Source organism: Zea mays, chromosome 3, assembly GCF_902167145.1.
Source record: "Zea mays cultivar B73 chromosome 3, Zm-B73-REFERENCE-NAM-5.0, whole genome shotgun sequence".
Classification (NCBI taxonomy): domain Eukaryota; kingdom Viridiplantae; phylum Streptophyta; class Magnoliopsida; order Poales; family Poaceae; genus Zea; species Zea mays.
This window is the reverse complement of record NC_050098.1, coordinates 6,980,129-7,051,651: the sequence shown is the minus strand read 5'-3', so window position 1 is coordinate 7,051,651 and position 71,523 is coordinate 6,980,129. Positions and strand designations below refer to the sequence as shown.

The window sequence follows — 71,523 nt, the reverse complement described above, 5'->3', positions numbered from 1 at the left end:
CAAGACGAGCACCGCAACACTCTCTCTCACACACACCTGGCAACCTCCCTAGACCTGGAGCGCACGAGAGAGAGATAGAAGAGAGACGGACCGACGACCGACGGCGATCTCGATCGGTAGGCAGCCGTTGCTTCTTCTTGCTTGGCGGGCGGGGCGGCCACCATAGCCCTCTGTAGCTCTTGCCGGCTTTCCTTGTGCTCCTTGGAATCTCGCCCTGCATATCTTGTACTACAGTAGCTAGCTCCTCTGCTACTGTAGAGCTACAGGCAAGAGGGAAGCAGGCAGCGACCGAGCTCTAGCTGCCGGCTGTGCGACTGCGAGCTAGAGAGAGAGAGAGAGGGTGCGGGCGACGGACGGAACGGAACAGAGGAGCCTAGTACTTGTTGTCCGCTGTCTTTCGTCCGTGCGACTGGACCTTATTCCCTCACACCTGCAGCTTTGAGGCTCGGCCGTCACGTAGTAGTACGTGTACGTTTCAGGGAGGGAGCCTTCTGACCTCTTGTTCCCTTGCCGCCTTTTGGTCACCTCGGGCACCGCGAGGCGCAGCACCTGTGCTTCCTTCCGTCGTCTTCCTGCCTCCTCTTCTGTTCACCGCTCTGGCGCTCTCCTATACTCTTCTCTCTCTCTCGCTGAGGCAGGCGGGGGCAGCCTTTCCTCCCCGGTCGCCATCCTCGTTTATATACACACACCCTCTCTTGCCGAACCACTGCTCGCTTCTCTGCCTGCTTCTGCTTGAGTCGTGCCAGTGACCCGTGACCGTGACCGCGAGCTTCAGGGACGCGGGCGGCGGCGATCATGGCGTGGCGCGGCCCGCTCGGAGCCGGAGAGGAGGCCCTGGACAGCGGCCTCGAGCTCAGCCTCGGCCTCCCGGCCTACTTCGCCCGGCCTTCAGGTGTTCGTCTGCCACGATTGGAGCTAGTAGTACACTTCTTGTTTCCTGTCGCAAATGGCTACGTGGTTCCATGTTCTGACGTTTGGTAGCCTCAGGTTTGGACGCCGCCAGGGAGGAGCCCGCCGAGGCCTCTGCCTACGCTATCCAGGCCGCCAGTGGGAGCAATGTCTCCAAGGCAAGGTGGGTGGTGGTGGTGGTGGTGGTGCCGGGCTGCCGGGTGTTGCTGTTGTTCTCTCTGTTCGCTTTTCTAAAAGGCAACTGTCTAAAGGTCCATTTTTTTTCTTAATGGTCGTTCAATTCAATCCGCCAGGGTCAGGCCAGCGGGCGCGGCGCCGGTGGTGGGGTGGCCGCCGGTGCGGTCGTTCCGGAGGAACCTGGCCGCCTCCTCCTCCAGGCCGTCGTCGGGGAAACACACCCGCCAGGAGGGCAGCGCCAAGGACGGCCTGTTCGTGAAGATCAACATGGACGGCGTGCCGATCGGGCGCAAGGTGGACCTCACGGCGTACGGCGGCTACGCCGACCTCTCCGCCGCCGTCGGCAAGCTCTTCCGCGGCCTGCTTGCCGGTACGTACCCGCCTTGTCTTGTCTCCTCCAAAACCAAAACGGACGCCGCCGTACTGCGTGTGTCGCCGCCATGTGCATGCTTGTCCGTCGTCGCATCAAGCTAGTTTTTTTTTTCCACCGATCGCGCAGCTCAGAGGGACCGAGCGGCCACGGCGGGTGGCGAGGAGGAGGAGGAGGGGGAGGGCCCCGTGATCGGCGGCGACTACACGCTGGTGTACGAGGACGACGAGGGCGACAGGGTCCTTGCCGGCGACGTCCCCTGGGAGTAAGTGGAAACCGGCACCAGCATCCCCTCCTCCCTCCCATTCGCAGCTTCGCACACACAACAACACGTCCGCGTCACCCCGGTCACTCTCATAGAATTCCCGTCTCACGTGCCCGGGTGCCGTCCCGCCCCTGTCCGCCGCAGGATGTTCGTGGCCACCGCCAAGAGGCTGCGCGTGCTCAAGAGCTCCGACGTGCCGGCCTCGTCGGTGACGGTGAGTCCCCGTGGGGGCCCTGACCGTCCGTTTCGCGAGTGAAGCTTTCGCTCGGGCATCGCAGGTCCCGTTCCCGTCGGTCGATTGACACGCACTTGTTTTTGCAGCTGGGAGCTGGGGGCCCGGAGAGGTCTGCAGCCGACTGCTGCTGCTGAAACGTGCTCTGCTTCGTCAGCTGCTTGTAAAAAGTCCCGAGTGGAGGAGACGAGGAGTGGCCCTATCCCTGGCCTCTTTTTTGTGTGTTGCTCTTGCTGCCTTTCTGCTAGTGGTACTAGTATTGGGTGCCAGTAAAAAGTAGGAGAACAAAGTCATGACGGTATTAAGGATGTAATGTGCAAGATTAGCAGTGGTAGTAGTCGTAAGGTGTTTAATGAATCTACGGTCTCTGTTTTGGGGCATATTCGACCGTTTAAAGCTGTATGCACGCGTCGAATTTCGGTGTGGTTTCTGCATGCCGGCCTTAATGTTTTTCAGCTTTTGTTTGCACACGAACGCTTTAGAGCAAGTTTAATAATAGTTGGCTCTAACTATTTACCATGTCATCTATAGGTATAGCTAACAATAAACACACTCATATTATAAACTATAAAGCTAACTTTAAGGCTGGCTCTTAGATAAATCTCTTGTCTCTTTCATCCTTTTGTCTTGCATGAGAGACAACCCCTCTATTTTTTGATGTCTTTCTCTTCCATATAAGAAGACTTAGAGCCCATTATTGTACTTGTTACGGACCTTCATCGATTCGTCTAACTGAGTAACTGTGCATATACCAAATGTACCCAACTTGCCTGCATTGACTATTGACACATCTTGGGTTCATTAATCGTTATCTTACAAAAGTCCACTCAGTTTTTTTTTCGTTCTTATAAGTCCCTCCTTACACGTGAACCAACCACGCTGTCGATGCTGCGATCGGCCGCATGGGCGGTTTATTGTACTCGAAATAGTAATTAGATAAATAGCAAGACCAACATGCCTTTTTCCATCCAACATGCTGATGACATGATTCATATGCATGTCTTGCCAGCGCGTGCATCTATTGCACAGGCCTGATTCTCTCGTCTTTTCTCTCTCTCGCACGATATGGATATGAACTTCAACCTGTTTGACTGTATATCGTCTCATTGTTATGTCTTATTTAGATATACATGTACGTACCCATCTCAATTCACTGAGATAAATACAGAATACATGGCCTGAATAATCTATATGTGTAAGTGTGACATGTGAATTGAGATGGACTCATGGACACATGGTCTTATTTAGGTACACATATATCTAAGGTTTGTTTGGTGTGAAATTTACATATATATATTGAGATGGATAAGTAGGTTTTCAAGGCGACTATTTTGCGCTCCTAATACTTGGGCCTTGGCCAGTTTTGAGTGTTGGCAGATGTGGAGTTAGTTCTAACGATCAGAGTTGAAATCAGAACTTGAACTCTGTTTCGACCAACTAGGGTTGAAAACGATCGGAAGCAATCAAAAAAAGGCTCCACCACTTTCACTTTCAAATTATTTTGACGAAAATGAAAACGATACGATATTGCCGAAGATGAAAATGGCATTGATATTTCGATAGTGTCAATAACTGAAGTATATGATCGAAAGTGCATCGATAATGATCAAAAATTACCAAAACGATAAACATACCAATCCATAGAACATGACACTAACCATATAAGTATATGATTAGATCGATCTCATACAACAATTTGTGCGTATCAATTAGAGAATATATTTTAGTTTGAATAGCCGGGCCAATTTAATATGTTTTGGGAGATGTACCACGTTTGACCATCTCAGTAAATCCAGTTTGGGAGATGAATATCTTGTAACCAACTCCTTAAATAACATAATTGTATTTGAAATCCTCTTAGAAGACGGTCGTAGTAAATAGATCTCACAAGACATTAAACTCACAAATACAAGTGACAAGCACCGTGCACACATACATATAATTAGAAAGTCAACATAATTTCTATCATCCTAGTCCTTCTGAGACCCTCGTGCAAATTATGGATATATGCATTAAGAGTAATAATTGGAAAAAACTATAAATAAGATCCATAAAATATTCGAACAACTCTAAACTACATATCATTAGATAGATCTTAATTTTAGAAAAATAATAAAATTTATTTCATATTTTTCTAAGTTAAGATGGATTTGTTATGAATTTACAAAGATCGGCTCAGATTTAATATTTTTATGAAAATATACCGAATTCATTATCGACGGTAAATTACCGAATAAATAAAGGTAATTGTTGACACCTTTTTCGGGTGCCAAACACTCAACAAGAACCGGCGGCGGTGCTCTCTGCACAGGCGCGGACGGTCCGCGGCCTGGCGCAGGGTTAGGGTTCCCTGCCTGATAACCGGACGGTCCGCACCCTGGGGCCGGACGGTCCGCGCGTGCGTAGGGGCGGCGAAAGGTCGCCTGCGGTGCTTGGATCTCACTCCTGGGAGGGACCCCGTCGGGGAGGAGAGATCCTAGGGGTTGTCTAGGCTCGGCAGGCCGACCTAGACTCCTCTAATCGACGTAGAGTCGAAGAGAAGCGAAGAATTTGGGGATTGGAATATTAAACTAGGGCTAAACGAGAACTAGACTAGAACTACTCCTAATGCATAAGGTAAAAACGAGTAATAGACTTGATTTGATCGATTGTTGGGGGGTTCAATTGGTCGTAGCCCTTTATCTATATAAAGGGGGAGGTCTGGATCCGCTTCGAACTGATTTCTGAGTCAATCCCACGGTTTTAGGTAACAAATCCCACGAGAAACTAGGAACCCTAACTGACTCTGCGCACGCGCGGACCGTCCGCGTCACCACCGCGGACAGTCCGGCCTCAGGGCCGGACCGTCCGCACAACCTTTTTTGGCTTCCAACATATGCCCCTGCCTTTTGGTGAAGGTTAACGAACCAAAAGCATATGAACTAAACCTGATGTAAGTCACCGGCTTTTCAAAATAGAGATCATTCAATAAAGCACCAATGTATAAAGGCCGTTTTGGATTGTATCTTTCTTGGCCACGACCATTTGATCAATGCATCAGAATGAATAGAATGGAGGTGCCCCCCAGCCTAGATAGACAAAGGGACTATACATGTACCATGGATTCATCGTCATGCCATTCCACATTTGAGTAGGACAATATACCGACGATGAATAAACAGGTGGAAAGTACCCTGGTCTCATAGGATGAATAGGCGATGCTTGTCGCGTCGCCTTTTGGGCCATTTTGTTCGGCCATTTCGTTTTAGCAGGTGACCGAGGTTTCTTTGTTGACCGATCACGTGGAACAGTCTTTTTGCTAGCATTTTTGGAGAGCAACTGATCAAAAGTAGGGTCGGCTTTGATCAGCCGACTATATGTGCTTTGACCTTGCGTCTTTTTCCTTGCTTCGTGTAGAGGCTGATGCCTTTGGTCATAAGTGGACTGTCCGGCTGAGTTAGCCGGACCGTTTATCTGAGCACCGGACCGTCCGCACGTAGGTGCCGGACCATTTGCGATGCTCGGGCTAGGCTGATGAGTTTAGTTCATTAATTGTGCCTGCCCCGGCGTCTTCGGACTTTTTAGCCTTCTCGTCCGAAGCCTTTCGAGCAATCTCCTTTTGTGATATAAGTGACATGCGAGGATCGCTAATGACGATGCCTTTGCCTTGGCCTTTATCGGCCATTTCGGGCCGAACCAAGACCTTTTTGCATGTGAGTTCTATTGTATTAACAGGAAAAGGTTGTGTGTCTACTTGCATCTCCTGAAAAGCCAATCGGCCCTCATTTATGGCCGATTGTATCTGTCGACGAAAAACATTACAATCATTGGTGGCATGAGAAAAGGAATTATGCCACTTACAATAAGCATGCCTCTTTAATTCATCAGGAGGAGGAATAGTATGAGTTAACTTAATGTTGCCGTTTTTTAGTAACTCGTCAAATATTTTATCGTATTTGGCAACATTAAAAGTAAACTTAACTTCTTCTTGTCGATTCTTTCGAATCGACTGTAAAGCAGAACATGCGGAAGGTTTAGCCTGTCCTGGCCAAACTAGTTCGGCGGTGTATACATCCGTGGATTCATCGTCCGAATTATCGTATCCCACTAGATGCATCTTATGGCTAGCCGATTTTGATGTTTCCTTACTTCGGCTTTCACAGGTCATAGCCCGCTGGTGCAAGTGTACTAGCGAAAAGAATTGAGTGTCATCTAATTTTTCTTTTAAGTAGGGTCGCAACCCATTGAAAGCCAGCCCTGTTAGTTGTTTTTCTGCGACATGGATCTGAAAACATCGGTTTCTAGTGTCCCGGAATCTCCGGATATAGTCATTAACCGATTCTTCAGGCCCCTGTCGGACTGAGGCTAAGTCAGCCAATTCTAATTCATGTTCTCCTGAGAAGAAGTGTTCATGAAATTTCTGCTCTAATTCTTCCCAAGAGTTAATAGAGTTTGGTGGCAAGGCTGCGTACCATGCGAATGCAGTATCAGTAAGGGACAACGGGAATAAACGAACGCGGTAGGCTTCCCCATAAGCCAATTCTCCCAAGTGTGCTATGAATTGGCTTATATGTTCGTGTGTGCTTTTCCCACCTTCACCAGAAAATTTAGAGAAGTCTGGTATTCTAGTTCCCTGTGGATATGACACGGTGTCGAATCGGTGGCTATAAGGCTTCCGATACGATTGCCCTGTACCTGGCACACTAACACCGAGTTTGTCCCTGAACATCCCGGCTACCTCGTCTCTGATCCTCTCCGCCATGTCTAGCGACCATTCATTGAGTTTGTGGGTGGAAATCTCAGGTTGCCTGACATCACTCTGTCGGATTTCCTCCCAGGGATGTTTGAGGTGTGTGCTAGGTGTCCTATTAATGTCACCAGCTCCTGCCCTATACCTCTCAGGCTCTCTTGTGACCGAACAGTATTCAGCCCTATGTCCATGAGGTGGTATGGCATGATTATAATGTGTTACCGGTGGGGCACCATGATGTTGCTGCGATGAATGTGGGAACTGTGCGTATTGCACAGCTCTCGGCTCTGCGTATGCATATCCGGACGGTCCGGCGTAAGAGGTCGGATGGTCCGCGACCTGGCCAAATGGTCCGAAGGTATATCCGGATTGTCCAGCCGTATATGGTGCTACGTGGGTAGTCTCGTACCCAGACCGTCTGTCGTAAAGAACTGGACGGTCCGCGATCGGTCCGAATGGTCCAGGGCTGTACCCGGACGGATCGGTCATATATGGCGCGACTTGGGCAGTCCGCGTGTGGACTCGTGTAGAGTCAGATGGCCCGGCATAATACGTCGGCCGATTCATGCCATATCCGGACGGTCCGACGTAAGATGGCGGAAGGTCCGCAACATATCCGGACAGTCCGGTGTGATGCACCGGACGGTCCGTGATGGGGCCGAATTGTTCGGGGTTGTACCCTGGTGGTCCGGCCATGTATGGTGCGACCTGAGTGTTTTGTGTGCGGGCATGACTACGAGCGCCCCCGATCAGTGCAATGGGATGTGGCTATTTATCTATCTCTTGACTCGAAATGGGAGCAGAGCAGGTTTGAAAAAGGATCTTAGAGTGTCTAGGGTTGGGCCAGGAGGGTCTCTTAACCCCTTCTTTTTTCTGCCCATCGGAGTTATTTCCCAAGGACTTGCCGTGGTAAGGGGGAGAAGGGGGAAGAAGCACACTTGAAGAGCGCAGTACAACGGGGAGTTGTATGCTGCGCATCTGGTCGGATGGTCCGGCGAAATACGCCGGACGGTCCGCGGTATAATCGGACTGTCTGAGATGATGCTCGGACGGTCCGGTCGTGTCCAGTACCTGTCGCGTGCCTAGTGGTTGCGGCTGTGATGGTGACACGAAAGTGTGCATCGGCATACCATATGATGGCTGGGTCAAGGGCGACCCGTTTATAGCCGATGTGTTTGACGCGGGTGGCTCTGAATTAGACTCTCGCGATGGAAAGCTAGGAGCAGCTGATTTCTCGTATGCACGTAAATGCATTTTAATAGATTCATCTACATATTGCTTTAACTGATCTCCTCGTTGATCCATGAAAGTCGTAAGAGATAGATCTGGAGTACTTACAGCGGGACCCTGAAGTGGAGGTAGGAGAGATTCCATATCGATCTCCCCTTGACGGATGATCTTCTGGTGGCGATCCTGAGAGCACCTAGAGGGGGGGGGTGAATAGGTGATCCTGTAAAAACTTAAACTTAAGCCACAAAAACTTGTTAATGGTTAGTACAAGTATGGCCAAGTGGCTAGAGAGAACTCAAAACACAATAACCACAAGAAAGCAATCACAGAGTTGACACGGTGGTTATCCCGTGGTTCGGCCAAGTACAAAACTTGCCTACTCCACGTTGTGGCGTCCCAACGGACGAGAGTTGCACTCAACTCCTCTCAAGTGATCCAATGATCAACTTGAATACCACGGTGTTTTTCTTTCCTTTGATCTTTTCCCGTTTGCGAGGAATCTCCACAACTTGGAGTCTCTCGCCCTTACAATTGAGTTCACAAAGAAATACGGAGTAAGGTGGGAATGAGCAACGCACACAAGACTCGAAAATCAGAGCAACACCACGCACACAAGTCGCAACAAGAGCTCGCAACGCAACACAAAGAGTTCACAACTCCACAAGAGCTCTATATGCTATCACAATGAAACGAATGCGTGAGATTGATGTCTTGGTGCTTAGAAGAGTTGTAGGAATGCTTGGTATCCTCCTCCATGCGCCTAGGGGTCCCTTTTATAGCCCCAAGTCAGCTAGGAGCCGTTGAGAACACATCTGGAAGGCTATCCTTGCCTTCTGTCGTCGGGCGCACCGGACAGTCCGGTGCACACCGGACACTGTCCGGTGCCCGATTTGTTTCCTTAAATGGCGAAGCCGACCGTTGCCGACCGTTGCAGATCTGGCGCACCGGACAGTCCGGTGCACACCGGACAGTCCGGTGCTTCCTTCCGACCGTTGGCTCGGCCACGTGTCGCGCGCCGATCGCGCGGCCGACCGTTGGCCCGGCCGACCGTTGGCTCACCGGACAGTCCGGTGCACACCGGACAGTCTGGTGAATTTTAGCCGAAGTCGCCGGAGAATAACCCGAGAGCGGCCTCTTTGGCCGAGGCAGCCTGGCGCACCGGACACTGTCCGGTGCACCACCGGACACTGTCCGGTGCACCACCGGACAGTCCGGTGCCCCAGACCGAAGCAGCCCCTTGGCTGTACACAGCCAAGTCTTCTCTTCTCTTCTTCTATCTGTTTCTAACACTTAGACAAATATATTAGTACACAAAACCAATGTACTAAGGCTTAGAAACATACCTTAACTTGTGATTTGCACTTTGTTCATCCTTGGGCATATTTTCACATTTAAGCACTTGTGTTTGCACTCAATCACCAAAATACTTAGAAATGGCCCAAGGGCACATTTCCCTTTCAATCTCCCCCTTTTTGGTGATTTATGCCAACACAACATAAAGCAACTAGAACAAGTGTAAAATCACTTCAAATAAAAACTAACTTTGAGTTTTATTCAATTTTGGCATATATGGATCATCCTTTGCCACCACTTGGTTTGTTTTTGCAAATCAAACTCAAATCTCTATCTCTAAGTCAAACACACACGTTGAAGTATAAAGAGAGTCATTCTAAAAGAGATTGATCAAAGATTTCAAAAACTCCCCCTATTTCCCATAATCAATACTTCTCCCCACAAGAAGCCAACTTTTGACACTAGAGACAATAAGAGACAATAAAAGCTTTTGACAAAACAAAAACTCTATTCTACTATTTTCAAAATCTCTCAAGTGGTAGCTGATCCATTTATCACTTTGGCCTTTATTTTCTCCCCCTTTGGCATCAAGCACCAAAACGGGATCAATCTTGGCCTATTAACCCCATTGCCTCACCAAAGTCTTCAATTAAGAGCAAATGGCAATAAGATTTCATGAGATGAACTTGGAATTAGTTACCCTCTCATCGGAGTGCAGTGGAAGTCTTTCATGGTCCAAGTCCACCTTTTCCCTTTCATTCCTCCTTCGAGACTCAATCAAGCAAACTCAAGCAAATGGTTAGTCTCAAAGGGTCAAGTTGTGACACATCTCCCCCTAAACATGTGCATCACTTTGCAACGGACTTGTGAGGTCCAGGGAGTGTTGGTACAACTTGAGCACCACAATAAGCAACAAAATGCAGAATGAACCTGATCAAATGCATAAACACATGTATGCTACAATTCAATCCAAGTTCCGCGAATCTAAGACATTTAGCTCACTACGCAACCTGCAAAAGGTCTTCTCATCTAGAGGCTTAGTGAAGATATCGGCTAGCTGGTTCTCGGTGCTAACATGAAACACTTCGATATCTCCCTTTTGCTGGTGATCTCTCAAAAAGTGATGCCGGATGTCTATGTGCTTTGTGCGGCTGTGTTCAACAGGATTTTCCGCCATGCGGATAGCACTCTCATTGTCACATAGGAGTGGGACTTTGCTCAGATTGTAGCCAAAGTCCCGGAGGGTTTGCCTCATCCAAAGTAGTTGCGCGCAACACTGACCTTGAGAGCACCTAGAGGGGGGGGGGGTGAATAGGTGATCCTGTAAAACTTCAAAAACTTAAGCCACAAAAACTTGTTAAGAGTTAGCACAGGTATGGCCAAGTGGCTAGAGAGGAGTCAAAACACGATAACCACAAGAAAGCAATCACAGAGTTGACACGGTGGTTATCCCGTGGTTCGGCCAAGTACAAAACTTGCCTACTTCACGTTGTGGCGTCCCAACGGACGAGAGTTGCACTCAACTCCTCTCAAGTGATCCAATGATCAACTTGAATACCACGGTGTTTTTCTTTCCTTTGATCTTTTCTCGTTTGCGAGGAATCTCCACAACTTGGAGTCTCTCGCCCTTACAATTGAGTTCACAAAGAAATACGGAGTAAGGTGGGAATGAGCAACGCACACAAGACTCGAAAATCAGAGCAACAACACGCACACAAGTCGCAACAAGAGCTCGCAACGCAACACAAAGAGTTCACAACTCCACAAGAGCTCTATATGCTATCACAATGAAACGAATGCGTGAGATTGATGTCTTGGTGCTTAGAAGAGTTGTAGGAATGCTTGGTGTGCTCCTCCATGCGCCTAGGGGTCCCTTTTATAGCCCAAAGGCAGCTAGGAGCCGTTGGGAACAAATCTGGAAGGCCATCTTTGCCTTCTGTCTCGTGGCGCACCGGACAGTCCGGTGCACACCGGACACTGTCCGGTGCCCGATTTGTTTCCTTAAATGGCGAAGCCGACCGTTGCCGACCGTTGCAGATCTGGCGCACCGGACAGTCCGGTGCACACCGGACAGTCCGGTGCTTCCTTCCGACCGTTGGCTCGGCCACGTGTCGCGCGCCGATCGCGCGGCCGACCGTTGGCTCGGCCGACCGTTGGCTCACCGGACAGTCCGGTGCACACCGGACAGTCCGGTGAATTTTAGCCGAAGTCGCCGGAGAAAAACCCGAGAGCGGCCTCTTCGGCCGAGGCAGCCTGGCGCACCGGACACTGTCCGGTGCACCACCGGACACTGTCCGGTGCACCACCGGACAGTCCGGTGCCCCAAACCGAAGCAGCCCCTTGGCTGCACACAGCCAAGTCTTCTCTTCTTCTTCTTCTTTCTGTTTCTAACACTTAGACAAATATATTAGTACACAAAACCAATGTACTAAGGCTTAGAAACATACCTTAACTTGTGATTTGCAACTTGTCCATCCATGGGCATATTTTCACATTTAAGCACTTGTGTTTGCACTCAATCACCAAAATACTTAGAAATGGCCCAAGGGCACATTTCCCTTTCAATCTCCCCCTTTTTGGTGATTTATGCCAACACAACATAAAGCAACTAGAACAAGTGCAAAATCACTTCAAATAAAAACTCAAATTGGTTTTATTCAATTTTGGCATATATGGATCATCCTTTGCCACCACTTGGTTTGTTTTTGCAAATCAAACTCAAATCTCTATTTCTATGTCAAACACACATGTTGAAGCATAAAGAGAGTCATTCCAAAAGAGATTGATCAAAGATTTCAAAAACTCCCCCTATTCCCCATAATCAATACTTCTCCCCACAAGAAGCCAACTTTTGACAAGAGAGACAATAAAAGAGACACTAAAAGCTTTTGACAAAACAAAAACTCTATTCTACTATTTTCAAAATCTCTCAAGTGGTAGCTGATCCATTTATCACTTTGGCCTTTATTTTCTCCCCCTTTGGCATCAAGCACCAAAACGGGATTAATCTTGGCCTTTTAACCCCATTGCCTCACCAAAGTCTTCAATTAAGAGCAAATGGCAATAAGATTTCATGAGATGAACTTGGAATTAGTTACCCTCTCATCGGAGTGCAGTGGAAGTCTTTCATGGTCCAAGTCCACCTTTTCCCTTTCAATCCTCCTTCGAGACTAAATCAAGCAAACTCAAGCAAATGGTTAGTCTCAAAGGGTCAAGTTGTAACACATCTCCCCCTAAACATGTGCATCACTTTGCAACGGACTTGTGAGGTCCAGGGAGTGTTGGTACAACTTGAGCACCACAATAAGCAACAAAATGCAGAATGAACCTGATCAAATGCATAAACACATGTATGCTACAATTCAATCCAAGTTCCGTGAATCTAAGACATTTAGCTCACTACGCAACCTGCAAAAGGTCTTCTCATCTAGAGGCTTAGTGAAGATATCGGCTAGCTGGTTCTCGGTGCTAACATGAAACACTTCGATATCTCCCTTTTGCTGGTGGTCTCTCAAAAAGTGATGCCGGATGTCTATGTGCTTTGTGCGGCTGTGTTCAACAGGATTTTCCGCCATGCGGATAGCACTCTCATTGTCACATAGGAGTGGGACTTTGCTCAGATTGTAGCCAAAGTCCCTGAGGGTTTGCCTCATCCAAAGTAGTTGCGCGCAACACTGTCCTGCGGCAACATACTCGGCCTCAGCGGTGGATAGGGCAACGGAGGTTTGTTTCTTAGAGTTCCATGACACCAGGGACCTTCCTAAGAATTGGCACGTCCCCGATGTACTCTTCCTATCGACCTTACATCCAGCATAGTCGGAGTCTGAGTATCCAACTAAGTCAAAGGTAGACCCCTTTGGATACCAGAGCCCGAAGCAAGGCGTAGCAACTAAATATCTAAGAATTCGCTTCACCGCCACTAAGTGACACTCCTTAGGATCGGATTGAAATCTAGCACACATGCATACGCTAAGCATAATATCCGGTCTACTAGCACATAAGTAAAGCAAAGAACCTATCATTGACCGGTATGCTTTTTGATCAACGGACTTACCTCCTTTGTTGAGGTCGGTGTGTCCGTCGGTCCCCATCGGAGTCTTTGCGGGCTTGGCGTCCTTCATCCCAAACCGCTTTAGCAGATCTTGCGTGTACTTCGTTTGGGAGATGAAGGTGTCGTCCTTGAGTTGCTTCACTTGGAACCCAAGGAAGTAGTTCAACTCGCCCATCATCGACATCTCGAATTTCTGCGTCATCACCCTGCTAAACTCTTCACAAGACTTTTGGTTAGTAGAACCAAATATTATGTCATCGACATAAATTTGGCACACAAACAAATCACCATCACATGTCTTTGTAAAAAGAGTTGGATCGGCTTTCCCAACCTTGAAAGCATTAGCAACTAAGAAATCTCTAAGGCATTCATACCATGCTCTTGGGGCTTGCTTAAGTCCATAGAGCGCCTTAGAGAGCTTACACACGTGGTCGGGGTACCGTTCATCCTCGAAGCCAGGGGGTTGCTCCACGTACACCTCCTCCTTGATTGGCCCGTTGAGGAAAGCGCTCTTCACATCCATTTGGTACAACCTGAAAGAATGGTGAGCGGCATATGCTAGCAAAATACGAATGGACTCTAGCCTAGCCACAGGAGCAAAGGTCTCCTCAAAGTCCAAACCTGCGACTTGGGCATAACCTTTTGCCACAAGTCGAGCCTTGTTCCTCGTCACCACCCCGTGCTCGTCCTGTTTGTTGCGGAACACCCACTTGGTTCCCACAACATTTTGCTTCGGACGAGGCACCAGTGTCCAAACTTCATTGCGCTTGAAGTTGTTTAACTCCTCTTGCATGGCCAACACCCAGTCCGGATCTAGCAAGGCCTCTTCTACCCTGAAAGGCTCAATAGAAGAGACAAAGGAGTAATGCTCACAAAAATTAACTAATCGAGATCGAGTAGTTACTCCCTTGCTAATGTCACCCAGAATTTGGTCGACGGGATGATCCCTTTGAATCATCGCTCGAACTTGGGTTGGAGGTGCCGGTAGCGCTTCTTCCTCCATCACATGATTATCTTGTGCTCCCCCTTGATCACATGCCTCCTTTTGATGAACCTGTTCACCGTCTTGAGTCGGGGGATGCACCATAATTGAGGAAAAGGGTTGATCTTGATCATCTTGTTCCTGTGGCCGTACTTCTCCAATCGCCATGGTCCGTATAGCGGCCGTCGGAACATCTTCTTCATCTACATCATCACAATCAACAACTTGCTCTCTTGGAGAGCCATTAGTCTCATCAAATACAACGTCGCTAGAGACTTCAACCAAACCCGATGATTTGTTGAAGACTCTATACGCCTTTGTATTTGAGTCATAACCTAATAAAAACCCTTCTACAGCTTTGGGAGCAAACTTAGAATTTCTACCCTTCTTCACTAGAATGTAGCATTTACTCCCAAATACACGAAAGTACGATACATTGGGTTTGTTACCGGTTAGTAGCTCATACGACGTCTTCTTGAGGAGGCGATGAAGGTAGACCCTGTTGATGGCGTGGCATGCCGTGTTCACGGCTTCCGTCCAAAAGCACTCGGGGGTCTTGAACTCTCCTAGCATCGTCCTCGCCATGTCGATGAGCGTCCTGTTCTTCCTCTCTACCACACCATTTTGCTGTGGTGTGTAGGGAGCGGAGAACTCGTGCTTGATCCCTTCATCTTCAAGGAACTCCTCCACTTGAAGGTTCTTGAACTCGGACCCGTTGTCGCTCCTTATCTTCTTCACTTTGAGCTCAAACTCATTTTGAGCTCTCCTGAGAAAGCGCTTGAGGGTCCCTTGGGTTTCAGACTTATCCTGCAAAAAGAACACCCAAGTGAAGCGGGAAAAATCATCTACAATAACTAGACCATACTTACTCCCCCCTATGCTTAGATAGGCGACGGGTCCGAAGAGGTCCATATGCAGCAGCTCCAGGGGTCTTGAAGTGGTCATCACATTCTTGCTGTGATGCGCTCCTCCCACCTGTTTCCCTGCTTGACAAGCTGCACAAGGTCTATCTTTTTCGAATTGAACATTGGTTAGACCTATCACGTGTTCTCCCTTTAGAAGCTTGTGAAGGTTCTTCATCCCCACATGTGCTAAGCGGCGATGCCACAGCCAGCCCATGCAAGTCTTAGCCATTAAGCATGCATCTAGACCGGCCTCTTCTTTTGCAAAATCAACTAAATAAAGTTTGCCGTCTAATACACCCTTAAAAGCTAGTGAACCATCACTTCTTCTAAAGACAGACACATCTACATTTGTAAATAGACAGTTATACCCCATATGACATAATTGACTAACAGATAGCAAATTATATCCAAGACTCTCTACTAAAAATACATTAGATATGGAGTGCTCATTAGAAATTGCAATTTTACCTAAACCTTTTACCTTGCCTTGATTCCCATCACCGAATACAATTGAATCTTGGGAATCTTTATTCTTGACGTAGGAGGTGAACATCTTCTTCTCCCCCGTCATATGGTTTGTGCATCCGCTGTCGATAATCCAGCTTGAACCCCCGGATGCATAAACCTGCAAGGCAAATTTAGGCTTGGGACTTAGGTACCCAACTCTTGTTGGGTCCTACAAGGTTAGTCACAATTTCCTTAGGGACCCAAATGCAAGTTTTATCACCTTTGCATTTTGCCCCTAACTTCCTAGCAATTACTTTTCTATCCTTTCTACAAATTGCAAATGAAGCATTCAAAGCACAATAAATTGTAGAAGATTCATTCACTACTTTCCTAGGAGCATGAATAACATTCCTTCTAGGCACATGATGAATAGCATTTCTTTTAGGAACAACATTTCTCCTAGTAACATTTCTATCATACACATAAGAGGAACTAGGAGCAAACATGGCATGAGAATCATAAACATATGAATCAAAAGCATCATGACTTACATTTCTAGTTTGTCTTCTATCATGATACAAAAATGCATGGTTCCTTTTAGCACTAGTAGCCATAGGAGCCTTCCCTTTCTCCTTGGCGGGAATGGGAGCCTTATGGCTTGTTAAGTTCTTGGCTTCCCTTTTGAAGCCAAGTCCATCCTTAATTGAGGGGTGTCTACCAACCGTGTAGGCATCCCTAGCAAATTTTAGTTTTTCAAAATCACTTTTGCTAGTCTTAAGTTGAGCATTAAGACTAGCCAGTTCATCATTAAGCTTGGAAATTGAAACTAGGTGTTCACTACAAGCATCAATGTCAAAATCTTTACACCTAGTACAAATTTCAACATGTTCTACACAAGAATTGGATTTATTTGCTACTTCTAATTTAGCATTTAAATCATTGTTGACACTTTTCAAAGTAGAAATGGTTTCATGACAAGTAGATAGTTCAAAAGAGAGCATTTCATTTCTTTTAACTTCTAAAGCATAGGATTTTTGTGCCTCAACAAATTTATCATGCTCTTCATACAACAAATCCTCTTGCTTTTCTAAAAGTATATTCTTTTCATTCAAGGCATCAATTAATTCATTAATTTTGTCTATCTTAGATCTATCTAAGCCCTTGAATAAACATGAATAATCTACTTCATCCTCATCACTAGATTCGTCCTCACTTGAAGAAGCATAGGTAGAGTTGCGAGTACATACCTTCTTCTCCCTTGCCATAAGGCATGTGTGACGCTCGTTGGGGAAGAGGGTTGATTTGTTGAAGGCGGTGGCGGCGAGTCCTTCATTGTCGGAGTCGGACGAGGAGCAATCCGAGTCCCACTCCTTGCCTAGATGCGCCTCACCCTTTGCCTTCTTATAATGCTTCTTCTTTTCCCTCTTGTTTCCCTTTTCCTGGTCACTTTCATTATCAGGACAGTTAGCAATAAAATGACCAAGCTTACCGCATTTGAAGCATGATCGCTTCCCCTTGGTTTTAGTCTTGCTCGGCTGTCCATTGCGACCCTTTAGCACCGTCTTGAATCTCTTGATAATGAGGGCCATTTCTTCTTCATTAAGACCGGCCGCCTCAATTTGTGCCACTTTGCTAGGTAGCGACTCCTTGCTCCTTGTTGCTTTTAGAGCAATGGGTTGAGACTCGTGGAGTGGACCGTTCAACGCGTCGTCGACGTATCTTGCCTCCTTGATCATCATCCGCCCGCTCACAAATTTTCCAAGTACTTCTTCGGGCGTCATCATCGTGTACCTGGGATTCTCACGAATATTGTTCACGAGATGAGGATCAAGAACGGTAAATGACCTGAGCATTAGGCGGACGACGTCGTGATCCGTCCAACGCGTGCTTCCGTAGCTCCTTATCTTGTTGACAAGGGTCTTGAGCCGGTTGTATGTTTGAGTTGGCTCCTCGCCCCTTATCATCGCGAACCGTCCAAGCTCGCCCTCCACCAACTCCATTTTGGTGAGCAAGGTAGCGTCATTTCCCTCATGAGAGATCTTGAGGGTATCCCAGATTTGCTTGGCGTTATCCAAGCCACTCACTTTATTATATTCATCCCTGCACAATGAGGCTAGAAGAACAGTAGTAGCTTGTGCATTCTTATGGATTTGCTCATTAATGAATATAGGACTATCCGAACTATTAAAGTGCATTCCACTATCTACAATCTCCCATATGCTAGGATGGAGAGAGAATAGGTGACTACGCATTTTGTGGCTCCAAAATCCGTAGTCCTCCCCATCAAAGTGTGGGGGCTTGCCGAGTGGAATAGAAAGCAAATGTGAATTTGAACTTTGCGGAATACGAGAGTAGTCAAAAGAAAAGTTAGAATTAACCGGTTTCCTTTGTTTGTCGTGGTCGTCGTCCTTTTGGGAAGAAGAGGACTCATCGCTGTCGTAGTAGACGATCTCCTTGATGCGTCTTGTCTTCTTCTTCTTCCCATCTCTTCGCTTGTGGCCCGAGCCCGAGTCATTGGACTTGTCATCCCTTGGCTCGTTGACGAAGGACTCCTTCTCCTTGTCGTTGATCACAATTCCCTTCCCCTTAGGATCCATCTCTTCGGGCGGTTAGTCCCTTTCTTGAAGAGAACGGCTCTGATACCAATTGAGAGCACCTAGAGGGGGGGGGGTGAATAGGTGATCCTGTAAAACTTCAAAAACTTAAGCCACAAAAACTTGTTAAGAGTTAGCACAGGTATGGCCAAGTGGCTAGAGAGGAGTCAAAACACGATAACCACAAGAAAGCAATCACAGAGTTGACACGGTGGTTATCCCGTGGTTCGGCCAAGTACAAAACTTGCCTACTCCACGTTGTGGCGTCCCAACGGACGAGAGTTGCACTCAACTCCTCTCAAGTGATCCAATGATCAACTTGAATACCACGGTGTTTTTCTTTCCTTTGATCTTTTCCCGTTTGCGAGGAATCTCCACAACTTGGAGTCTCTCGCCCTTACAATTGAGTTCACAAAGAAATACGGAGTAAGGTGGGAATGAGCAACGCACACAAGACTCGAAAATCAGAGCAACAACACGCACACAAGTCGCAACAAGAGCTCGCAACGCAACACAAAGAGTTCACAACTCCACAAGAGCTCTATATGCTATCACAATGAAACGAATGCGTGAGATTGATGTCTTGGTGCTTAGAAGAGTTGTAGGAATGCTTGGTGTGCTCCTCCATGCGCCTAGGGGTCCCTTTTATAGCCCCAAGGCAGCTAGGAGCCGTTGGGAACAAATCTGGAAGGCCATCTTTGCCTTCTGTCTCGTGGCGCACCGGACAGTCCGGTGCACACCGGACACTGTCCGGTGCCCGATTTGTTTCCTTAAATGGCGAAGCCGACCGTTGTCGACCGTTGCAGATCTGGCGCACCGGACAGTCCGGTGCACACCGGACAGTCCGGTGCTTCCTTCCGACCGTTGGCTCGGCCACGTGTCGCGCGCCGATCGCGCGGCCGATCGTTGGCTCGGCCGACCGTTGGCTCACCGGACAGTCCGGTGCACACCGGACAGTCCGGTGCACACCGGACAGTCCGGTGAATTTTAGCCGAAGTCGCCGGAGAAAAACCCGAGAGCGGCCTCTTCGGCCGAGGCAGCCTGGCGCACCGGACACTGTCCGGTGCACCACCGGACACTGTCCGGTGCACCACCGGACAGTCCGGTGCCCCAAACCGAAGCAGCCCCTTGGCTGCACACAGCCAAGTCTTCTCTTCTTCTTCTTCTTTCTGTTTCTAACACTTAGACAAATATATTAGTACACAAAACCAATGTACTAAGGCTTAGAAACATACCTTAACTTGTGATTTGCAACTTGTCCATCCATGGGCATATTTTCACATTTAAGCACTTGTGTTTGCACTCAATCACCAAAATACTTAGAAATGGCCCAAGGGCACATTTCCCTTTCAGACCTGCGGCAACGTACTCGGCCTCAGCGGTGGATAGGGCAACGGATGTTTGTTTCTTAGAGTTCCATGACACCAGGGACCTTCCTAAGAATTGGCACGTCCCCGATGTACTCTTCCTATCGACCTTACATCCAGCATAGTCGGAGTCTGAGTATCCAACTAAGTCAAAGGTAGACCCCTTTGGATACCAGAGCCCGAAGCAAGGCGTAGCAACCAAATATCTAAGAATTCGCTTCACCGCCACTAAGTGACACTCCTTAGGATCGGATTGAAATCTAGCACACATGCATACACTAAGCATAATGTCCGGTCTACTAGCACATAAATAAAGCAACGAACCTATCATTGACCGGTATGCTTTTTGATCAACGGACTTACCTCCTTTGTTGAGGTCGGTGTGTCCGTCGGTTCCCATCGGCGTCTTTGCGGGCTTGGCGTCCTTCATCCCAAACCGCTTTAGCAGATCTTGCGTGTACTTTGTTTGAGAGATGAAGGTGCCGTCCTTGAGTTGCTTCACTTGGAACCCAAGGAAGTAGTTCAACTCGCCCATCATTGACATCTCGAATTTCTGCGTCATCACCCTGCTAAACTCTTCACAAGACTTTTGGTTAGTAGAACCAAATATTATGTCATCGACATAAATTTGGCACACAAACAAATCACCATCACAAGTCTTAGTAAAAAGAGTTGGATCAGCTTTCCCAACCTTGAAAGCATTAGCAATTAAGAAATCTCTAAGGCATTCATACCATGCTCTTGGAGCTTGCTTAAGTCCATAGAGCGCCTTAGAGAGCTTACACACATGGTCGGGGTACCGTTCATCCTCAAAGCCAGGGGGTTGCTCCACGTACACCTCCTCCTTGATTGGCCCGTTGAGGAAAGCGCTCTTCACATCCATTTGGTACAACCTGAAAGAATGGTGAGCGGCATATGCTAGCAAGATTCGAATTGACTCTAGCCTAGCCACAGGAGCAAAAGTCTCCTCGAAATCCAAACCTGCGACTTGGGCATAACCTTTTGCCACAAGTCGAGCCTTGTTCCTCGTCACCACCCCGTGCTCGTCCTGTTTGTTGCGGAACACCCACTTGGTTCCCACAACATTTTGCTTCGGACGAGGCACCAGTGTCCAAACTTCATTGCGCTTGAAGTTGTTTAACTCCTCTTGCATGGCCAACACCCAGTCCGGATCTAGCAAGGCCTCTTCTACCCTAAAAGGCTCAATAGAAGAGACAAAGGAGTAATGCTCACAAAAATTAACTAATCGAGATCGAGTAGTTACTCCCTTGCTAATGTCACCCAGAATTTGGTCGACGGGATGATCCCTTTGAATCATCGCTCGAACTTGGGTTGGAGGTGCCGGTTGCGCTTCTTCCTCCATCACGTTATCATCTTGTGCTCCCCCTTGATCATACGCCTCCTTTTGATGAACTTGTTCATCGTCTTGAGTCGGGGGATGCACCATAATTGAGGAAGAAGGTTGATCTTGCTCATCTTGTTCCTGTGGCCGCACTTCTCCAATCGCCATGGTGCGTATAGCGGCCGTCGGAACATCTTCTTCATCTACATCATCACAATCAACAACTTGCTCTCTTGGAGAGCCATTAGTCTCATCAAATACAACGTCGCTAGAGACTTCAACCAAACCCGATGATTTGTTGAAGACTCTATACGCCTTTGTATTTGAGTCATAACCTAACAAAAACCCTTCTACAGCTTTGGGAGCAAACTTAGAATTTCTACCCTTCTTCACTAGAATGTAGCATTTACTCCCAAATACACGAAAGTACGATACATTGGGTTTGTTACCGGTTAGTAGCTCATACGACGTCTTCTTGAGGAGGCGATGAAGGTAGACCCTGTTGATGGCGTGGCAAGCAGTGTTAACGGCTTCCGTCCAGAAGCACTCGGGGGTCTTGAACTCTCCTAGCATCGTCCTCGCCATGTCGATGAGCGTCCTGTTCTTCCTCTCTACCACACCATTTTGCTGTGGGGTGTAGGGAGCGGAGAACTCGTGCTTGATCCCTTCTTCTTCAAGGAACTCCTCCACTTGAAGATTCTTGAACTCAGATCCGTTGTCGCTCCTTATCTTCTTCACTTTGAGCTCAAACTCATTTTGAGCTCTCCTGAGGAAGCGTTTGAGGGTCCCTTGGGTTTCGGACTTTTCCTGCAAAAAGAACACCCAAGTGAAGCGGGAAAAGTCATCAACAATAACTAAACCATACTTACTTCCTCCTATGCTCAGATAGGCGACGGGTCCAAAAAGGTCCATATGCAGCATCTCCAAGGGTCTTGATGTCGTCATCACATTTTTGGTGTGATGAGAGCCTCCCACCTGTTTCCCTGCTTGACAAGCTGCACAAGGTCTATCTTTTTCGAATTGAACATTAGTTAGACCTATCACGTGTTCTCCCTTTAGAAGCTTGTGAAGGTTCTTCATCCCCACATGTGCTAAGCGGCGATGCCACAGCCAGCCCATGCTAGTCTTAGCTATTAAGCATGCATCTAGACCGACCTCTTCTTTTGCAAAATCAACTAAATAAAGTTTGCCGTCTAATACACCCTTAAAAGCTAGTGAACCATCACTTCTTCTAAAGACAGACACATCTACATTTGTAAATAGACAGTTATACCCCATATGACATAATTGACTAACAGATAGCAAATTATATCCAAGACTCTCTACTAAAAATACATTAGAGATAGAATGCTCATTAGAAATCGCAATTTTACCTAAACCTTTTACCTTGCCTTGATTTCCATCACCGAATATAATTGAATCCTGGGAATTCTTATTCTTGACGTAGGAAGTGAACATCTTCTTCTCCCCCGTCATATGGTTTGTGCATCCGCTGTCGATAATCCAGCTTGATCCCCCGGATGCATAAACCTGCAAGGCAAATTTAGGCTTGGGACTTAGGTACCCAACTCTTGTTGGGTCCTACAAGGTTATTACAAATTTCCTTAGGGACCCAAATGCAAGTTTTGTCTCCCTTGCATTTTGCCCCTAGCTTCCTAGCAACAATTTTCTTATCCTTTCTACAAATTGCAAAGGAAGCATTCAAAGTACAATAAATTGTAGACGGTTCATTCACTACTTTCCTAGGAGCATGAATAACATTCTTTCTAGGCACATGATGAATAGCATTTCTCCTAGACATATTTCTACCATGCATAACATGAGAACTAGAAGCAGTCATGGCATAAGAGTCATAAGCATGTGAATCAAACACATCATGACCTCTAAAAGCATTTCTAGAATATCTCCTATCATAGTACATAAAAGCATGGTTCTTTTGCACATTACTAGCCATAGGGGCCTTCCCTTTCTCCTTGGCGGGAATGGGAGCCTTATGGCTTGTTAAGTTCTTAGCTTCTCTCTTGAAGCCAAGTCCATCCTTAATTGAGGGGTGTCTACCAATTGTGTAGGCATCCCTTGCAAATTTTAGCTTATCGAAATCATTCTTGCTAGTCTTAAGTTGAGCATTAAGACTAGCCAGTTCATCATTAAGCTTGGAAATTGAAACTAGGTGTTCACTACAAGCATCAACGTCAAAATCTTTACACCTAGTACAAATTTCAACATGTTCTACACAAGAATTGGATTTATTTGCTACTTCTAGTTTAGCATTTAAATCATTGTTGACACCTTTCAAAGTAGAAATGGTTTCATGACAAGTAGATAGTTCAAAAGAAAGCATTTCATTTCTTTTAACTTCTAAAGCATAGGATTTTTGTGCCTCAACAAATTTATCATGCTCTTCATACAACAAATCCTCTTGCTTTTCTAAAAGTATATTCTTTTCATTCAAGGCATCAATTAATTCATTAATTTTGTCTATCTTAGATCTATCTAAGCCCTTGAACAAACATGAATAATCTACTTCATCCTCATCACTAGATTCGTCCTCACTTGAAGAAGGATAGGTAGAGTTGCGAGTACATACCTTCTTCTCCCTTGCCATAAGGCATGTGTGACGCTCGTTTGGGAAGAGGGTTGATTTGTTGAAGGCGGTGGCGGCGAGTCCTTCATTGTCGGAGTCGGACGAGGAGCAATCCGAGTCCCACTCCTTGCCTAGATGTGCCTCGCCTTTTGCCTTCTTATAATGCTTCTTCTTTTCCCTCTTGTTTCCCTTTTCCTGGTCACTTTCATTATCAGGACAGTTAGCAATAAAATGACCAAGCTTACCGCATTTGAAGCATGATCGCTTCCCCTTGGTCTTAGTCTTGCTCGGCTGTCCATTGCGACCCTTTAGCACCGTCTTGAAGCGCTTAATGATGAGAGTCATTTCTTCATCATTAAGCCCGGCCGCCTCAATTTGCGCCACCTTGCTTGGTAGTGCCTCCTTGCTCCTCGATGCCTTGAGAGCAATGGGTTGAGGCTCGTGGATTGGACCGTTCAACGCGTCATCGACGTACCTTGCCTCCTTGATCATCATCCGCCCGCTTACAAATTTTCCAAGAATTTCTTCGGGCGACATTTTGGTGTACCTGGGATTCTCACGAATATTATTCACCAAATGAGGATCAAGAACAGTAAAGGACCTTAGCATTAGGCGGACGACGTCGTGGTCCGTCCATCGCGTGCTTCCATAGCTCCTTATCTTGTTGACAAGGGTCTTGAGCCGGTTGTATGTTTGAGTTGGCTCCTCGCCCCTTATCATCGCGAACCGTCCAAGCTCGCCCTCCACCAACTCCATTTTGGTGAGCAAGGTAGCGTCATTTCCCTCATGAGAGATCTTGAGGGTATCCCAGATTTGCTTGGCGTTATCCAAGCCACTCACTTTATTATATTCATCCCTGCACAATGAGGCTAGAAGAACAGTAGTAGCTTGTGCATTCTTATGGATTTGCTCATTAATGAATATAGGACTATCCGAACTATTAAAGTGCATTCCACTATCTACAATCTCCCATATGCTAGGATGGAGAGAGAATAGGTGACTACGCATTTTGTGGCTCCAAAATCCGTAGTCCTCCCCATCAAAGTGTGGGGGCTTGCCGAGTGGAATAGAAAGCAAATGTGAATTTGAACTTTGCGGAATACGAGAGTAGTCAAAAGAAAAGTTAGAATTAACCGGTTTCCTTTGTTTGTCGTGGTCGTCGTCCTTTTGGGAAGAAGAGGACTCATCGCTGTCGTAGTAGACGATCTCCTTGATGCGTCTTGTCTTCTTCTTCTTCCCATCTCTTCGCTTGTGGCCCGAGCCCGAGTCATTTGACTTGTCATCCCTTGGCTCGTTGACGAAGGACTCCTTCTCCTTGTCGTTGATCACAATTCCCTTCCCCTTAGGATCCATCTCCTCGGGCGGTTAGTCCCTTTCTTGAAGAGAATGGCTCTGATACCAATTGAGAGCACCTAGAGGGGGGGGGGGGTGAATAGGTGATCCTGTAAAAACTTAAACTTAAGCCACAAAAACTTGTTAATGGTTAGTACAAGTATGGCCAAGTGGCTAGAGAGAACTCAAAACACGATAACCACAAGAAAGCAATCACAGAGTTGACACGGTGGTTATCCCGTGGTTCGGCCAAGTACAAAACTTGCCTACTCCACGTTGTGGCGTCCCAACAGACGAGAGTTGCACTCAACTCCTCTCAAGTGATCCAATGATCAACTTGAATACCACGGTGTTTTTCTTTCCTTTGATCTTTTCCCGTTTGCGAGGAATCTCCACAACTTGGAGTCTCTCGCCCTTACAATTGAGTTCACAAAGAAATACGGAGTAAGGTGGGAATGAGCAACGCACACAAGACTCGAAAATCAGAGCAACACCACGCACACAAGTCGCAACAAGAGCTCGCAACGCAACACAAAGAGTTCACAACTCCACAAGAGCTCTATATGCTATCACAATGAAACGAATGCGTGAGATTGATGTCTTGGTGCTTAGAAGAGTTGTAGGAATGCTTGGTATCCTCCTCCATGCGCCTAGGGGTCCCTTTTATAGCCCCAAGTCAGCTAGGAGCCGTTGAGAACACATCTGGAAGGCTATCCTTGCCTTCTGTCGTCGGGCGCACCGGACAGTCCGGTGCACACCGGACACTGTCCGGTGCCCGATTTGTTTCCTTAAATGGCGAAGCCGACCGTTGCCGATCGTTGCAGATCTGGCGCACCGGACAGTCCGGTGCACACCGGACAGTCCGGTGCACACCGGACAGTCCGGTGCACACCGGACAGTCCGGTGCTTCCTTCCGACCGTTGGCTCGGCCACGTGTCGCGCGCCGATCGCGCGGCCGACCGTTGGCCCGGCCGACCGTTGGCTCACCGGACAGTCCGGTGCACACCGGACAGTCTGGTGAATTTTAGCCGAAGTCGCCGGAGAATAACCCGAGAGCGGCCTCTTCGGCCGAGGCAGCCTGGCGCACCGGACACTGTCCGGTGCACCACAGGACACTGTCCGGTGCACCACCGGACAGTCCGGTGCCCCAGACCGAAGCAGCCCCTTGGCTGTACACAGCCAAGTCTTCTCTTCTCTTCTTCTATCTGTTTCTAACACTTAGACAAATATATTAGTACACAAAACCAATGTACTAAGGCTTAGAAACATACCTTAACTTGTGATTTGCACTTTGTTCATCCTTGGGCATATTTTCACATTTATGCACTTGTGTTTGCACTCAATCACCAAAATACTTAGAAATGGCCCAAGGGCACATTTCCCTTTCAGATCCACCGTGAAGTGTGACAAGTACTTTTCTGCCGCCTCCTTGCGTCGTTCGGAGAGTTTATGCAGTTGTTCCGCCTCTTCCTTGTCGCGTTGTTCGTTCCATTGCCGCATCACCTCCTTCTCATCGCGTATTATGAGGTCTTCAAAGGGTCTTTGGTCATCAGCCGGGAGCGCCTCTATGGCTGGCTTGATGATGTTGGTGGTGGAGATCTTGGTGTGATCCTTAGAACCGGCCATCTATAGGCCGATTTTTAGCACGTCTAGACACCTAGTCCCTAGCGGAGTCGCCAAAAAGTATGTTGACACCTTTTTCGGGCGCCAAACACTCAACAAGAACCGGCGGCGGTGCTCTCTGCACAGGCGCGGACGGTCCGCGGCCAGGGGCCGGATGGTCCGCGACCTGGCGCGGGCTAGAGTTCCCTGCCTGACGGCCGGACGGTCCGCGCCCTGGGGCTGGACGGTCCGCGCGTGCGTAGGGGCGACGAAAGGTCGTCGGCGGCGCCTGGATCTCGCTCCCAGGAGGGACCCCGTCGGGGAGGAGAGATTTTAGGGGTTGTCTAGGCTCGGCAGGCCGACCTAGACTCCTCTAATCGACGTAGAGTCGAAGAGAAGCGAAGAATTTGGGGATTGGAATACTAAACTAGGGCTAGACTAGAACTACTCCCAATGCATAAGGTAAAAACAAGTAATAGACTTGATTTGATCGATTGTTGGGGGGTTTAATCGGCCGTAGCCCTTCATCTATATAAAGGGGAGGTCTGGATCCGCTTCGAACTGATTTTCGAGTCAATCCCACGGTTTTAGGTAACAAATCCTGCGAGAAACTAGGAACCCTAACTGACTCTACGCACGCGCGGACCGTCCGCGTCACCACTGCGGACAGTCCGAACCGCGGACCGTCCGGCCTCAGGGCCGGACCGTCCGCACAGCCTTTTTTGGCTTCCAACAGTAATTTTCGAAAACAAAAGGGAGAGACTCAAACAATTTCAGCTTTCTTATTTTCTATAATTGGTTTTGTTTTTATTTAGACCGAAATTTTAATAAAATTTAGAAAACAATTTCTCGTAACAAAAAAAAATTTCATTTTCGTTTTCATCCCATCAACATCTGCTTCCTAAATCCTGATCGACTGATCGTTGTATGCCAGACTATGGGCCAGTTTCCTGCATCGAACTCGCCCATCGCCCGTTTAAAGGGCCCAACTAACCGTACAAGACGGGAGCGGCCCATGGTGCATGCACGAATTTCCGCGCTCGATTGCACGGCCCCCGTTCTTTCCTCTTCCCCAAACCGTGCTCGTGCTCTGCTTCATTGTTCAGCGGATCTGGTTCCGTTCAAGGTCCGTGATCTCGCTTCCTTCGTTTTTGCGGTTTTCTCTTGATCGGCGGCGGCGGGGGGCGGGCAGGGTAGGTCTTTCCTCCCTTGCCTTGCTGTGTTGTGTGCTGTTCCGCGCTTTGTTCAACAGCGTGGCGGAACAGGGGACACGGGCCAGCGCTGGTTTTCTTCGGTTGCTTTTGTTCGTGCTCTCGAGGATTTAGACTTCCTAGATACACTCAGAAAGGTAGCACCCTCTTGGCGTCTTCGTTTTTGTTGGTTTTTTAGGTATAAAGAACAGCGGAGTAGCAGGATTTGTGCCCATTGCGTTGTCGTTACATCTTGTTTGACAGGCATGTGCTGTCGCATCATAGTGGTTTGAATCTGGGCACTTGGATAAGAGAAACAAGAACCATCGCTGGAACCTGTTTCGGTACCCTTGCTGCATAGTTGCAGTTGATTATGAATGGACATAGTTCCTGAAGCCTGCAACAGGGGGTTTCTGAATGTTGGAACCGAAACACGGCGGCCGGCGATGAGCACGAACTGTGGCAGCGCGACGACAGAGCGCGATCACCAGAGCCGACGGACGAACGTTGAGACAGAGGTGTTTTTGGGTTGCAACTCGCGCACCGATTTCTGATGCATTAACATAGTCTTATTACACGGAGTGATCCGACTTCCCCGCCACTCCCCGCAGCTGCACGAAGCCCCTCATCTTTCGGTGGCCCGTGCGACATGCACGGCGTACAGGTGGTGGCGGCGAATACCCAAACGACGCGGTCACGACGCAGACTGTGCAGTCTCCAGCTCGCCGTGATCTACGCTAAAACAAATATGCCATGCAGTAACACACGCGATAGACTAATGCATCTACGTGCAACTAATGCAAGTACTGTTGACGCACTACAAGATTACAACAACATTTCTCCCCCTTAATCTTGTCACTCTCCAATCTTGACCACCCCGATCAGTCTTCTCAATTCAGTGAACCAGATTCTGCCAAGAGGCTTCGTAAGTATATCTGCTAACTGATTTTCAGAGCTGACATGCTTCACATCCAGAACACCATTTCCCACACATTCTCTGATGTAATGATACCTGGTATCTATGTGCTTGCTTCTTTCGTGATAGACTAGATTCTTGCTTAGTTCTTGAGCCGATTTATTGTCAATGAGGAGACAAAAATGCTTCACATCAGTGCACATAAGGTCCCCCAATAGCCTGCTCAACCACACCCCCTGACAGGCTGCTGAAGCTGCTGCTATATATTCAGATTCGCAAGATGACAGTGACACCACTCTTTGCTTCTGTGAACACCACGTGATGACATTGTTGCCCAAGAAAAATACAATCCCACTTGTGCTCTTTCTTCTCTCAAGATCACCTGCATGGTCACTGTATGAGTAGCCAACTAATACTGCATTTGCTCCCTTTGAATATTTGCAGCCATATTGGATGGTTCCTGCAACAAACCTGATAATTCGCTTGATGGCTGTCCAGTGCTCAGCATTTGGTGTTTCCATAAATCTACTCACCATTCCTACTGAGAAGGCAAGATCAGGTCTTGTGTTAACCAAGTACCTCAAACTACCAACAAGACTTCTGTATTTTGTTGCATCCAAAATCAGCTCAGGCTTCCCAGGTAACAATTTTAGGTGCTGCTCCATTGGTGTATCCACAGGATTACAACCCTGCATACCACAATTCTCCAGTATCTTTTCAGCATATGCACTCTGACAGATAGTGATCTCCCCTGGTTTCTGCTTTACTTGTATGCCTAGGTAGTAACTCAATAGGCCTAGATCACACATATTGAACCTTTTCATCATCTGTTGCTTGAAGATAGCTATCTCATTGCTGTTTGGCCCACAAATGATGAGATCATCAACATAGACACCAACTAGAAGTAAGGTTACACCTGTTCCTCGTTTGTAAACAGTATGTTCCTCCACACTCCTTCTGAAACCCAGCCTTGTCAACTCCTCATCAAGTTTTGCATTCCAGGCTTGAGGAGCCTGTTTCAATCCATACAAGGCCTTCTTCAGTTTTAACACCTTTCTTTTGGCTGCAGGACACACAAAGCCTAGTGGTTGAAGTACATAAACTTCTTCTCTGAGATCTCCATTCAGGAATGCAGACTTCACATCCATGTGATGCACTTCCCACTCCCCTTCGGCTGCTATGGCCAACAGTATTCTCACTGTCTCTAGCCTTGCCACAGGGGCAAAAACCTCATCATAATCCACCCCCTGGATTTGAGCATATCCTTTAGCTACCAATCTAGCCTTGTGCTTAACAATATTCCCAGTTGGATCCCTCTTTACTTTGAAAACCCATTTGAGTCCTATAGCCTTGTGATCCCTTGGCAGATCAGCAATCTCCCAGGTCTGACTTTCTTGAATTGACTTCAGTTCAACCTCCATAGCTCTTTTCCAGCAGTCCTGTGAAAGAGCCTGCTCCACACATGCAGGTTCATCGGCTGCCAGCATGCACACTCCACTGTACTCAAAGTTGAAAGTCGCCTAGAGGGGGAGTGAATAGGCGGAATCTGAAAATTATAAACTTAAGCACACACTACAAGCCAGGGTTAGCGTTAGAAATGAAATTGAGTTTGACCAAACCTTGATTTCCATCCCCGAATGTGATAGCTCTTTGGGGATCTTAGTTTTTCTCATAGGAGGAGAACATTCTTTTCTCTCCAGTCATGTGGTTTGTGCACCCGCTATCGATGATCCAACTTGAGCCCCCGGATGCATAAACCTACAAAACAAGTTTAGGCCTTGTTCTTAGGTACCCAAACGGTCTTGGATCCTTTGACATTAGAAACAGGCACCTTGGGTACCCAAACACAAGTCTTTGACCCCTTGTGTTTGCCCCCAACATATTTGGCAACTACTTTGCCTGATTTGTTAGTAAGCACATAAGAAGCATCAAAAGTCTTAAATGAAATGTTATGATCATTTGATGCAATAGGATATTTCTTCTTAGGCATTTTAACATGGGTAGAACGGCTAGAGCTAAAAGCCTCATTCTTATAAATAAAAGTATGGTGAGAAACAGAATGAGTCTTCTTAGCATGAATTCTCCTAATCTTATTCTCAGGATAACCAGCAGGATATAAAATATAGCCCTCGTTATCCTGAGGCATGGGAGCCTTGCCCTTAACAAAGTTAGACAATCTCTTAGAGGCATTAATTTTAACATTGCCTCCCTATTGGAAGCCAATACCATCCTTAATGCCTGGGTGTCTCCCACTATAGAGCATGCTTCTAGCAAATTTAAATTTTTCATTTTCTAAGGCATGCTCATTAATTTTAGCACTAAGTTGAGCTATGTGATCATTTTGTTGTTTAATTAAAGCTAGGTGATCATGAATAGCATCAACATTAATATCTCTACATCTAGTACAAATAGAAACATGATCAACACTAGAAGTAGAGGGTTTGCAAACATTTAAATCATCAATCTTAGCATGTAACATGACATTTTCATATCTAAGATTGGAAATAACATCATTGCAAACTTTTAAATCTTTAGCCTTAGCAATTAATTTTTCATTCTCAATTTTAAGGCTAGAGAGTGATTTATTCAACTTGTCAATTTTAGCAATCAAATTAGCATTATCATTTTTAAGTTTGACAGGTGAATCATCACAAACATCTAACTTATCAACCTTAGTAATTAATTTAACATTCTCATTTCTAAGGTTGGAGATGGTGTCATGACAAGTGCTTAGCTCACTAGTCAATTTTTCACATTTCTCTACTTCCTGAGCATAAGCATTTTTAACCTTAACATGCTTCTTGTTTTCCTTAATAAGGATGTCCTCTTGGCTATCCAAGAGTTCATCCTTCTCATGAATAGCACTGATTAATTCATTCAATTTTTCCTTTTGTTGCATGTTTAGGTTGGAAAAAAGAGCAACCAAATTTTCTTCATCATCACTAGAGTTATCCTCATCACTAGATGTTGCATATTTAGTGGAGGCTCTAGATTTTACCTTCTTTTTGCCGTCATTTGCCATGAGGCACTTGTGGCCGACGTTGGGGAAGAGGAGGCCTTTGTTGACAACGATGTTGGCGGTGTCCTCGTCGGAGGAGTCGGTGGAGCTCTCATCGGAGTCCCACTCCCGGCATACATGGGCATCGCCGCCCTTCTTCTTGTAGTATCTCTTCTTCTCCTTCTTCCCCCTCTTGTCGTCGCCCCTGTCACTAGAAATAGGACATTTTGCTATAAAGTGACCGGGCTTACCACACTTGTAGCAAACTTTCTTGGAACGGGGCTTGTAGTCTTTCCCCTTCCGTTGCTTGAGGATTTGACGGAAGCTCTTGATGATGAGCGCCATCTCCTCGTTGTCGATCTTGGAGGCGTCGATGGAGAGCCTACTTGATGTAGACTCATCTTTCTTCTCCTCCGTCGCCTTGAAGGCAACGGGTTGCACCTCGGGTGTTGAGGTGGCGCCTCGCTCGATGATTTGTTTGGAGCCTTTGATCATCAATTCAAAGCTCACAAACTTTTCTATAACCTCCTCGGGAGACATTAGTTTGTATCTAGGATCACCACGAATTAATTGAACTTGTGTAGGATTAAGAAAAACAAGTGATCTTAGAATAACCTTGACCATCTCATGGTCATCCCATTTTGTGCTCCCAAGGTTGCACACTTGATTCACCAAGGTCTTGAGCCGGTTGTACATGGCTTGTGGCTCCTCTCCTTGGTTGAGCATAAAACGACCGAGCTCCCCTTGACCGTTTCCCGCTTGGTGATCTTTGTCACCTCATCCCCTTCGTGCGCGGTCTTGAGCACGTCTCAAATCTCTTTGGCACTCTTCAACCCTCGCACCTTATTATACTCCTCTCGACTTAGAGAGGCGAGGAGTATAGTAGTGGCTTGGGAGTTGAAGTGCCGTATTTGGGCAACCTCGTCCGAATCATAATCTTCATCCCCTACGGATGGTACTTGTACTCCAAACTCAACAACATCCCAAATACTAGTGTGGAGTGAGGTTAGGTGATGCCTCATTTTATCTCTCCACATACAATAATCTTCACCGTAAAAAACCGGTGGTTTGTCTAATGGGACGAAAAGTAATGGAGTATGTTTGGAAATGCGAGGGTAGTGTAGGGGGGTCTTACTAAACTTCTTGCGCTCATGGCGCTTAGAAGTAACGGACGGTGCGTCGGAGCCGGAGGTGGAGGGCGACGAAGAATCGGTCTCGTAGTAGACCACCTTCTTCATTTTCTTCTTGTCACCACTCCGGTGCGACTTGACGCGGGGAGGTGATTCTCCCTTTCCTTTGGAGCCGGACTCCCTTGATGGAGCCTTCCCGTGGCTTGCGGCGGGCTTCTCGCCGGTCACGACCTCCTTCTTGGCGTGATCTCCCGACATCACTTTGAGCGGTTAGGCTCTAATGAAGTACCAGACTCTGGTACCAATTGAAAGTCGCCTAGAGGGGGGGTGAATAGGCGAAATCTGAAAATTATAAACTTAAGCACACACTACAAGTTGGGGTTAGCGTTAGAAATAAAATCGAGTCCGAAGGAGAGGGTGAAAACAAATCACAAGCAAATGAAGAGTGTGACACGGTGATTTGTTTTACCGAGGTTCGGTTCTTGCAAACCTACTCCCCGTTGAGGTGGTCACAAAGACCGGGTCTCTTTCAACCTTTTCCCTCTCTCAAACGGTCACCTAAACCGAGTGAGCTTTTCTCCTTAATCAACGGGTCACTTAGACCCCTCACAAGGACCACCACAACTTGGTGTCTCTTGCGTTGATTACAAGTTGCTTGAGAACAAGAAAGAGGAAGAAGAAAAGCGATCTAAGCGCAAGAGCTCAAAGACACGAGCAAAACTCTCTCTAGTCACTAATTGCTTTGAGTGGAATTTGGGACTTAGAGAGGCTTTGATTCAATCTATTTGTGTCTTGTATTGAATGCACTAGCTCTTGTATTGAATGTGTTGGCTGAAAACTTGGATGCCTTGAAGTGTGGTGGTTGGGGGTATTTATAGCCCCACCCACCAAAATGGCCGTTGGGGAGGCTGTCTGTTGACGGGCACACCGAACAGTCCGGTGCGCCACCGGACACTGTCCGGTGCGCCAGCCACGTCACCCAACCGTTAGGGTTTGACCGTTGGAGCTTCTGACAGCTGGGCCACCGGACAGTCCGGTGGTGCACCGGACAGGTCCTGTTCACTGTCCGGTGCGCCTTCTGCGCCTGCTCTGACTTCTGAGCGCGCAGTCCGCGCACTATAGCGTTATCAGCGATCGTTGAACTCGACCGTTGCGCTGTAGCCGTTGCTCCCGCTGGCACACCAGACAGTCCGGTGAATTATAGCGGAGAGCATTTTCTAGAAACCCGAAGCTGAGCAGTTCAGAGTGATTCTCCCTGGTGCACCGGACACTGTCCGGTGACACACCGGACAGTCCGGTGCGCCAGACCAGGGCAGGCTTCGGTTTATTTTGCTCATTTCTTTTTGAACCCTTTCTTTTAACTTTGTATTGGTTTGTTGTGAACCTTTGGCACCTGTAGAACATATATTCTAGAGCAAACTAGTTAGTCTAATTATTTGTGTTGGGCAATTCAACCACCAAAATTATATAGGAAAAGGTTTGAGCCTATTTCTCTTTTAAAAGTCATGCACTTGTTCAGTTGCATCAAACAAATCAGTCAATGTTCTGAACCTGTTTGGTCCTGACCCTGAGCTCTCTGATTGTTGAACAGATGGAGTTCCCATCCCTTGATTTTGCATCATACTTGATATTGGAGTGTATGGAGAAGCAGGTTCATTAGCTTGTCCTGTTCCACTGCTTCGGCCAACTGAATTTTCTCCTCCTGTACTTTGGTCTGACAGTGTTGGGTTACTATCATCCCCAGCTGTTGCCATGTTTTGGTCAGTTAGATCATAGTGAACAATAAAAGTGTCATTCTCCTGTTGATCTGTGCTGCACTTTGAACTGTCCCAGTCCCAAGGTTTCCCTTCTTCAAATACCACATCTCTACTAACTACCAGCTTATTTGTAGCTGGATCAAAGAACCTGTATGCTTTAGTTCCTGACTCATAGCCAATAAATACCATTTTGCTGGATCTGTCAGCAAGCTTATTTATTCCAGGACCAACACGCTTCACATGTGCTACACAACCAAAGATTCTCAGGTGACTCACTTTGGGCTTTTTTCCATGCCAAGCTTCATAAGGAGTCTTTTTTTTCAGAGCTTTTGTGGGTGATCTGTTGAGGAGATACACTGCAGTTCTCACTGCCTCACCCCAAAATATTGATGGAACTCTCATCGATTTCAGCAGGCACCTGGCCATTTCAACCACAGACTGGTTCCTCCTCTCAACAACCCCATTTTTCTTAGGGGAATATGGAGTTGTGGTGTAGTGTTTGATTCCAAACTGACTGCAGAACACTAAAAACAGGTTTGATGTGAATTCTCCCCCTCTGTCTGTTCTCAATGCCTTCAGACTACCACCCAGTTCAACTTCTGCCCTTTGCTTGACTTTTTTGAAACAGTCTAGTGCTTGATCCTTAGTATTAAGCATCTCAACCCACATATATCTACTATGGTCATCTACTACTAAAAGAAAATATGAGGCACCACCTATACTTTTAGGAGTAATCTGACCACACAAATCTGCATGAACTAGTTCTAACCCTTTCTCAGCTCTGAAACTTGACACAGTTGGAAAAGGTTTCCTATGCTGTTTCCCAAGAACACAACCATCACATACTTGCTCAGCCTTTTTCACAGTTTGCATGCCATCAACCATGTTTTTGCTACTAAGATCATGTAGGGCTCTGAAATTTAGGTGACCAAATCTAGCATGCCACTGCCATGACTTGTGTTTGGTATTTAACAGCAAACACACAGGTGCTGACAGACCAAATTTGATGGTGTAGAGCCTATTTGCAGTTCTAGGTGCAGCTATTAACAGCATATGTTCTTGATCATACACACATAATTTTCCATTTCCACCTCCAAACTTAAAGCCTTTTTCTTCTAATTGACCCAAACTGACTATGTTGGTTCTTAGTTCAGGAATGTAGTAAACATCAGTTAACACCTTGTGCCCATTACCACTGCCTTGCATAATAACCGAACCCATACCTTGTATTCTGACGACAGACCCATCTCCAAACCAAACTGTTCCCCGAACACCTTGGTCAAGCTGTGTCAACGACGACCGTGTACCTGTCATGTGATTACTTGCTCCAGTGTCAAGGACCCACATACCTTCAGGAACTGAAATTGGTATAGTCTTCTCTGTCAGATGAACATGCTGAACCACATCGTGCACAATGTCACAAGTGGCCAGCATCAGTGCGCCATTGTGTTCAGTTCCACCGATCGCCACATTTGCCTCAGGCGTCGGTGTCTCCTTCTTCCCCCTCTTTGGGCGTTTGTAGTCCTCAACCCAGTGACCGTAGATCCCACGGTTGCGGCACCGTCCTTTACGCCGCAGAGTGCCCTGGGAGGTCAGCTTGACCGGTCCAGAGGCATTCCCGTCGTGGTGTGCCGGCGACTTGCCTTTCGAGGAGCCAGCGTCAGAGTCACCACCACCGTCCTTGTAGCCTGAACGCAGACGGTGTTTGTTCTTCTCAAGCCAGTCCTCCTCGGTGAGAAGGAGCCGTCCTGCCTTATCAACGAGGTGTTCGACCTTGTCGTCGAATCGATCCTCGGCCGCACGCAGACGCCCCACCAGTTCGTCCACCGAGAGTTGCTTGAGATCACAGAACATTTCAATCGTGACAACTACCTGGGTGAAGCGCGCCGGAACCACCCGCAGGAACTTCTTGACGACGCGGATATCTTCCATGACCTCGCCAAGTGCTCGAAGGTTGCCGACGAGGTTGGTGATTCGCATCCTGAAAACTTCGACCGATTCTCCGTCCTTGAACTTGATGTTCTCGAACTCTTGGAGCATCTTCTGGGCGTTCACCTCCTTCACCCGATCGGCGCCGAGCCTCATTAACTTCACCGCCTCCCACGCCTCCTTCACTGTCGCCCGGGCGCCGAGCGACTGTCACATCTCCTTCGGCACCGAGCGCAGGAGCGCGCTCATGGCTTGGCGATCGTGCGCTCGCTTGGGATTGATCCCGGGATCAATCACATCCCAGATCTCCATCGCTTCAAGGTTGCACTGCATCAACATCGCCCACTCGGAGTAGTTATCGTGGCCGAGAAGTGGCCACATTAGTGAGCTCTCCTTCACGCCGCTGCCGGTGGTCGACGTTGAAGTCATGGTGTTCGACAGTTGTCGTCGAGTGAGGACGCACTTCTTCTTCGCCGGTTCTTGTGGAGGAGATACCGACCTGTCGTAGTGCATACAACCACGGCTCTGATACCGGAATGTTGGAACCGAAACACGGTGGCCAGCGATGAGCACGAACTGTGGCAGCGCGACGACAGAGCGCGATCACCAGAGCCGACGGACGAACGCTGAGACAGAGGTGTTTTTGGGTTGCAACTCGCGCGCCGTTTTCTGATGCATTAACATAGTCTTATTACACGGAGTGATCCGACTTCCCCGCCACTCCCCGTAGCTGCACGAAGCCCCTCATCTTTCGGTGGCCCGTGCGACATGCACGGCGTACAGCGGTACAGGTGGTGGCGGCGAATACCCGAACGACGCGGTCACGACGCAGACTGTGCAGTCTCCAGCTCGCCGTGATCTACGCTAAAACAAATATGCCATGCAGTCTCCAGCTCGCCGTGATCTACACTAAAACAAATATGCCATGCAGTAACACACGCGATAGACTAATGCATCTACGTGCAACTAATGCAAGTACTGCTGACGCACTACAAGATTACAGCAACATTGAAGTATTCCGGTCGTTAATCATGAATGGACACAGTTCCCTTGCTAGAGCTATGAACATGCACAACGCTATGCAATTGCCAATATCCAGCCGTAGCGTGTAAATGCAAAGATATACAGGGGGGGACTTGGGGATGCCTGAGACTGCCCCCGAAGCTTTTGGAACCACCAGTTGCCAGATCCAAGGGCTCGTGTAGTCGCGTCAGCTCCAACGGATAAAGATTTGCCCAGGGACACTTACGTTCGCAGAGGTGTTGTCAACGAAGATAACTCCATTGATCTTTCTGTATCTGTGACCGCTGTGCAAAATCCGTTTCCAAATCCTCTTCCTCACCATCGTATTAGCTCTTACACGGCCTCGTTTGTGGAGCTTTGGTAAGGATGAGAAAGATGACATAGAAACTACCTTGTTCACAAGTCTAACAGCCGATGGTTCAGTGCATAGAAGAAGCTCTGATGGTTAAACATTCAAAAGTTTTTAAGATCGTAGGGGGTTAGGAGACATCTGCAACCCTGCTGTTATTGGAATTATGAACAGCCAGTTGGCCAAGCCTGGTTTTGGTTACAGATCGCATCCAGCTCTAGCATGCTAAACTGCAGACGCTGGACAGTTAAGACGTTGGAAACAAATCATAGCTACTTGCTACCTCTATACCACTCGGACATCTCTCTACTGAGATTGCGAGGCAGCAATCAGGGCAGCACCTATTTCTGATCCGTCATCTGCACGCTTGTCTTCTGCATACTTGACTCCTGAACCGTCATCTGCATGCTTGACGGCCACTAAGTCGTTTTTGTACTGAGACTGTGAAGCTGCAATCAGGGCAGCACCTATTCCTGAACCGTCGTCGGCATGCTTGATGGCCACCGCCTTGGACGCCTCGTCTCCTAGCAGCTCACCCAGTGTGGTCTCCAAGCACCGGCGGAATTTGGTGTAGTGCTCGAACAGTCCTCCGTCGATGGCGATGACTGACCGTTGGTCCTCGACGCTGTGATCTCTCCCGATCTTCATGAGGATCCCTGCAAGCCCCGCAGCAGCCAGCCGGGCTGCTCTTGTCGCCACAATGTCACAGATTTCAACGACCAGCTTACGAGCCTCCAAGGATGTGCCTGTAATCTGCAGTAGACATCATCAAACCAGCTCAGGTATACCTCTGTATGACATGACAAAGCACATGGTCACAATGCCGACGTACCTCTAGGTTTTCTTCAAAATTTTCGGCCACAATCTTCAGATCAGATGTTTCGTCATGGTGCATTGCTGAAATATGTGGAGTCCTGTGAACCACATAGACCTAGATTTATTAGCACAAGCCAAGCTTGAATTGAATTTGACATTTTTTGTTGCTACACTCCACAATGATCTGTTCAATTAAATCATAAAACATGATGAACGGCCTACATAAGCATGTAATTTAAATTTTGAAGCCAATGCTTCGCAACCTTGTTCCAGATTTTAACATAAAGAGTGCAGCTACAAAAAAAGCCAAGCTGACACATACCGCAGAAGGAAATGGGTTTGAAGCTTAGTGTGGTCAATATCACCAAAAATGGCGGACTGCAATGATATTTTAAGGAGCACCCTCCTTACAATTTCACCTAAATACATTCCTGACGTTAACTTCTCGTAAATCTGAAAGAAGTCGATAGCGAGACAACAACATGAGAAACCAACAGTATGAACAGCAGCATGTATCTTCTATACACAAACTTGCCTGTTCTCCTGGATTTAAGCTCTCCTTATCTAATTCTTGATCATATTCAGTGATGGGGAGATGAGATGAGAAGAAGTTACCCCATTCCATGTTGATGACCTGAAGTACAGCAAAATCGTTTTTTTTCTAAATAAAAATTAGCACAGCCCAACCTGCAATCATTCTCTGAGTACTGCTAGATTTAGTAAAAAACAATGTGGTCTCCAAGGCTCGAATCTTACCATGTCTCCTGAATGGGGCAGCTCACCCTCCCATTTTGGAATAGCATTTGCCTTCTCAACATATGCTGCGTTTGTGCCAGTGCCAAATATTACACCAGCGACAACATCTTTGTCATAGTACCTTGCTCCCGCCAGCGTCCCAACAGCATCATTAATCTGTTTCATCACAAGGTCTGCTGAAACCACAAGTTGCTTATCCAAGACTGATGGAGTATAAAAAAAAATATGTTGACAACACTCACCAATGCAGCTACATGCATGTCCAGACCTTGCTTCTCCATGGCTGTTTGCAGTTCAGCCACCACATCTTCGCCTACCTGATTCCATACAAACATCAATTTAACGGAGCGTTTTCAATAAGAAACCATTTCAGTGCGTACACTTGATCCAATAAAACATTGTTACTAAAAATAGCTTCAGGATAAAGATCACTATGATCATAAATGGGGTAGCAATACAAGATCTTCGAGAAGCTTCAGTTAACAAAACCTTTCACGTTGAACACAGACAAGTTTGGCATATGGGCACATCAAGACTTACAGCATCATTAATGGAAAATGCCTTTGTCCACTTGACAAGCGTACCGGAAGCTACAGAACGCTGCTTCACTGGGAACGAAAACGTGAACCCTATTTCTCGCTTCTTGCCATTCGAAATGTTAGCGCACTTCTCATCATCGTCAACAAACTTGGCCAATTCAGAAGCAATGAAACCAAAAAGCTCCTAGGATGTTGTAAAAGCATACTGTCAGATTAAAAACAAACCGCATTAACTGAATTCTTGACGGCTATACTTACCGAGGAGCTCCCTGACATCAGATGTGGCGGAATGCCGACTTCTCTGGAGTCACGGTCAACGACATGCTTCGCATTCCCACCTAGTTGCACTTTCAAGACGCGGAAATTCGTTCCTCCTAGGTCCAATCCATAGAATAATCCTTCCTCTCTCCTGAAGTCAGTGGTACAAGTAAAATACTGTAACGGTGTGCTCAAGGCAGATGGATTTGCCTGCCTCTTTACAACAATTATCCTTAGATTATGTCTATATGCATCAGGTAGCTTGAAGCTCACATAAATCACTGTACAGTTGGATAGTCCTTTTATGCTATCAGATTCAGACGTAGAATCTATTGCATATGATGGCCAAATTCATTCCATAGATACATCGTTCTCAAATCCAGTCATATAAATTATTACCAAAAAGAATAAAAAAACAGAAACATGTTGATATGCTATATCCTCTCAATAATAGTGATGCCGAGCATGGAAGGAACACATCACGACTTTCTACAAAATACTGTTTCCTGAACGAGGTCTTTACACCATCCTGTTATTGTTAGGACTACCAAACAAGCAACAGGACGCAAAATCATCCTCTGATCATCATACAAACAGAGCAAGAAAGACAGGTTCAGAAGCACGAACCCTGTGGGGAGCTTATCGACGTAGGAGAGGAGCATCTTGACCCTGCTCCCGCCGTCCTTCTCCAGCCCCGCGCCCATCTCGCGGGCCATCTCCACGGCCACCTCGCGCAGCATCGACGGCGGCGTCTCACACCTCACTCGGAGCTCGGCCACCACCTGCTCTGCCATTGCCAGCGCAGCTGCCGCCATGGGACCGAACCCCCGCGAGGAGCAAATCAAGAGTCCTGGACCCGGGGACACCAATCAGCAGGAGACAGAGAAGCAAACAAAAGGCTGGGATTTTGGAGTCCAGAGCCCAAGGAAAATGCTAAAAAAGAGCGCCGGAGGTGGGTGGGGGTGACAGCGAAGAGCTTCCAACAGTGCGATTAAGGGAGAAGGGAAAAGGGAGGCTAGCAGCAAGAGAAAGTCAGGATATTTGGGTTTTTTTAGGAGTAGAACAAGGCATCGTCGGATTAGGGACGACTCGAGGCGAGACACGTGAAATTTAGCAAAGCTTTTGGCGACTGGATGGATTAACTCGACGGGGGGAAAAGGCAGGAAAAGGACGGGGTGGAGCCTGCCGCCTGGTGTGTTCGTGTGTTGCGCTGTTTGGTTCCTTCACTGGAGCTCCGCACTACGCAGGGAAAGGGGAGAAAGGGATCGTGTTCGGATCAGGCTCTGGATCACATGGATCTTATCATACCGAGTCAGGTCGGCATGGAGATGAACAGGGAGGTTGGCCGGGAATGGGACGCTGGCGCTACTCCGGTCCCGCTCCCGCGTCGAGCACCTCACCTGGCCTTTTTCTTTCTGCAGAAGCGGCGCGGCGTCCCACCTCGGCCCCTCGCTCGCCGTCGCGGTCGCGGTCGCGGCCGAGTGGAATGGAGGAAGCGTATGTGCTGTGATCTTGTGGGACTGCCGGGCCCGCTGGGCAGAGACTCCGGGGGCCTTGTGGATTTATGGACGGAGGTGGGCGCGTTGGATTGCTGCTACGTGGGGTTAAGAGCGATGACAGATGGCTTAGCCTGTACACAGCGAACGTGTCATGCACGCCTTTTATTGCCAACTGCCATCCAACTATCCAAGTACGTGTATATCCGATTACTGCATGCGCCCGCGTAGGATTTTGTTTTCTTAAAGGAAACTTCGTTGGAGTTGGACTGATATTAATATTAATGCACTATTTAACTTACGCAAACAACCCGATACAGGAAGACCCACTGAGACTAAGAAACAAAGTCCTTGCAGGTTTTGAAACTTCTCTTTCACCCTCCTTCAAACCTAGAATGAATGATATAGCCTTGTCGAAGCTGATCAGAGTAAAGTACTCGAGATGGACATACGATGTTAAGGATGTGTCTCCGCATCCATGAACAATAGGCAAGGACATTGCCTTGCAAATTAGGGAAAGAAGTGACCGACGCCTTCAAATTCCAATCATATAAGGTGATAGAATCATCATCAACAACACATGTTGAATGGCCTTTGGCAAGGTCCCTTTCTTGCTAAGAAAAGAAGTAATTGATACATTCAAGTTCTAATGGCCGGGTAACAGACATTAGAAACCCACATCGACAAGGTAGCAATACCCCCCCACCCACCCACCCACCCACACACATAGAAAAATAAATAAAACTAGCAACCAAACTTGTGGGAAGAAACGTACCCCATAAGGATATCATTGCATAGGCTATGACACGCAGGATGGCGTCAGCGGTTTGGAGGGACAACAACCTGCCAAAAAATGCCACCATTGACTCCATTATAGAACATATACCTACTTGAACACTTCGACCTTTGGCTAGGTTAGTGGAGGGGGAAACCAACAAGATCGATGTCACGACTAGAGAACATCGTGGGTCTCGCCTTTCCATAGCTATATCGGAGAGTGGAAGAGGATAAGTCTTGCATGCATCATCAGGCGTGCACCTCACGTGGTGACTAAAGTGACAATGAATGCTGGTAAGAGCTAAAAGGAGCACGTTAACGTGTGACTCGTCTCGCATTAGCATAACACTCGACAACCTCTCGTACCAATCATGCACAAGTAATGTCATCTTTCCAACCATCCACACATGAGCATGACACTTAGAGCATCACATTTTTGTCACTATAGAGCAATTGTGTGTAGCCTATGAGATTAGTCACGAGAAGTAAATGAACGTGTGTGAACATCTTGTTTGTTCTGCATTAGTACATGATTTTTTGCTATAAAAGGAAATAGAAATTTACTGTTTAATGTATGTTCATTCTCCCGTATTACATTCTCAATGAACACAACCTTGATCTATCGTTTGTTCAATTTGGTCAATGTGATACTTGGTTGACTCATGAATCTTGATGTTTCCACTGATGTATAATCAACAACAAAACTAAATAACTTTTTTGGTCCAATTCCATCCATTTTTGCTGAGGCAATTCCAACTTGTTTATCAGAAAATTATCTAGCTCTTGAGATATATGACATTCTTTACCCTTCTCTTTTCTTGATCTTCTCATCTTGAGTCTACAACGGTTATATGTCAAACAAAACAACCATCTTTATGTAATCTGATTTCAAGTATACAAATTGATTGCATGCATTTAGATAACAAGACCTGCTACATACATCGAAGATGTGATTACTAAGTGATTTACTAATATGAATAGGATCTTAACGAGCATTTCTATAAGAGAGGCTCGATAAGTAATCCCTTGTATAGGAAAACCTGCCTAAGTATAGGAGACACTTTTTTAGGAAGTAGCTAGGGAGTAGAATGAGTGAGGAGGAATGATACATAAAATATGTTGGGTGAAGCATGGATATGTCATGTTTGCATGGCGATGTGTCATTGGTCTTCTAGTGGATTGTGTGTTGCACCATTAGATGGTCACCACGCTCGAGATGTTTTAGTTGTTATCGTAAGCACTCCCATTCAATTGATAGATGGGTAATCATTAGAGTTGCTTATTATTTCAAAGGCTTACGGCACGTTTAGAGTGTTGGGAACTCAGAAGACTAGTCGAGAGGGTATTGTCCTAGGTAAAGGCTTTACAAACATAGGACGAGAGTCAAAGTAGCATGGGCAACTTTCTATAATTAATTCGGGGGAAATTGACATTACTTGTAAGGTATTAATTAAATAGGTTTGAGGGTTACAATGTAAAAAGATTGATCGTAAACATGAGCATTGTGAAAGGGATGCAACTATTATAGTAAAGGGATACCCCAATGGTAAAAGCTAAGGTGAAGCAAACCAAACAAACTTACTTGGAGAGGTGCATAAGCCATGCGTGCCAAGCGCAAGCCTTCTCTAACTCATAATGAAAGGTGAGTTAGGGATGTAAGGACGAAACTTAGGCTTTCTTGGCTTGTGCTCGAGAGCATGAGAGCGTGAGGATCCACCTCACTTTGTCTTATGCAATGTTTTGCTTTAGTTGAAAGTGTGGCTTAGATGATGTTGGTTACTTGTTCTCAAATGTTGTGGATCAAGAACAAGGCAACACAATTGTTAAAGATAAAGGACCTTCGTCCTTTGGGTCATTATCTTCTTTCGGGTATAATGATCTTTAGATGAAGGTCATGGAGAACACATCTTCATCACTTATCAAAAATAATAATCCATAGAAACAATATGTTATGTATTCATCCATTTATTTATTTGTGTGTCCAAATTGTGATGTATATATACATGAGCATTAATGTATCACCCCAAAAATTCAAATCTTGAAAAATTCTCAAACTCGCTCTAAATTCAAAATGAATTTTAAATTTCATTTCAAAATGTTTGTTTGCCAGTTGATCTCAACAAAGAAAATATAGTGGTCTATATTCTCTCCAGAAATCCTCCTCAAAATATCCTACAAATATTTCCCCAGTGATTCCCCTCATTCTTTCCAGAAATACTGCCCAAATATTCCACCGATAATTCTCCAAATATTTTCTTCCTGATAAATACCTTCAGAATCATTTTTAAAGTCCCTACAAATATTTTCTTCATAATTTTCCTCATGCTCATACGTATACGTACGCCCCCGGTGTCATACATTGAGCTCTACAAGCTAATTTCACTTATACATGACTACTACATGCTTATCTCCCACTAATCCTCGTATCCTCCCACTAATAATCCTCGCCTCCTCCCCGTAATCCCCCACCTTGCCTATAAATAGAGGGGCAAGGGCCTCCCATCAAGCCACCCCAAGCCAATTCATGGCAACTCTCTCCCCCACTCCCACTCCCACACAAGCACAACACAAGCACAAGGATCGTTCGGTCATTCATTCGATCGTTCGTCCACCTGTTCTTAGTTTGTTCGTTCGTTCGTCCGATCGTTCATGGTTCGTTCGTTCGTTCGCTCGATCGTTCGACTGTTCGTTCGTCCAAATAATCTTTGTTCAGTCGTTATGCTACCGAAATTCCGATCGTTCGTTCGTCCGATCATTCGACCGTTCCTCCGTTCGTTCATAGTCCCTATTCATCATCCATCGTTCGTTCATAGTCCCTATCCATCGTTCATAGTCCCTATTCATTGTTCATCATTCGTTCATAGTCCCTATTCATCGTTCATCGTTCGTTCATCATCCATATTCATCGTTCATCATTCGTTCATAGTTCCTATTCATCGTTCATCGTTCGTTCATAGTCCCTATTCATCATTCATCGTTCGTTTATAGTCACTATTCACCGTTCATCGTTCGTTCATACGAACTATTCATCGATGCTATTTATCGTTACTATTCATCGATCATCCGATCACCCAAATATTCAACTCTTATCCATCATGTTGTCCAGCTCACCTAAGACCTGTCAGACCAATATTCCAGTCATACGAACTCTAGTGACTGTGATTTTCCTTCCAGTAAGAACTTCCCATCTGATCACCCATCCTAGATTTCTCCAAGTTGAGCACGCTTAACTTTGAGATTCTTTCGAACCAGGCTTCCAAACTCATATTCCAATAATTCTTGTTTCTAAATTCTTATCAAATTATTCCCTATCCAACCAAGTCATCCCTTAAGCATGATTCATATTCCAGAAAACTCCCAAAATGCTCTTGTCCCATATTCTGCTTATAATTTCCCTGTCCAGACTAAGTCAGACAATTCATTCGCCACTATTCTCACCAACAGTGAATTCTACTGTACTAAAACCACAGATACCCAGCTATAAATATATCCAGCTACCCTCTCCCTCTCCACACACTCAACACCCTCAGCCAAGGCAAACACCCCACCCACTTAGTTACCCTGCTCTGCCGGCTACGAGCATAGTGTCGCTTCGCCTACAATCCACTCTCCTGGTAGGCACCCCACTCCACCACCAGTAATACCACAACACCACATGACATAGATTCTGCTCAAGACTCTACCCATCCATATATCACCATTCTGACCACTATACTAAATATTTGTTGATATACTTGCTGGCTTGTATGTTTGCTTATTCATGTTGCATAGTTATCAAAGCGTTTGTGCCATCTCGTGAAGGCTAGATCTGCAAGTCTACGCCAGACGGTGGTGCCAGAAGCCAGTTCCGCGAGCTCTCACCCTTTCGCAGGTTAAAGCACGGTAAGCTCGTTGGATCCCTTTGATGCATAAATTACCTATGCTTTTTCAACCACAACCCTCAGCCTGTTATTTTATGCATGATATGATTTTGCTGCTAACAGACAAGTTATTATGGCCACCTAGCCATAGAACTTTGCCGCAATCAATCTATATACTCCTTGACATCTTTGTTACAAATGATTTGAGAAAAGGTGTGAGTTTTCAAAAGAAAATGTCTTTCAAAATGGGTATGACGAAGGGTTGTCACCCTTATCACCCCTGAGTGGGATGATCAGGGACTCCCTGGTTTGGGAGGGCCTAAGGTGATGGCTCAACCAGGTTAGGTGTGAGCATGAAGGATTGTCCCTCTCACCTAAGGACCGGTTTGTCATCACTCCTTACCTATACTCTTATCAAGTACAACCACTTGAGACTGTATGGGCAGTCGCTTGATCTGAACTTGCACGGTCCGAACCCCAGGATTATGATGGTTGGGGACCACCGGGAGGATAAGAAAGAGGAATGTTTTGTCCGGTTTGGGCATGGTGGTGGCCTTGTTCCTTCCGGTATAATCGCTAAGGTAAGGATGTGCAAGGAAGGAAAGAGTTTCGACATTCGGATCTCACGACGGTGAGATTACAGAAACTGGACTAGTGGGTAAAGAGTACACCTCTGCGCGGAGTTTAAAAACCTATTCGAATAGTCCGCGAGATATGGATGAGTTATGGCTTGGATTTGACAATTAGTGTTTTGTTTTCCAAAAATGCTTTTAAAAAGTGGTTTTATAAGGTCCGGTGGTTGAGCCGTGTGCTATGGTGGACGGGAAGTCCATTAGCTGTTTTTGAAAATGAAAAACCAGTGGGAAACTGCTGAGATACCTGGATGGTTTAGTTCAGGGGATTTTGTTCTATATTGAAAAACTTCCTGCTCCCTTGGGAGAGGATGTGCTTTGAAAAATATAAAAAGTTTTTATAAAATAACCGTGCATCAAATATTGCTCTTTCTGCAAAATATCCTAAGCTCCACATATTCCATGCATTATATCTGATTTTCCCATTCTGTGGGTGAAGGTGGTTAAGTACGAAGTACTCACCCTTGCTTATTTGTTATTTTTCAGAGAAGGAAATCATTGATCGGGTAAGAGTTACGCCTGTTCCCAACCTTGTCTATGACTGTTGGACCGCTGATTTGCTTCGCTACGTATATCGGGCTGCTTCAGCCCCACTCTGATGATATGTCCCAAGTTGTGGATCAACTCTTAAAGTTGATCGCCACCTTTATAGGTTTGTCTCATTTAAGAAGATCTGGAATCATCTGATGTATAAATGTGTTTACTAGCCTCCTGGGACTAGTAATTGTATCACATTTGAGTCCCAAAGGACTGGGGCGCTTCAATTAACAGAATTTATATTACACTGATACCTTCGGCTTGATCAAAGGTGGTGATGCGATGGCAGGTACAATTCAGCGTGAAGAGTATGGGGTATTGTTCACCTATTTATAGACACGGGACGTAGCCCAAGTAAAAATACATTTATGACCTTGACATATACACATAATCGTAACATAAATCATCAAGGATTAACTAGTCTTTTCCTCTTCGACTCGGCATCATTCTTGACCTTCGTCGCCACCTTAAGCCGAAGTTGTTGTCCTTCAGCCGTAGCTTCGACATTTTTCGTTATCGCTCCCAGATAATATCTTCGTCTCGAGGACCTTCGGCAGGGAAGAAGATCCTCAACTATATTTTAATAATGATATCTTCATCTTGAGGACCTTCGGTGGAGAAGAAGACCCCAACAGATGGTGTTTTGCAAACAAGAATGGATGGAAGCTCGCGGAAGTGGGCAACACCCTAGAAAGATAAATATTGTGATGGCATCGAAGAGACGTTATCAGGATTTTTAGTGGCATGCATTAAATTAGCTCTCAAATGTTTTAAGAACTTTTTGTTTTTTCTAGATATTTTAATATTTTTTCTAGCGTGTGACATTGTGAATTCTTGTTGTTCTTTTTGCTTGGTGTTTTGATCGTGCTTTCTTCCTCTCACTCCTGATCTCACTCGCTTGTAAAGGTAGAAAGAGACACCTAAGTGTGTGACGATCCTTGCGAGGTCTAAGTGACCCTCGAGGTTAAGAAGAAGCACTCATCTGGTTTAAGTGACCATTTGAGAGAGGGAAAGGGTTGAAAGATACCCGTCCTACATGGACTCCTCAATTGGGACTTTGGGAGTAGATTCTTTGGAACCGAACCTCGATAAACAAATCGCATGTGTCTTTGTGTTAATCTTTCTTTGCGATTTGATTTTTCTTCTATTGCTTACAATCGATTTGAGTTGGCTTCCATAGTTATCCACAATTGATTGAGAAACTCTAAGCAAGTAGAACTCTCTTCCGCACTCTGATTTCATTTATCCTCATTATAACGCTAAACTTGGGTGAAGTTTTGTGTTCAAGTTTATAAATTTAAGGTTTCACCTATTCACCCCCTCTAGGTGACTTTCACATTCACACGTGAGCATGACACTTAGAGCATCACATTTTTTTGTTACTATAGATCAATCGTGTGTGAAAGTTGCCTAGAGGTGGTGAATAGGCAAAACCTAGAAATTATAAATTTTGAACATGAACTTCACGCATGGTTAGCATTAGAACGAGTATAAATGAAATTGGAGTGCGGAAGGGAGTTCTTCTTGCCACAAGTTAATCAATGCAAATAACTTTAGGAGCTAACTCAAAGTAATTACAAGCAAGAGAACTTAGAGAGGGGAGATGAAGATTCAAATCGCAAAGTAATGATCAACACAAATGAACACGGTGATTTATTTCCTGAGGTTCGGTTCTGAAGAACCTACTCCCCGTTGAGCAGGCCACGTGGGCCAGGTACTTTTGAAAGGGAAATAGGGTCAAACCTTTTCCTATAAATAAGTTTGGTGGTTGAAATGCCCAACATAAATATTGGACTAACTAGTTTGCTCTAGATTATATATTCCACAGGTACATAAAGGTTCAACACAAACCAATAAAAGATTGAAGAAAGGGTTCAAAATCAAAAGAGCAAAGAAACCAAGAGTGCCCTGGTCTGGCGCACCGTACTGTCCGCTGCACCAGGACCGTACAAGTCCAAACTCGCCACTCTCGGGTTTTTCCAGCACCGCTCCGCTATAATTCACCGGACTGTCCAGTGTGCCACCGGACTGTCCGGTGCACCAGCGGAGCAACGGCTACTCGGCTCAACGGTCGACTGCAAAAGCTGGAGATTCAGAGCTACAGTAAAGAACAGTGCGCGTAGAGTCAGAGCCGCCCGTCAGAGGCGCACCAGACACTGAATAGTGTCTGTCCGGTGCGGCACCAGACTGTTCGGTGCCACCAGAAGTCAGCGCTCCATTGGTCGTCTACTCCAGAACCCTAACAGTTGGGTGACGTGGCTGGCACACCGGACAGTGTCCGGTGGCGCACCGGACTGTCCGGTGCGCCCATCGACAGCAGCCTGCCCCAATGGTTATTTTAGTGGGTGAGGGCTATAAATACCCCTCAACCACCACCACTCCAACCATCCAAGCATTCAACACTCCTCATTCAATACAAGAGCAAAGTGCAACACTCCAAGACACAAATCAAAGCCTCCGATCCAATCAAAGTCCCTGATTCAATTCTAGTGCTTTAGGACTTGTGAGAGGATCATTCTTGTGTTTCTTTGGTGCTCTTGTTGCTTGGTTGGCTTTCTTCTTTCTCTCATTCTTATTCTCAAAGCCTTGTAAGTGAAGCAAGAGACACCAATTATGTGGTGCTCCTTGCGGAGTCTAAGTGACCCGAGAAATCAAGGAAGGAAGCTCACTCGGTGTAGGTGACCGTTTGAGAGAGGGAAAGGGTTGAAAGAGACCCAGTCTTTGTGACCACCTCAACGAGGACTAGGTTCTTCAGAACCGAACCTCGGTAAAACAAATCACTGTGTCATCCGCTCTATTTCTTGGTTGATTTGTTTTTCCCCTCTACTCCCAGACTCGGTTTTAATTCTAACGCTAACCCTGGCTTGTAGTTTGTGTTTTAAGTTATAAATTTCAGATTATGCCTATTCACCCCTCTCTAGGCGACTTTCAATTGATATCAGAGCCTAGTACTTCATTAGAGTCTAACCACTCAAAGTGATGTCGGGAGATCACGCCAAGAGGAAGATCGTGACCTGCGACAAGCCCGCAAGCTCAGGGAGAACCCACTCAAGGGAGTCCGACCACAAGCATAAGGAGGAATCCTCTTCCTCCAACAAAACCCATCAGAGAGGCGACAAGAAGAAGAAGATGAAAAAAGTGGTCTACTACGAGACCGACTCTTCGTCGCCCTCCACCTCTGGCTCCGACTCGTCGTCCACTACTTCTAAGCGCCATGAGCGCAAGAAGTATAGTAAGATGCCCCTCTGCTATCCTCACATTTCAAAGCGCGCTCTATTACTTTCTGTTCCCTTAGGAAAACCACCATATTTTGATGGTGAAGATTATTCTATGTGGAGTGATAAAATAAGGCATCATCTAACCTCACTCCACAAAAGCATATGTGATATTGTTGAGTATGGAGCACAGGTACCGAAGGTAGGGGACAAGGACTACGACTCGGGCGAGGTCGACCAAATTCGGCACTTTAACTCTCAAGCCACAACTATACTCTTCGCCTCCTTGTGTCTAGAGGAGTATAATAAGGTGCAAGGGTTAAAGACGGCCAAAGAAATTTGGGACGTCCTCAAGACGGCACACGAAGGGGACGAGGTGACCAAGATCACTAAGCGGGAGACGATCGAGGGGGAGCTCGGTCGATTCGTCCTCAACCAAGGAGAGGAGCCACAAGCCATGTACAACCGTCTCAAGACCTTGGTGAATCAAGTGCGCAACCTCAGGAGCACAAAATGGAATGACCATGAAATGGTCAAGGTTATTCTTAGATCACTCGTATTTCATAATCCTACTCAAGTTCAATTAATACGTGGTGATCCTAGATATAAGCTAATGTCTCCCAAGGAAGTAATAGGGAAGTTTGTGAGCTTTGAACTAATGGTCAAAGGCTCCAAACACATCGTCAACTTGGAGCAAGGCGCCACCTCCGCACCCGAGGTGCAACCGGTCGCATTCAAAGCGATGGAGGAGAAGAAAGAAGAGTCTACACCAAGTAGGCTCCCCATCGACGCCTCCAAGCTTGACAATGAGGAAATGGCGCTCATCATCAAGAGCTTTCGCTAAATCCTCAAGCAAAGGAAGGGGAAAGATTATAAGCCCCGTTTCAAAAGGGTGTGCTACAAATGTGGTAAGCCCGGTCATTTTATCGCTAAATGTCCTATGTCTAGTGATAGTGACAGGGGTGACGACAAGAAGGGAAAGAGGAAGGAGAAGAAGAAGTACTACAAGAAGAAGGGCGGCGATGCCCACATATGTCGGGAATGGGACTCCGACGAGAGCTCCAGCGACTCCTCCTCCGACGAGGATGCCACCAACATCGCCGTCAGCAAGGGCCTCCTCTTCCCCAATGTCGGCCACAAGTGTTTCATGGCAAAGGACGACAAAAAGAAGGTAAAATCTAGAGCCTCCACCAAATATACAACATCTAGTGATGAGGGGAGCTCTAGTGAAGATGAAGATGATCTGGTTACTCTTTTTGCCAACCTTAACATGCAACAAAAAGAAAAATTGAATGAATTGATAGGAGCCATTCATGAGAAGGATGAACTTTTGGATAGCCAAGAGGAATTCCTTATTAAGGAAAACAAGAAGCATGTTAAAGTAAAAAAATGCTTATGTTCAGGAAGTAGAGAAAAATGAAAATTTGACTAAGGAGCTTAGCATTTGCCATGACACTATTTCCAACCTTAGAACTGAGAATGCTAGTTTGATTGCTAAGGTCGAAGAATTAAATGCTTGTAATGATTCAATTGTCAGCCTTAGAAATGAAAATGATAGTTTAATTGCTAAGATTGATAAATTGAATGAATCAGTTTCTAGCCTTAAAATTGAGAATGGTAAATTAATTGCTAAGGCTAAAGATTTGAATGTTTGCAATGATTCTATTTCCAGTCTTAGAAATGAGAATGCTATATTACATGCTAAGATTGATGAATTAAATGTTTGCAAACCATCTACATCTACTGTTGAGCATGTTTCCATTTGCACTAGATGAAGAGATGTTAATATTGATGTTATAAATGATCACCTTGTTTAATTAAACAACAAAATGATCATATAGCTCAATTAACTACTAAAATTAATGAGCATGAGATTGAAAATGAAAATTTAAATTTGCTAGAATTATGCTCTATAATGGGAGACGCCCTGTCATTAAGGATGGCATTGGTTTCCAACAGGGAAGCAATGTCAAGCTTAATGCCCCTAAGAAATTATCTAAATGTGTTAAGGGCAAGGCACCCATGGTTTAGGATAATGAGGGCTACATTTTATATCCTGCTAATTATCCTGAGCACAAAATTAGGAGAATTCATGCTAGAAAACCTCATAGTGTTTCTCACCATGCTTTTATGTATAAGAATGAGGCTTCTAGCTCTAGGCATTCTACTCATGTTAAAATGCCTAAAAAGAAAACTCCTGCTGCATCAAATGAGCCTAATATTTCATTTAAGACTTTTGATGCTTCTTATGTGCTCACTAACAAATCAGGCAAAGTAGTTGCCAAATATGTTGGGGGCAAACACAAGGGATCAAAGACTTGTGTTTGGGTACCCAACGTGCTTGACTCTAACGTCAAAGGACCCAAGACTGTTTGGGTACCTAAGAACAAGGCCTAAATTGTTTTGCAGGTTTATGCATCCGGGGGCTCAAGCTAGATAATTGATAGCGGATGCACAAACCACATGACTGGGGAGAAAAGAATGTTCTCCTCCTATGAGAAAAACGAAGATCCCCAAAGAGCTATCACATTCGGAGATGGAAATCAAGATTTGGTCAAAGGACTTGGTAAAATTGCAATATCACCTGACCATTCTATTTCCAATGTTTTTCTTGTAGATTCTTTAGATTACAACTTGCTTTCAGTTTCTCAATTATGTAAAATGGGTTACAACTGTCTTTTTAGTAATGTAGGTGTTATTGTCTTTAGAAGGAGTGATGATTCAATAGCATTTAAGGGAGTGTTAGAGGGTCAGCTATACTTAGTTGATTTTAATAGAGCTAAATTTGACACTTGCTTAATTGCTAAGACTAATATGGGTTGGCTCTGGCATCACCGACTTGCCCATGTTGGAATAAAGAGTCTCCACAAACTTCTAAAGGTAGAACATATTTTGGGACTAACAAATGTTCATTTTGAGAAAGACAGAGTTTGTAGCGCATGTCAAGCAGGAAAGCAAGTTGGCACCCATCATCCACACAAGAACATCATGACAACTGACAGGTCGCTCGAGCTACTCCACATGGATTTATTTGGCTCGATCGCTTACATAAGCATCGATGGGAGTAAGTACTGTCTAGTTATTGTGGATGATTATTCTCGCTTCACTTGGGTATTCTTTTTGCAGGAAAAATCATAGACCTAAGAGACCTTAAAAGGATTCTTGAGACGGGCTCAAAATGAGTTCGGCTTAAGGATCAAAAAGATAAGAAGCGACAATGGGACGGAGTTCAAGAACTCTCAAATTGAAGGCTTCCTTGAGGAGGAGGGCATCAAGCATGAGTTCTCTTCTCCCTACACACCTTGTGACGGAACCTCCCAAGTCATTAGGCCCACCTACAGTTGTCCTTGTCCAACAGACATCAGACAACCCTGTAGATGTTCCTGAATCACTTGACAAGTTCGGTATCTTTATCCTTACCTTTCCAGGAACGTTTCACCCGTCTGACAGACAATATGTTCATCGGAGATGCGGAAATGCGGAAGTGATTACATAAACTTACATTTATTGAAAAGTAAGAGTAAGTCGTTTAATACAGACCAGAGTATAAGCGAGTGCAGAAAAGTATTATTACAATACCTGGGAGGTAAAAGCTCCTCCCATTAAGTTCTTTACATAAAAGTTTTTAAGGAGGACCCGGTCCTCCGGCAGCTTCATTCTTGATTATCTTCACTTTTCACCACCTTGGTACAAAAACAACAAAAGTTTGTTGTCTCCACACCTAAAAACAACGGGGGAATAAACCCTGAGTATGGAATTACTCAGCAAGTCTTACCCGACTAAGGAAAAGACTCTCAAGGGTATGCTGGTTAAAGGAAGTCAAGGTAAGGCTTCTCAATAATCAAAGACTCTGTTTTGCAGAAATGCTTACTAAAGTGGATCCTTAAAAATCCAGTTTTATTGGTCAAGTTAAGTAAACTTACTTATCTCTAGAGTTCTCTCTAACCTAGTTCAAACACTTATCCTGAACTAGCCAAGTTCTTAATTCATCCTTCATCTTTACTGGATTGCTACGTGTAGGGCAGTGACCAAGTCTTCATAACCGCGAAGGTACGGCGATCCGAATCGATTATACTCAGCTGAGGATCTCCGATCACACGACATATGTAGCACTTAACCCTTGTATATGTCAACCCGCCACCAGGGTTCTTAAGACCAGATCAGGTTCACGCAAACCGAGAGCACAGATACACCACCGTCCAGCCTCTTGCCACGGAGGGTACACGCTACTCTCGCCACCGCTCCACGCCCATTTCGTGTTATCTTATTCTGGCCTTAGTCTGCCCGAGGCAAGGCTTACCCATGACGAGGCACGTGACCAGTTAAAGGGTCCTCGATCATCAAGCCTACATCGACAAGGTACTTAATCGACTCAGACGGAGACACTACACCGAGACTCTCTTTCTCGTGCAAGTCACCCGCCCGGTCTCAGCTTAATCATTTCACCCCAAAGGTTGGTACCTGGCAGAGGTACATCTTTTCCGATGTTGAATCCATCAAGGCCTTTGACAGGTTCACCATTAAGTTTTATTTTGAAAACAACCCTCCCACTTTGCCAAACATCTTTTGTAAAACAAATCCTTTTTCTTTTCTAGAGCAATACTAAGCATAGTAAAACCTTTTTATAAAAACAGGGTTTCAAGGAAGGTAATCAAATCCAAGGAAAGTAATGCAGGAATTGTTTAAGCAATCAACACCTATCACCTAGTGCATCAAGCAAGTGAGAAAGATTTTAAAACACAAGGGGGGTGGCAAATGTACCTGGGCTTGCCTTTGTTTATGGGTGAGTCAGGCTCAGATCCACAAATATCGAAGTAGAAACAGTTCTCAGCCTGTGTTTCCAAAGGTGGTGGTACTTGCTCTTCAGTGGCTTCCACTTCTTCTTCGTGTTCTAATCATAACCATTCATATGTATATAAGAATGAATGCCATGTAATGCTCATGAGGGTGCAAAGATAATATAAACTTATTATCTAAGTCTTGAATACAACTTTCCTTCACGGAACTCCGAGAACTTAGGGTTTCCGGAGTCAGTAAAGGAGTTCAGAGGGCAGGGGGTGTTTTGGGGTTTGGTGATCAAACAAGGTCCAAATCAACCCAAATTCTACCCAAGGCTTTTAAATAATATGAGGAACTCATATAAAAAGTTTGAGCATTTTTGGGATTATCATTTATCTTCTAAAAATCCAAAACTACTATCTTAAACTATTTTAAATACCTTAAAATTCCTAATTTAACCCAAAAATCATGAAACTATTTTTATTAAATTCTAGGTAAAATAAGAAGGCTAGGAAAATTAGTTTCACAATTTTACCATTTTGCTACTTTTTTATACCTATTTCTAAAGCTGGACAGAAAAAGAAAAAAGGAAAATGTGAAACAGTAGTGGGATGATTCTGGCTCGAACCAGCCCAACCACACAGGAAACGCGCGCCCGCGCCCGCGCGCGATGGCAGTTTTGCACAGAGGTCCCCGGAGTTCTGGGTAACAGGAAACAAGTTCCTTTACTGTTCTTACGTGTCGCTGACGGTTTACAGAAACACCCTCAAGCTTCTAATTCTTCACAGGGGAAGGTCCCCGACGACGGCAGCGCGATGAGGAGCTCCGACGAGCTAGTAGGCCGGCCGATTGGGGAAAGGACTGACGCCCTTCATTGGCCGGAACCGAATTCATGCCCCAGTCAACGTTTCCCCTAAGTCAATTGCATGAACGGCGACCCTAATGTTCCTGGCCACGGTGACCGCGCGGACGATCCAAAGAACCACGCGTTCACGGTGAACAGTAGTAGTCTAATTCAATTGGAGGGATCGGTGAGTATCAATAGCACATGAGAACGCTAGAACAAGCAACAGAGGAACTTGAGCTCACCTAAACCGAGCTGGCCACGGTGAGGATTCTTGCGGCGGAGCTAAGAACAGGGAGGAAAGAACTCGTGGGTTCTTCAGTGAAATTGAGCCAATTGGGTGATCGCTTGGGCGTGTGATGCAACAACGAAGCAACGCCAGAGCCCAATTTATAGTCGGCCGGCCGAGGAGGGATGAGATCCCCGAGCTGTGACTACGCTGGCGAGCACACCCGCGCGGCGGATTCCGGTGACAGCGCGGTGACCGCCGTTTAACCGGGGCCTGCCACCTAAGGGATGCTCTGACACGTCGCCGGTAACTTTTGTCGTGGCCGCCGACGTCTTACCCGAGCCACGGCGACATCCTTATCGCCGGCGAGCCAATCCTTATCCACGGCGCGATGTTACTGAAAACCGATGAACAGTGCACCAGATTGAGTAGAAAGCTTGACTGACAGATCAAATTGGAGCCCTGTTTCCTCCAATTTTTATGTGGAACCTAAGCCTACTTTCTGCAACAAAGTTGTAGAGCTATAAACCAGCAATAATTCGGCTATAGGACTTGAACCCATTTGAGCACTAAATCAAGGTTGAATTCTTACTCAAAGTTGGCTCTGTTACACTGAACATCTTAATTTCAGACTGAACCAGCCTGACAGCTTAACTTCAGACCTGATTATCTCCAAATTTCTCACAAGAACATGGCTTGCACTCTTAAGCAAAGTTGTTCTTCTATAATTAGGCTACAATTTTGATGTGGTGACCTAGGGCAAAAACCCCATAATTTGAAAGTTACAAGGGCTTCAAGTTGAGCCAATCACACTGAAAATCAGACTTAGACTATTAAGGACTTAAGAGGTGAGTTTTGCAAATAAGCCCAAAACTTAGGGTTTAACTTGCAAATTCACATATTTGTGACCCAAATGACTTAAGATACTTATTTAACTTGGTTTTTGCACTTTAGTTCAAAAGTGGACTAATTTTGCACATAGGTCCCTAGGGTTTGGTTTTAGGGTTTTCCAGGGTTCCAATTAAGATTTCTGGTATCCCAGGGGTCCAAGTGTAATTCCACTTAAGTCTTGGGATCATTTTATGACTATTCCCCTAAAGCCTTTAGGTTTTCTTCATTTGGGTTAAGTTTTGCCCCTTTGAGCCTTATTTAGAGTCAGGTTCCCTATCCAGGGTCCTATTTGCAAAATACTAAAAACAATACACTTGTTTGAAATTTTTACCTAGTGGATGCACTCTAGGTGTGTCAAACATATGCAATGCCAATGTTTATGATGCCATGCTCAAGTTTTAGTTACAGTAACACCAGGGGTGTTACACACCTCAACAAAATGGTGTAGTGGAGAGGAAGAATAGAACTCTACTGGACATGGCAAGAACCATGCTTGATGAGTACAAGACTCCGGACCGGTTTTGGGCCGAGGCGATTAACACCGCCTGCTACTCCATCAACTGGTTATATCTTCACCGAATCCTCAAGAAGACATCTTATGAACTCCTCACCGTAAAAAGTCAAATGTTTCATATTTTAGAGTCTTTTGTAGCAAATGCTTTATTCTTGTTAAAAAGGTAGAAAATCTAAATTTGCTCCTAAGGTTGTAGAAGGCTTTTTACTAGGATATGACTCAAACACAAGGGCGTATAGAGTCTTCAACAAATCCACTAGATTGGTTGAGGTTTCTTGTGACATTGTGTTTGATGAGACTAATGGCTCCCAAGTGGAGCAAGTTGATCTTGATGAACTAGATGATGAAGAGGCCCGTCGCACTAAGGAACATGTCCATTGGGGATGTATGTCCTAAGGAATCTGAAGAGCCTCCACAAGCACAAGATCAACCGTCATCTTCCATACAAGCATCTCCACCAACTCAAGATGAGGAACAGGCTCAAGGTGATGATGAAGAAGATCAAGAAGGTGAGCCACCTCAAGAGGAGGACAAGGATCAAGGGGGAGATAATGATGATAAAGATAAGGAAGATGATCAAGAAATTTAGGGTCAAAGACCACCACATCCAAGGGTCCACCAGGCGATTCAAAGAGATCATCCTGCCAACTCCATCCTCGGTGATATTCATAAGGGGGTAACTACTTGATCTCGAGTCGCACATTTCTATGAGCATTACTCTTTTGTTTCCTCTATTGAGCCTTACAGGATTGAGGATGCATTAAGAGATTCGGATTGGGTAATGGCTATGCAAGAGGAGCTCAACAACTTCATGAGGAATGAGGTATGACATTTGGTTCCACGTCCTAATCAAAATGTTGTAGGCACCAAGTGGGTATTCCGCAACGAGCAAGATGAGCATGGTGTGGTGATAAGGAACAAAGCGCGACTTGTGGCCAAGGGTTATTCACAAGTCGAAGGTTTGGATTTCGATGAAACTTATGCACCCATAGCTAGGCTTGAGTCAATTCGCATTTTACTTGCCTATGCTACTTACCATGGCTTTAAGCTTTATCAAATGGACGTGAAAAGTGTCTTCCTCAATGGACCAATCAAGGAAGAGGTCTATGTTGAGCAACCTCCCAGCTTTGAAGATAGTGAGTACCCTAACTACGTCTATAAACTCTCAAAGGCGCTTTATGGGCTCAAGCAAGCCCCAAGAGCATGGTATGAATGCATGTGAGATTTTCTTATCACTAATGGCTTCAAAGTCGGAAAAGCCGATCCTACACTCTTTACTAAAACTGTTGCAAATGATTTGTTTGTATGCCAAGTTTATGTTGATGATATTATATTTGGGTCTACTAACAAATCTACTTGTGAAGAGTTTAGTAGGATCATGGTTCAAAAATTCGAGATGTCAATGATGGGGGAGTTAAGATACTTCTTAGGATTTCAAATCAAGCAACTCCAGGATGGCACCTACATCAGCCAAACCAAGCACATTCAAGACATTCTTAAGAAGTTTGGAATGAAGGATGCCAAACCCATCAAGACACCCATGGGAACCAATGGGCATCTCGACCTCGACATGGGAGGTAAATCCGTAGATCAAAAGGTATACCGGTCGATGATAGGATCCTTACTCTATTTATGTGCATCTCGACCGGATATTATGCTTTCTGTATGCATGTGTGCAAGGTTCCAAGCTGATCCTAAGGAAGTTCACCTTAGGGTCGTGAAAAGAATCATGAGATATTTAGTTTACACTCCTAAGTTTGGGCTTTGGTACCCAAGGGATCCACATTTGATTTAATAGGATATTCCGATGCCGATTGGGCAGGGTGTAAAATTGATAGGAAGAGCACATTAGGGACTTGTCAGTTTCTGGGGAGATCCCTGGTGTCTTGGGCTTCAAAGAAACAAAACTCAGTAGCCCTATCAACCGCCGAAGCCGAGTATATTGCCGTAGGCCATTGTTGTGCGCAATTACTTTGGATGAAGCAAACCCTCAGGGACTATGGCTACAAATTGAGCAAAGTCCCTCTCCTATGTGACAATGAGAGTGCTATCCGCATGGCAGAGAATCCCGTTGAACATAGTCGCACTAAGCACAAAGACATTCGGTATCACTTTTTGAGGGATCACCAACAAAGGGGGGATATCGAAATAGCTTACATTAACACCAAAGATCAATTAGCCGATATCTTCACTGAGCCTTTAGATGAGAAAACCTTTAGCAAACTTAGGAATGAGCTAAATATTCTTGATTCTCAGAATTTTGATTGAAACATTGCACACAAAGCTCATTTATATACCTTTGATCACATCTTTTTCATTTGGTACATATTCATATTTCTTTTGCCAAGGCTAAGACTAATGTGCTTCCATGAGTATCTCTTATATTAGTCTTAGATTGAAAGGGAAATGGAATATTCGGCAAAGACAACGCTTCCACTCAACTCCATCGGTATTACTTACCCTTTGTCGGTATTCCGCCTTCTCTCCAATTTGGTATAATCTTTCCCTCATATATTGTTTACCAAAGGGGGAGAAAATATAAAAGGGCTCTCAAAGTCTCTGTTTTTGGCGATTAATGCCAAAGGGGGAGAAAGTATTTAGCCCAAAGCAAAAGGACCGCACCACCACCAATTTTAAAATTTTCAAGAATTTTTCAAACTGGTATCTAAATGTATTACAAATGGTATTTACAAAAATTGGTAAAACCCTCTTGAAAGCTAAGAGGAGAATTTCAATCAGGGGGAGCTTTTGTTTAGTCAAAGGAAAAGCATTTGAAACAGGGGGAGAAAATTTCAAATCTTGAAAATGCTTTTTGCAATCTTATTCATATGCCTTTGACTATTTGCAAAAGACTTTGAAAAGATTTTACAAAAGAAATTTGCAAAAACAAAACAAGTGGTGCAAACGTGGTCCAAAATTTTAAATAAAAGAAAGCAAACCATGCATATCTAGTAAAAGTATAAATTGGTTTAATTCTAAGTAACCTATGCACTCACATTATGCAAACTAGTTCAATTCTGCACTTATATATTTGCTTTGGTTTGTGTTGGCATCAATCACCAAAAAGGAGGAGATTGAAAGGGAAATAGGGTCAAACCTTTTCCTATAAATAATTTTGGTGGTTGAAATGTCCAACACAAATATTGGACTAACTAGTTTGCTCTAGATTATATATTCCACAGGTGCATAAAGGTTCAACACAAACCAATAAAAGATTGAAGAAAGGGTTCAAAATCAAAGGAGCAAAGAAACCAAGAGTGCCCTGGTCTGGCGCACTGGACAGTGTCCGGTGCACCAGGACCGTACAAGTCAAAACTCGCCACTCTCGGGTTTTTCCAGCACCGCTCCGCTATAATTCACCGGACAGTCCGGTGTGTCACCGGACTGTCCGGCGCACTAGCGGAGCAACGGCTACCCGACGCAACGGTAGACTGCAAAAGCTAAAGATTCAGAGCTACAGTAAAGAACAGTGCACGTAGAGTCAGAGACGCCCATCAGAGGCGCACCGAACACTGAACAGTGTTTGTCCGGTACGGCACCGGACTGTCCGGTGCCACCAGAAGTCAGCGCTCCAATGGTCGTCTGCTACAGAATCCTAACGGTTGGGTGACATGGCTGGCGCACCGGACAGTGTCCGGTGGCACACCGGACTGTCCGGTGCGCCATCGACAGCAGCCTTCCCCAACGGTTGTTTTGGTGGGTGAGGGCTATAAATACCCCTCGACCACCACCACTCCAACCATCCAAGCATTCAACACTCATCATTCAATACAAGAGCAAAGTGCAACACTTCAAGACACAAATCAAAGCCTCTGATCCAATCAAAGTCCCTGATTCAATTCTAGTGCTTTAGGACTTGTGAGAGGATCGTTCTTGTGTTTCTTTAGTGCTCTTGTTGCTTGGTTGGCTTTCTTCTTTCTCTCATTCTTATCCTCAAAGCCTTGTAAGAGAAGCAAGAGACACCAATTGTGTGGTGGTCCTTGCGGGGTCTAAGTGACCCAAGAAATCAAGGAAGGAAGCTCACTCGGTCTAGGTGACTGTTTGAGAGAGGGAAAGGGTTGAAAGAGACCCGGTCTTTGTGACCACTGAAAGTCGCCTAGAGGGGGGTGAATAGGCGGAATCTAAAAAATTATAAACTTAAGCACACACTACAAGCCGGGATTAGCGTTAGAATTAAAATCGAGTCCGAAAGAGAGGGTGAAAACAAATCACAAGCAAATGAAGCGGATGACACAGTGATTTGTTTTACCGAGGTTCGGTTCTTGCCAACCTACTCCCCGTTGAGGTGGTCACAAAGACCAGGTCTCTTTCAACCCTTTCCCTCTCTCAAACGGTCACCTAGACCGAGTGAGCTTTTCTCCTTAATCAAACGGGTCACTTAGACCCCTACAAGGACCACCACAACTTGGTGTCTCTTGCTTTGATTACAAATGTCTTGAGAACAAGAAAGAGGAAGAAGAAAAGCGATCCAAGCGCAAGAGCTCAAAGAACACGAGCAAAACTCTCTCTTCTAGTCACTAATTGTTTTGAGTGGAATTGGGACTTGGAGAGGCTTTGATTCAATCTAATTGTGTCTTGTATTGAATGCACTAGCTCTTGTATTGAGTGAGATGTCTGAAAAACTTGGATGCATTGAAGTGTGGTGGTTGGGGGTATTTATAGCCCCAACCACCAAAACAGCCGTTGGGGAAGTCTGCTGTCGAAGGGCGCACCAGACAGTCTGGTGCGCCACCGGACACTGTCCGGTACGCCAGCCACGTCACCCAACCGTTAGGGTTCTGATGGTTTCGACCGTTGGAGCTTTGTCTTCATGGGGCACCGGACAGTCCGGTGCCGCACCGGACAGGTACTGTTCACTGTCCGGTGCGCCTTCTAGCGCTGCTCTAACTCTACGCGCGCAGTCCGCGCACTGTTCACTGTTCACTGTTGCTTTTGTAGACGACTGTTGGCGCAGTAGCCGTTGCTCCGCATGACACACCGGACAGTTCGGTGCTACACCGGACAGTCCAGTGAATTATAGCGGAGTGGCATTTCCAGAAACCCGAAGCTGAGGAGTTTAGAGTGGATCTCTCTGGTGCACCGGACACTGTCCGGTGGTGCACCAAACACTGTCCGGTGGCACATCGGACACTGTCCGGTGGTGCACCAGACACTGTCCGGTGGCACACAGACCAGGGCAATCTTCGGTTTCTTTTGCTCCTTTCTTTTTGAACCCTAACTTGTTCTTTTTATTGGTTTGTGTTGAACCTATGACACCTGTAGAGCATATAATCTAGAGCAAACTAGTTAGTCCAATTGTTTGTGTTGGGCAATTCAACCACCAAAATCATTTAGGAAAAGGTTTGACCCTATTTCCCTTTCAATCTCCCCCTTTTTGGTGATTGATGCCAACACAAACCAAAGCAAATATATAAGTGCAGATTTGAACTAGTTTGCATAATGTAAGTGCATAGATTGCTTGGAATTGAACCAATATATTATTTCTACTAGATATGCATGGATTGCTTTCTTCTTATTTAACATTTTGGACCACGCTTGCACCACTAGTTTTGTTTTTGCAAATTCTTTGTAAAATTCTTTTCAAAATCCTTTTGCAAATAGTCAAAGGTATATGAATAAGATTGAAAGAAGCATTTTCAAGATTTTAAATTTTCTCTCCCTATTTCAAATGCTTTTCCTTTGACATAAACAAAACTCCCCCTAAATGAAATTCTCCTCTTAGCTTTTGAGGGTTTTGGGATATACCAATTGAGATATTCTTATTAGAGGAATACCAATTTGAAAGATACTAATTGTGGCGGAACTGCCCGAATTATTCCAACTTAAGTGTCCAAATCCCGCCTTAGAGGCTAGATCACACTTAAATGGGAATAACCCGTCAATCCCTCGGATCTAGTCCGACACGGCCACTGACAGGATCAAGTACCACAATCTCACTCGAAGGTGAGTCACAGAGCAAATACAATAAAGCATAAAACCATACATGTCACAGTGTTAAATTATTACATCACCATCATCATCATCGGAGTTTTGCAAAAGTAACCATCATTGTTCGAAATGCAGCGGAATAAGACTAACGATAAATAAACAGAGAGATGGGGAAGCCTGTCCCATCACTCCTCATGCTCCTCCTCAGCCGAGGCAGGGTCCCACTCGACAGTCCAACCCGGTGGCAGGGTGGTCGGCCAAGTGATCCCAGCAACCATCTCCTCCAGAGAACCTGTAAAAATTATGCCACAAGCAAGGCTGAGTATACTAATACTCAGCTAGACTTACCCGGTGTGAGGAGTCTACTCCTCTACCTCTAGACATGCAGCTGTTTGGCTGTGGGGTTTGGTTGCCAAAAGCACTAGCTGAGTTTCTAAATCAAGATTTTAACTTAGTCAAAGTTAAGTGTGACTCTCTTAAGGCTAAAAGTGAACTATCTACTCATACATGGTAGCAAGCATTGTTAACAATCAACATCTTATCTCAACTCATCATATTTCCACTTATTACTCAATGTAGCAGCATGGATCAAGCAGTCTCATTAACTGCGAGAAGCAGACGATTCGAATCGAGTTTTTAAACCTTGCAAGGTAAACCTAAACACACGACATGTAGGGGCACTCCGTCCCCACACACATCAACCGTCCCCATCGATTCCCCGTCAGCAGAACAGGGCTCACCGCCTTGGCGTACAATGCCTCACTGATCCCGACTGGCCGTCGTGCAGTGACCGCACTTGTACCCACCATAACCGGAATGGGAGACCTCGTCTCAGGTCGCGTGAGGGGCAAAGTCTACTGCCAGGTTCAATCAGGTACTAGGCTTACCGATTTACCATATTTCTCGGTATGTGTTTAGTACGTTCAAACGCTTGACACACGGTACCACACCTTAATCCTTATTCCATTTTCATCTCATATACAACCAATCCCCATGGATTGTTGTCCAAAAACCAGTATCATGATAATGTGAAAGTGGGTACAATCAATTCCCTGATCTCGCGCGAGTGCTAGAAAAATCACTCGTCTTCTACCGAGACCCTATTTAAATAAAGCAACTACTCGACCTGTCGTACTAGTACTCATTTCAAAAGGATTCCTGAGATCATGCAACTAGGGTTTCAACCAACTCCTACACTTAAGTGCACAACACAAGCCTACAATCATTAAGTGTAGTAAAATAGCATATAAAACAGGTTATGCATAAAACCGGGGCTTGCCTTCCAAAGCAGTGGCAGGCAGGTCCTCCTGAGTTGGCTCTGGTGCTGGATCTGGGGCTACCTCCTGAGCAGCTCCTTGCTCCGGCACGAGGATGTACTCTCCGTCAGCAAGATTACAGTCTATCGAAATGCAATGAACATGTATGTCATGATTATGCATGATTTAAGAACATTAAGTTAAAGAAACTAAGTCGAGAAGTAACTTAGGGTTTTCTTAGTTATGCGGGGCTCCTAGTGGTACATGGATAGACTGATTACTCTTTGGACTTAAGTTTTCTTTTTAGGATAACATAGTGGATTTATATTGCCTTGATACATTTGAGTGGATAGTAATAAAGTTTTTCAGGGACAACCCTTATTCATATCTTTTATTTCTCTTCCCTTAATTTCCATTTGGGTTTTCTAGGGTAGGTTTGAACTACAACAGGGTTTTAAAAATTTCCAAAAATTCTGCAAAAATTACAGTGGATTGTCACTGGCTATTTTAGCTTATTTTAAGAATTTGAGGCTTAAAGTATAAAAGTTAGGCCTTAGACACAAATAACAAAAGTTAGGTAAAAAGGGGCACTTTACACTATACCTCCTAGTTAGGGTTAGGCTCTGTCCTAAAGTTTATTTTTGTTGACACCCTCTGGTGATAATAGGCCTTTGTGCTAAATATCACAGGAAACTATAGGGTGGTTAATTAGTTATGATTTTCCCAAGTTTAATGTCAAAAAGGCACTTTCTACTACCTTATTATTTGAAAAATGTCAAACAGCAGATTTCATATTTTTCTTAGGTTCTTTCTATTAAAACAATAGTTATCCCAAGGGTGGGGGTGTTTTCACCTTGGGGTTATTCTTGTGGAGTTTTTCTAAGTTATCCTTGTTTTATTCATTTAAAAGAGATCTTAATTATTTTACACTAAAACAGGGCATGATATATTTTTCTAGTGAACTACATTAACTAAGTATCTCAACAAAAATAGGGGTGCCCTCTGGTTCAATATTTTTGTCACCTTTCCTATTTTTCTTAAACTTAAGCACATTATGGAATAAAGGGTAAAACTGATTTAAATGGAGTAGACAGAGGGGTTTAACATTTTTAAACAGGTTAGTAGGTAAATGAAAACTTCTCCAAATTTTTCTAACCTTAGTCAAATGTCCTAACTATTTTTCTTACTATTATTTAACTTTTGGCCAAAGTTAACATTAAATCAGATCTTTTAAATTTTCCACAGCACCAAGGGGTTTTATATTTTTCCTACATAGGTTACATGATTTAGAGTCTGGCAAAATTAATTTGACCAAATTTGGATAAACCAAACAGAAGTTATGGGTTTTTAAGGTTTCTGTTTGAATTTAAAATAGATTTTAATTAAGTTTTCCTGGAAAATCAGTTTGCGCCGAGGCCCCTGGGTTTAAAACAAATCAAACCTCACAGATCTACCCTTTCGGCACTATTCACCTGAGTCTCTGGCTTTGCACTTAACCCCCTGGGTTTCTTTCCCTCTCACCCGCGGTCCCTCCCCCTACTGAAACAGTAGCCGCGGTAAAAGAAAGGGCGGCGCGGCTTACCGGCGGCGAGGTAGGTCCGGCGAGGTGGTCGGTGAGGTTCAGGAGGTCGCGACGGTCACGGCGATGTGCGGGTTGGCGTCAGCGGCGGTCGGAGCTGCTCGGTCCACGTGCGCAGGCGGCGGAGGTCGACGGCGATGCCTGCTCCGGCCAAACCACGGCGGGGGAGTTCAATCAATGGGCACGAGGAGCTCCACGGGATGACACAGAGGCCATACGCGCGAGGAATCGGAAAATGGCAAAGGGGTTTACCCGGTCCACGCGCGCCGGCGGGTTCGGGAACTCCGGTGAGCGCGATTCGGCTTCTCCGGTGACGTGGGCTCTCGGTTCAAGCTTGAGCCAAGCTCACGGTCTCACCAGGAAGCTATTTGGGTGCTTGAATCGAACGGAGGGTGGCTGGAGAGGGGTTGGCCACGGCGGTGGTGCTCGGGCGGCACTGGCGGTTCGCGGGGAGGTCGCCGGAGGCAACGGCTGGCTCGGGCAAATCCGGCGAAGTACGGACGAGGCAACGGGGGAAGCAACCGAGCGCTGGGGCGGGTTTTATAGCCTTGGCGCGGGCGTGGTCACGGGGGGGGCCGCGGGCGCGCGGGGGTTCGCGCACCGGCGTGCACTGAGCGCGCCCCCGGGTGCCAGCATGCGTCGAACACGTGGATGGTTGCGTCTGCCAATGTTCAACGGCCGGTTTGAGCGCCAAGGCGTGCATATCTCGGCAAGGTCACTGTGTACGGTCACTTCTCTGCTCCAAATCCTACCTTTTTGTTGTGGGTTCCAAGTCGAGATCTGGTCTGGACAGAGAGATAGAGAGGGGAGAAGTTTGCTGTGTCAGCAGGGTCCAAACCGAGACAAAAGGGGTGTCAAGTCGTGTCTAGAGCCCTAGGATAGGTGTCACCTCTTTCCAGGGTGTTCTAGGGTTAGTTTGGCGCCTTTTTGTCAATTGGGTCGACAGATTTTGAAGAGGGGATCAAGGTGAACATGAGAGATCTTTGCTTAGGGGTTGGTTTTTAACTTAGGCAAAATCTGCATTTCCCCCCTTGTGTTCAACCCTTGGTGATCTTTTTAGGACTTTTCTGCAAACTTTTTGTGGGTACTTCCTTACTATTAATGGTAGGTTATTGAGTGTATTACAACTTTTATATTTGGTCCAAGCCATGGTCTTGATGTTTACATGCTCTTTTGATCATGGCTTCAATTTGGGTTATAATTACCTATGGGGGTTTTGCTCTAGGGTTTTGGGAGATCCCCACTTAGATGTGCATGATAAGCTAGGGCATGACATCCAAAGTGGATTACTCTTGCTTAGGACCTAGAATTTCAAGTGTGGCACACATTGCCCAATTTAATCTTCATGTGATAATGGGTAAAGGGGAAAACTCTAGCATGGACACCCTGAGTAACACCTGGGGTGTTACAGCCCTCCCCCCTTAAAGGAATCTCGTCCCGAGATTTAGGTAGAGTCCCTTGGAGGGTGCTGAAAGGTGTGTTGGTGCTACTCTTTCTTTATACTCAAATTTCTCTTGTTAACTGCTCTTCGAATGTCATTCTCTTTGCAACTTCAGAAGGAAGCCCTTCTTAAGTTAAATCCACAACTTAGACTATTCTTATTATCTAAGTTTTTCTTATAATTGGATTCAAAGGGCAGGTGGGGGTTTCTGGGGTTACGCACCGACTCCTTTGGGTAGAAAGTCGGGGAAGCGAGAGCGTAGAAAATCCTCAGTCTCCCATGTAGCTTCTTCTGCTGAATGGTGACTCCACTGAACCTTATACATTCTGACCGACCTTGCCCGAGTTGATCTCTCCTTTTGATCTAACACCTTGACGGGGTACTCTTGATAAGACAAGTCTGGTTCTATCTCAATGTCTGGTTCCGGGAGTACTTCAGTGGGTAGACGAACGCATTTCCGCAGTTGAGATACATGGAACACATTATGAACTGTCGACATGTGAGGTGGCAATTCCACTTGATAGGCTACGGGTCCACAAGCTTCCTTGATCTCATAGGGTCCAATATAGCGAGGAGCTAACTTGCCCTTGATCCCGAATCTCTGAACGCCCTTGGTGGGTGATACCTTAAGATAGACATGATCTCCCACCTCAAACTGTAGAGGCTTCCGCCTCTTATCATGATAGCTTCTTTGCCTAGCCTGAGCAGCTTCCAAGTTCTTGGTAATGACCCTGACCTTTGCCTCTGCCTCGAGTACTAAGTCTGGCCCAAAAATTTCTCTTTCTCCTGCTTGAGACCAATTCAGTGGGGTCCTACACCTTCTCCCATACAATGCCTCAAAAGGTGCCATCTTCAGACTGGATTGATAGCTATTGTTGTAAGAAAATTCTGCCAAAGACAGACACTTATCCCAATCTTTTCCATAATGCAGTGCACAGGCTCGCAACATATCTTCCAAAATTTGATTCACCCTTTCTGTCTGACCATCGGTTTGTGGGTGGTATGCTGAGCTTCGGATGACATGGGTTCCAAGTGATTCTTGCAGTTTCTCCCAAAAGCGTGCCACAAACAGTGCTCCTCTGTCAGATATAATGGTCTTGGGAATGCCATGCAATCTCACTATCTGATCAACATAAATTTCAGCGTACTTCTCTGCCCTGTGGGTGGTATGCACTGGCAAGAAATGAGCAGTCTTGGTCAGCCTGTCCACGATAACCCAAATAGAATCATGGTGCCTGGAGGTATTGGGTAATCCCACTATGAAATCCATGCAAATGTCCTCCCATTTCCAAGATGGTATGGGAAGGGGTTGCAAAGGGCCTGCTGCCTTCAAGTGACTAGCCTTTATCCTCTGACAAGTATCGCACTCGGATATGTACTTGGCAATTTCCCTTTTCATCCTAGTCCACCAATATAAAGATCTGAGATCATGATACATCTTGTTGCTACCAGGGTGCATGGAGAATTTGGAAAGGTGAGCTTCATCCAGTATCTTCTTTCTGAGCTCAGGGTCCTTAGGAACAACCAATCGATCTCCAAACCATAGGATTCCCTTGCTGTCCTGCCGGAAACACTTGTACTTCTCTGCCTTTTGCTTGATCATATTCTTGATAACCTGAACTCCCTTATCCTCAACCTGAGCCCTTACTATCTGTTCTTGCAATGTGGGCTCCACCGAGATATAGCTTAGGTTACCCGAAGGAACAACTTCCAGGTTCAGTTTGCACAATTCATCACACAGGGTGGTAACTCCCACATCCATGCTTATGCAATTACACTGGCCCTTTCTGCTTAAGGCATCTGCCACAACATTGGCTTTACCAGGATGGTAATGCACTTCCAAATCGTAGTCCTTGATCAACTCTAACCATCTCCTTTGCCTCATGTTCAGATCTGCCTGAGTGAAGATGTATTTGAGGCTCTTGTGATCAGTGTAGATGTTACAGTGAGCTCCCATCAGGTAGTGCCTCCAAATCTTAAGAGCATGAACCACAGCTGCCAATTCCAGATCATGAGTGGGGTAATTCTGCTCATGGGGCCTGAGTGCTCGGGAAGCATAAGCAATCACTCTGCTCTCTTGCATCAAGACACATCCCAAACCAGTATCAGAAGCATCACAATAAACTTCAAATGGCTTGGTGCTGTCAGGTTGAGCTAGCACTGGGGCTGTCGTCAAATGCTGCCTTAAGGTATGGAAGGCATCTTCACACTTTTGGCTCCACTCAAATTTGACTCCCTTCTTCAACAGTTCAGTCATTGGTTTGGCAATCCTGGAGAAATCCGGAATAAATCGTCGATAATATCCTGCCAATCCCAGAAAACTCCGAATCTGCTTCACTGTAGTCGGGGGTTTCCAATCCATCACCTCCTGCACCTTTTCAGGATCAACTGATACCCCATCTTGAGAAATTGTATGACCCAAGAATTTGATTTCCTTCAGCCAGAACTCACACTTAGACAACTTAGCGTAAAGATGATGATCGCGCAGCCGTTGAAGCACAATGTGTAGGTGCTCAGTATGTTCGTCTTCATTTTTGGAATAAACCAGAATATCATCAATGAAAACGACCACAAACTTGTCTAACTCTGGCATGAAGACTGAGTTCATCAAGTACATAAAATAAGCCGGGGCATTGGTCAGCCCAAAAGACATCACCAGAAACTCATACAGTCCATATCTGGTAGAGAAAGCTGTCTTGGGAATATCGCTAGCGCGGATCTTGATCTGATGGTATCCTGAGCGAAGGTCTATCTTGGAGAATACCTTGGCTCCAACCAATTGATCAAACAGAACATCAATGCGGGGCAGTGGGTATTTGTTCTTTATGGTCACCGCATTGAGAGGGCGGTAGTCAACACACATCCTCAAACTCTCATCCTTTTTCTTCACAAATAATGCCGGACATCCCCATGGTGAAGTGCTTGGACGAATAAATCCCTTGTCCAACAATTCTTGCAGTTGCTTCTTCAATTCTGCCAATTCCGCGGGAGGCATCCGATAGGGTCTCTTGGAGATCGGGGCAGTCCCGGGTTGCAACTCAATTGCGAACTCAATGTCTCGGTCAGGTGGCATTCCTGGCAATTCATCCGGAAAAACATCTGGATAGTCACAGACCACTGGGATCTTTTCCACTGGGGATTCTATCATAGCAAAAGCACAAGAACGGGTGCATCCCTGGTCGGGTAGATATAAGGTAATCTCACCATCAACAGGGGAGCGGAGTTCTATGGCTCTAGCTGCAACATCAATCACTGCGTGGTGTCGTGACAACCAATCAGTCCCTAAGATGATATCCACACTATCCAATCCCATTATCATTAGGGTAGTTTTGAAAATGAGACTACCCAGCTTAATTGGTACGTGCCTACAGATCTGATAGGAGGCAACCCTGCCTCCTGGGGTTGAGATTGTAATACCCCCATTGGTGTGGTCAAAAGGCAATTGGCACTTGGAACAAAATTTGGTACTGATA

The 71,523-nt window shown here is 45.7% G+C and overlaps 2 protein-coding genes and 1 long non-coding RNA gene across 7 annotated transcripts in view; 2 read left to right on the top strand and 1 right to left on the bottom strand.

The window, feature by feature from the left end:
• The window catches only part of LOC100274580 (uncharacterized), a 2,532-nt gene extending 68 nt beyond the window's left edge, over positions 1-2,464 (top strand). The window contains exons 1-7 of one of the 2 annotated variants that reach the window (XM_008674320.4): positions 1-116; positions 776-892; positions 988-1,072; positions 1,203-1,456; positions 1,586-1,721; positions 1,866-1,935; positions 2,043-2,427. The exon at positions 1-116 is cut by the window's left edge and continues 68 nt beyond it. In XM_008674320.4, the coding sequence (XP_008672542.1) occupies positions 796-892; positions 988-1,072; positions 1,203-1,456; positions 1,586-1,721; positions 1,866-1,935; positions 2,043-2,090 (690 nt within the window). In that variant the 5' untranslated portion in view covers positions 1-116; positions 776-795 and the 3' untranslated portion in view covers positions 2,091-2,427. Of the gene's footprint in view, positions 893-987; positions 1,073-1,202; positions 1,457-1,585; positions 1,722-1,865; positions 1,936-2,042 lie in introns of both variants that reach the window. The other variant, NM_001148933.1, reaches the window with a different exon arrangement.
• A 24,978-nt stretch (positions 2,465-27,442) lies between these two features.
• LOC103649640 (uncharacterized) lies at positions 27,443-34,602 on the top strand. The gene is made up of 3 exons (XR_002268295.1): positions 27,443-27,537; positions 28,962-29,157; positions 34,237-34,602. It is a non-coding gene; the product is annotated as an uncharacterized lncRNA (long non-coding RNA).
• Positions 34,603-37,833: 3,231 nt separating this feature from the next.
• LOC100192075 (hexokinase1) lies at positions 37,834-42,270 on the bottom strand. Of its 4 annotated transcripts, none has more exons than XM_008673841.4 (10): positions 41,381-42,270; positions 40,700-40,922; positions 40,073-40,223; positions 39,816-39,998; positions 39,518-39,592; positions 39,276-39,431; positions 39,055-39,180; positions 38,842-38,972; positions 38,536-38,617; positions 37,834-38,456 (listed from the first exon to the last, which is right to left on the bottom strand). In XM_008673841.4, exons 2-10 carry the CDS (start codon positions 40,885-40,887, stop codon positions 38,010-38,012), a joined length of 1,539 nt encoding a protein of 512 aa, XP_008672063.1. In that variant the 5' UTR covers positions 40,888-40,922; positions 41,381-42,270; the 3' UTR covers positions 37,834-38,009. The 4 variants fall into 4 exon arrangements, with proteins under 4 accessions (XP_008672063.1, XP_008672064.1, XP_008672065.1 ...); XM_008673842.4 differs by having other exon boundaries at positions 41,473-41,819; XM_008673843.3 differs by having other exon boundaries at positions 39,055-39,153; positions 41,473-41,699.
• Between the last annotated feature and the right edge of the window lie 29,253 nt (positions 42,271-71,523).

Bases quoted from the DNA above. Each gene is read 5' to 3' on its own strand.
- LOC100192075 (XM_008673841.4), bottom strand. From the start codon at position 40,887: ATGGCGGCAGCTGCGCTGGCAATGGCAGAGCAGGTGGTGGCCGAGCTC. The intron at 40,224-40,699 runs GTTCGTGCTTCT...CACTGACTTCAG, and splicing joins GTCGATAAGCTCCCCACAGG to GAGAGAGGAAGGATTATTCT. The intron at 38,973-39,054 runs GCAAGTTTGTGT...GACTTCTTTCAG, and splicing joins GCTTAAATCCAGGAGAACAG to ATTTACGAGAAGTTAACGTC.